This window comes from Mya arenaria, chromosome 2 (assembly GCF_026914265.1).
Source record: "Mya arenaria isolate MELC-2E11 chromosome 2, ASM2691426v1".
NCBI classification, from domain to species: Eukaryota; Metazoa; Mollusca; class Bivalvia; order Myida; family Myidae; genus Mya; species Mya arenaria.
The window spans coordinates 21896204-21968292 of record NC_069123.1 but is presented as its reverse complement, the minus strand read 5'-3'; the positions used below and the strand labels follow the sequence as shown (position 1 = coordinate 21968292).

At 36.0% G+C, this 72089-nt stretch overlaps 2 protein-coding genes, 1 long non-coding RNA gene and 1 pseudogene across 7 annotated transcripts in view; 2 read left to right on the top strand and 2 right to left on the bottom strand.

Moving 5' to 3' along the window:
- The window catches only part of LOC128222057 (CCR4-NOT transcription complex subunit 6-like), an 88093-nt gene extending 53460 nt beyond the window's left edge, over positions 1–34633 (top strand). For all 3 annotated transcript variants that reach the window (XM_052930845.1, XM_052930828.1, XM_052930835.1), the window contains 6 exons: positions 5106–5263; positions 11683–11837; positions 14259–14413; positions 23278–23508; positions 25077–25254; positions 30871–34633. In XM_052930845.1, coding sequence (XP_052786805.1) covers positions 5106–5263; positions 11683–11837; positions 14259–14413; positions 23278–23508; positions 25077–25254; positions 30871–31150 — 1157 coding nt within the window. In that variant the 3' untranslated portion in view covers positions 31151–34633. The remainder of the gene's footprint in view (positions 1–5105; positions 5264–11682; positions 11838–14258; positions 14414–23277; positions 23509–25076; positions 25255–30870) is intronic.
- An 8921-nt stretch (positions 34634–43554) lies between these two features.
- LOC128213708 (S-adenosylmethionine synthase-like) lies at positions 43555–45562 on the bottom strand (annotated as a pseudogene).
- A 1992-nt stretch (positions 45563–47554) lies between these two features.
- Positions 47555–61056, bottom strand: LOC128222076 (S-adenosylmethionine synthase-like). 2 transcript variants are annotated; one of them, XM_052930871.1, is made up of 9 exons: positions 60876–61056; positions 57440–57640; positions 57059–57171; positions 53972–54115; positions 53531–53749; positions 52858–52878; positions 50572–50754; positions 50031–50164; positions 47555–49517 (listed from the first exon to the last, which is right to left on the bottom strand). In XM_052930871.1, exons 1-9 carry the CDS (start codon positions 61018–61020, stop codon positions 49415–49417), a joined length of 1263 nt encoding a protein of 420 aa, XP_052786831.1. In that variant the 5' UTR covers positions 61021–61056; the 3' UTR covers positions 47555–49414. The 2 variants fall into 2 exon arrangements, with proteins under 2 accessions (XP_052786831.1, XP_052786841.1); XM_052930881.1 differs by lacking the exon at positions 52858–52878.
- Positions 61057–61353: 297 nt separating this feature from the next.
- LOC128222103 (uncharacterized) lies at positions 61354–71077 on the top strand. Of its 2 annotated transcripts, none has more exons than XR_008259068.1 (6): positions 61354–61459; positions 62997–63076; positions 63677–63802; positions 63930–64054; positions 66469–66582; positions 67846–71077. It is a non-coding gene; the product is annotated as an uncharacterized LOC128222103 (long non-coding RNA). The 2 variants fall into 2 exon arrangements; XR_008259070.1 differs by having other exon boundaries at positions 63930–64074.
- The last annotated feature ends 1012 nt before the right edge of the window (positions 71078–72089 follow it).

Genomic DNA, 72089 nt, shown 5'->3' with positions numbered 1-72089 from the left:
AAAATTGGGAATGTTAAAAGTTTGGGAAAGTCGGAAGACCATTATGATGCATACTACTATTTTTTTCTTATCTAATTTTACAAGCTGAAGCAAGTTTTCTTGAAAGAAGTGTATGCTTAGGTTATTTAAACACACTGTTAAATATTTTTCACTATGACTTTATTCTGCTGATGTTTGTATAAGGTCAGCTCTTATTAAATCATGTGTTGCTAGGGAACCACTAGATAGTAATGTTATTTTTTCATGAATAACTGTGAAATTATGCATGATTTAAAGGAAAATTATATGTAAATAGCAATCTTGAGGGAAAATTCATCTATGGTTTAAGATGGAAATGAAGAACATGATATCTTAAATAGTAAAAGGAAATACGTTATTGAATATCCAATTATAATTTATTCCTATCAGTTTCCTTTTCCATATCCATCAGTGAAAATATTGCATGCCTGATTAAAATTCAGTATCACTCTACTGTCGTTTTCCAAACCTGTTTCTGCGTAGTAGCATATTTGAGTACTATGTTTTACACACTTAGTTTTTATATGCCCATTTTTAGCTCACCTGTCACTTTGTGACAAGGTGAGCTTTTGTGATTGCCTTTTGTCCGGCGTCCGTCGTGCGTCGTGCGGCGTGCGTCGTCCGTCAACAATTTACTTAAAAGACATCTCCTCCTTAACCACTGGGCCAATATTAATAAAACTTCATAGGGATGTTCCTTGGGTGGTCTTCTATCAAAGTTGTTCAAAGAATTCAATTCCATGCTGAACTCTGGTTGCCATAGCAACCAAAAGGAAAAACTTTAAAAATCTTCTTCTCCCAAACCACAAGGCTTAGGCTGTTGATATATGGTAGGTAGGATCACCAAATGGTCCTCTACCAAGATTGTTCAAATTATGGCCCTTGGGTCAAAATTGGCCCCGCCCCGTGGGGTCATGGGTTTTCTCTATATGTTTATAGTGAAAACTTCAAAAATCTTCTCCTCTGAACTTACTTGGCCTAGAGCTTAGATATTTGTCATGGTTCATCATCTAGTGGACCTCTACAAAGTTTGTTCAAATTATGGCCCTGGGGTCAAAATTGGCCCCGCCCCGGGGGGTCATGGGTATTCTCTATATGTTTATAGTTAAAACTTCAAAAATCTTCTCCTCTGAACTTACTTGGACTAGAGCTTAGATATTTGGCATGATTCATCGTCTAGTGGACCTTTACAAAGATTGTTCAAGTTATGGCCTTGGGGTCAAAATTGGCCCCACCCCGGGGGGTCATGGGTATACTTGATATGTTTATAGTTAAAACTTAAAAAATCTTCTCCTCTTAACTTACTTGGACTAAAGCTTAGATATTTGGAATGATTCATTGTCTAGTGGACCTCTACAAAGTTTGTCAAATTATGGCCCTGGGGTCAAAATTGGCCCCGCCCCAGGGGGTCATGGGTATTCTCTATATGTTTATAGTTAAAACTTCAAAAATCTTCTCCTCTGAACTTACTTGGACTAGAGCTTAGATATTTGGCATGATTCATCGTCTAGTGGACCTTTACAAAGATTGTTCAAATTATGGCCTTGGGGTCAAAATTGGCCCCGCCCCGGGGGGTCATGGGTTTTCTCTATATGTTTATGGTGAAAACTTCAAAAATCTTCTCCTTTGAACTTACTTGGACTAGAGCTTAGATATTTGGCATGATTCATCGTCTAGTGGACCTCTACAAAGATTGTTCAAATTATGGCCTTGGGGCCAAAAATGGCCCCACCCCGGGGGGTCATGGGTATACTTGATATGTTTATAGTTAAAACTTCAAAAATCTTCTCCTCTTAACTTACTTGGACTGAAGCTTAGATATTTGGCATGATTCATCGTCTAGTGGACCTCTACAAAGATTGTTCAAATTATGGCCCTGGGGTCAAAATTGGCCCCGCCCCGGGGGGTCATGGGTATTCTCTATATGTTTATAGTTAAAACTTCAAAAATCTTCTCCTCTGAACTTACTTGGACTAGAGCTTAGATATTTGGCATGATTCATCGTCTAGTGGACCTTTACAAAGATTGTTCAAATTATGGCCTTGGGGTCAAAATTGGCCCCACCCCGGGGGGTCATGGGTATTCTCTATATGTTTATAGTTAAAACTTCAAAAATCTTCTCCTCTGAACTTACTTGGACTAGAGCTTAGATATTTGGCATGATTCATCGTCTAGTGGACCTCTACAAAGATTGTTCAAATTATGGCCTTGGGGTCAAAATTGGCCCCGCCCCTTGGGGGGTCATGGGTTTTCTCTATATGTTTATAGTGAAAACTTCAAAAATCATCTCCTCTGAACTTACGTTGCTTAGAGCTCAGATATTTGGCATGATTCATCGTCTAGTTGACCTCTACAAAGTTTGTTCAAATTATGGCCCTGGGGTCAAAATTGGCCACACCCCGGGGCTGATGGGTTTTCTCTAAATGTGTTATAGTGAAAACTTAAAAAATCTTCTCCGAACTCACAAAGACAAGTTACGTCTTAATTTAAACTGGATAACATATTTAGTACACATACCAATTTTCAATATGGGCCACATACAACAATTAATAACAAATATACATATATAGATACACACGTAAAATCAAGTAGTGACAAGAGCTTAGATATTTGGCATGATATATCATCTAGTTGACTTGTACCAATATTGTTCAATCTTTGGCCCTGGGGTCAAAAAATGGCCCCACCCGGGTGGTCATGGGTTTCCTTATATATGTATATGATGAAAACTTAAAAAATCTTCTTCTCCGAAACCAAAAGGCGAAGGCCTTAGATATTTGGTATGAAGCATTGTTTATCGGACCACTATTAAGATTGTTCAAACTTTAGCCCTGGGGTCAAAATTGGCCACGCCCCGTGTTCATAGGCTTAGGTTTTCAATATTTGTATATAATGGAAGAATGTGCAATATATGACAGGTGAGCGATTCAGGGCCATTTGGCCCTCTTGTTAAAAAAAGTACATATTATAGCTTTATCTGCAGCCGATGGGCTGGTGGGTGTGCAGCGTCCAGTATATTGTCCGTCAAATAACTTCAGAAGCCATTTTCCAATCCTCACAAAATATGGTCATAACGTGTATTGGCTTTCAGGGTTCAAATTAAAATGATACTCGCAAACTTTTGCGAGTGCCAGAATTTTTAACTCGCAAAACCATTTGTGTTTGCTAAAAAAAAGTATATATTGTATGGAAAACAATGGTTTAAAGTATAGTGTAATTGTGTTAATGAATGATCATGTAATTGTACATTAAACAATATCATCATATATGTAACACTGACAGTACGTACTGAGGAAGTCTGATCAGGCCAATATTGGTCTGTGCAAAATATTTTGAAAATATTCTTTTCGTCATCTGTGTTGAGGGTCAATTTAATGTTCAACTCCCTCTTCCACATCAAAACAGTTTAACGGACGGATCATTTCATTTGGCTTCTTTTTTTGGACCTGATTGATCATTGCCATCAGCCGTCAGCGATTTTAAAATCAACACGTGTAAAAAAAACTTATCTTTTTTCTTGTCATCATTATACAAACTGTGTCTCGATACGATTATCGCTAGATACCACTGCCTAAAATGGAAACGAAAGACAAGTCTATAAAATTACATAGTAACGAGTACCTGCCACATAGTAGCGAGTACCTGCCTGTGCGCAAAATGTTAATCTACGTCATCAATTTCTGTGTGATTATCGGAAAACGAAAGTAGGCATTTCTAAAATTAGTTTTATATCTACTTTGCAGGAATTGATCACCGATTATGTTCATATCTATTTCCAGGTGGCATATTTTTCTTCAAATTTTGAACCTCGCAATTGTTTTCGAGAGTCTTTAAATTCAACTCACATTTTTCAATTTTGTGAGTGTGCGAGTGCGAAATTCGAACCCTGGGTATTACATCTTGGACAAGTTCGATAACCAGCCATATCACTCTAGTCACTCGAAAGTATTGGCCCCTTAATTATAGAAATTACCTTAAACTGGTCTTGTCCAATCAACAACTTTAGAAGCCCTTTTCCGACATCACCAAATTTGGTCAGAATGTGCATTGACAGAATATCTTGGTCAGGTTGCCACAGTCACTCCAGAGTTATGACCCTTGAATTGGCAAAAACTGTCTACTGCGTCCTCTCTCAATTTGGCTTCATATGATAATGTACAACCACTTATCACCAATCGTCTTTTTATTGTATTACACTAGAGTAATATAAGTAATTAAGCCTCAAAGTTTTTACCGAAAAAAAATTCATGCTTGGAATTGGATGTGATATATGATACAAAAATCATTATGGAAAGGCTTCAAAGCTCTCCAAAGGCTTGCTTTATAACTTTTCCTAAACCATGATTGGCAATCAACATTTTGTTACGGCTCCAACGTTCACAACATTCAGCTCAGTGCACCATGTATAGTGAAAATAATTCTGAAATTTGTTAAGGCACAGCCTATTGTCTAAGAAAAGTTACAAATACTTTTTTCTGAGAGAATTGCTTAAACATTCAGAAAGAGAACACTGAACATGAAAATCTTGATGGTTATGTGGTCAACATTATGCTCTTAAACAAGTTATTCTAGATCTAGATATTGTGTTCAGAAATTCAACACAACACATAATCATGCAATGCTTTTTGGAACTACATTTCCTGATCTTTAAATTTTACTTGTATAAACCTCTGAAAGGGAAAAGCAATAGACCATATTCACAATTTTCCTCCATTTTCAATACTAATTGGCACTGCAGCAGAAGACGTATTGAAGCATTTTCAACAATAACATAAGGTTGTGGCTCATTTGACTGCCCCACATTGGTTAAGGAAATGGCAACTCATGTACAATCCAATATATGTTGATTTTTTTTAGGGTAAAACGAAAGTACTATTTTTTTAAATAAATGAATATGACTTATAAATTGTTAAAAAATATATGTTTAAGATGACATTTGAACCCAGAAGAAACTGACCAATAATGCAGCATACAAAAACAGACAACAATCCCATTTTGAATCTGTTTTACGTGAAAACTTATACTTAATGCTTTTGCCCTTTTTCTTTCACTTTCTGTGAAGTAAATGTCTTGTTGGATCTTTCCAGCGATCTTCACTGTGATGTGTTACAATGTCCTGTGTGACAAGTACTGTACACGGCAGCAATATGGCTACTGCCCGTCATGGGGCCTGAACTGGGAGTACCGCAAGAAGGGCATAATGGACGAGATTCGCACTTGTGCTGCCGACATCATTGGCCTTCAGGTAGGCAGTAAAAGGCACTTCACATATTTGTATAGGTAGCACTGGACATGTGAATATTTGATGTGAAAAAGTATACAGGATTCAACAATTTTCAAAGGACCAATTTACTTGTTTTAAATGCAAGATCATTGAACATGCCTCATAAATACAAAATCACAGAAATCTTCCCTTGAATAAGGATGCATTAGAGATTTTTTGTGAACATTGAAATTGGTCCTTGCTTTTAATTATTACTCCTACAATTGGGGAGCACATACATGCCATATTTTCTGGAGACCATTCAGGGGGATTTGTTCAAAAGTCTGAAAATTCAGGGGGATTTTGGTAGTATTCAGGGGGATTTTTTAGCAGATCTAATTCAGCAAAATTTCAAAGTATTTTAAGACGCAAGTACGAAAAAAAACAAATTGCCATAATTTTGAAAGGCTCCTGAGGGGATTATGTCCAGAATTTAAGGGGATTTTGGTCACATACCAGGGGATTTTCATCATTGCCATGTAGCATTACGGGCATGACACACATGCCAATTCACCTTGTTTACCCCTTTTTCCAGCACTTCATCTATATTTTTATGAGACACAACCATATTGCATAATAAAATCACTCACTTGCAAAATAGAATACTTCACAGAAAAATATGTTTCAGAGACAATTTAATGGGCTTACCTTCCTCTAAAATTGGATACAAAATCTGCTGCCTATGATCATAAATGATGACTTTCAGACTATTAGAGAGAATGGAATGAATTATCAATATTTTTCATTTCAGTTCCCAAATAGTCAGATTTGTTTGCTTCTGATAAAAAGCAAATGCATAATTTATTGTTTAAGTTCATAAACATATCTTCTTTTGGCATTGGTCAAAAAATAAAAACATCACCACCATAATAAATAAATAAAAGCCATTTCATCCGAATTGTCTACTTTCAGTTTCTCTTCTGGAAGTTCTGTTATTTTCCGATATTTGCGATGAAGGTCAATGTCATGTATGTAAACATATGTCAATGTCATGTATGTAAACATATTAGTGAGGCATAACAAAGAACAGCATTGTCTATTAGTTATAATAATCCTTTTCTTTAATGAATAATTTACTGTCACATTTTAATTATCAATCCTTTTGATGACAATGACACATGTTATGAAGAACGCTTTAATTTGTTACATCCTCTCTGATTGGATAAAAATTATAGTTTTAACCAATGAAAATCGTCCTTTTATCTGACCAGTCTAATTGACATTTCTTACGCAAATTCTGTCAGTTTCAATCAAAACAATACATGAAATGTGCCCTGCTGATTTATTAAGTGTCACCCAATAGGTGTTGTTAAAACACACCATCAGTTGATAATCCAATTAAGCTTCAAGACAGGAAGGGCATTATAACTGTAAACAGGCATATATAATTAAACCCTGTGATAAATTTGCGTAATTTTAAACACTTTAATTCCGGGGGATTTTCATCCCCCTCCGGGAGACCGGGGGATGGGTCGAAATTCCGGGGGATTTTATCCCCCTCCGGGGGATATGGCATGTATGGGAACACTTCACACTTATTTTTAGTAAGGGTTTAATGCTTTTTTAATTCATCATTGAACTCTTTTAAAATGAAAAGCATTGAACAGTTTGCTAAGGACTAACTTCATTTACACTGTAATGCTTCTTCTGAAATGACACAATGTTATGTCTTTAGCTTTAAGCCTTTTGCTAAAAAAGAGAAAGGACAATGACTATCATGTACCATTTTGGCCTCGATTATGCAAATTACATCCAGTTTTCAGACGTTCAATTTTATGCTTGAAAAAATTTAAGTAATGCATATGATAATATCCCCAATAACAGCAGCAGAGGTAACACTTTATTCTTGAATTCTGAACCTGTGGTTAAATAAGGAAAAATTTAAAGTATTTCTATTGGACTGTGTAGATGGCGGATCATATGGGAATCTCTTCAAAGAAAACAATCAGAACTCAGTGATTATTATATGAAGTTAAAGATGTGGCTATGTATTTACCAATTCAGTCATGCTTTACTTCTACCTAAATCAGATATAAACATAACTGTAGGTATTGTTGATAATTTCCAATACCTTAATACTGGTTCAGTGGTAAAGATATCTCAGATTATACAAAACAACAACATTAACACTTACTGTCACTTTATAAGCACTGATAATAACCTTCATGGCTTTACAGGAGTCAAGATTTTAGTGTGGCTCACATTGAAACCCCAAACAAAATATCATTCTGTTTCTGGTACATGAAAGTCTTTAAGAGTGTTTCTGGTTCATGATAGCCTTAAACGTGTTTCTGGTTTATGGTTATTTTTAAGGTTGATTCCTGACATGAAAGTTTAAAGAGTGTTTCTGGTTCATGATAATTATAAGGGATGTATGTCACAGCTTACGCAGGATCTATGGGGGATGTCTGTCACAGCTAACACAGGATCTATGTGGATGTCTGTCACAGCTTACACAGGATCTATGTGGATGTATGTCACAGCTTACGCAGGATCTATGGGGGATGTCTGTCACAGCTAACACAGGATCTATGTGGATGTCTGTCACAGCTTACACAGGATCTATGCGGATGTCTGTCACAGCTTTCACAATATCAATGTGGATGTCTGTACAAGATTACACAGGATCTATGCGGATGTCTGTCACAGCTTACACAGGATCTATGTGGATGTCTGTCACAGCTAACACAGGATCTATGCGGATGTCTGTCACAGCTTACACAGGATCTATGTGGATGTCTGTCACAGCTTACACAGGATCTATGTGCATGTCTGTCACAGCTTACACAGGATCTATGGGGATGTCTGTCACAGCTTACACAGGATCTATGTGGATGTCTGTACAAGCTTACACATGATCTATGCGGATGTCTGTCACAGCTTACACAAGATCAATATGGATGCCTGTCACAGCTATTACAGGATCTATGTGCATGTCTGTCACAGCTTACACAAGATCAATATGGATGCCTGTCACAGCTTACACTGGATCTATGTGGATATCTGTCACAGCTTACACAAGATCTATGCGGATGTCTGTCACAGCTTACACAGGATCTATGTGCATGTCTGTCACAGCTTACACAAGATCTATATGGATGCCTGTCACAGCTAACACAAGATCTATATGGATGTCTGTCACAGCTTACACAGGATCTATGTGGATGTCTGTCACAGCTAACACAAGATCTATGTGGATGTCTGTCATAGCTTACACAAGATCTATGTGGATGTCTGTCACAGCTTACACAAGATCTATGTGGATGTCTGTCACAGCTTACACAGGATCTATGCGGATGTCTGTCACAGCTTACGCAGGATCTATGTGGATGTCTGTCACAGCTTACACAAGATCTATGCGGATGTCTGTCACAGCTTTCACAAGATCTTTGTGGATGTCTGTACAAGATTACACAGGATCTATGCGGATGTCTGTCACAGCTTACACAGGATCTATGCGGATGTCTGTCACAGCTAACACAGGATCTATGTAGTTGTCTGTCACAGCTTACACAGGATCTATGTGGATGTCTGTCACAGCTTACACTGGATCTATGTGGATGTCTGTCACAGCTAACACTGGATCTATGTGGATGTCTGTCACAGCTAACACAGGATCTATGCGAATGATGTCTGTCACAGCTAACACGGAATCTATGTGGATGTCTGTCACAGCTAACACAGGATCTATGTGGATGTCTGTCACAGCTAACACAGGATCTATGCGGATGTCTGTCACAGCTTACACAGGATTTATGCGGATATATGTCACAGCTAACACAGGATCTATGCGGATGTCTGTCACAGCTGACACAGGATCTATGCGGATGTCTGGTACAGCTTACACAGGATCTATAAGGATGTCTGTCACAGCTTACAAAAGATATATGTGGATGTCTGCACAGCTTACACAGGATCTATGTAGTTGTCTGTCACAGCTTACACAGGATCTATGCGGATGTCTGTCACAGCTTACACTGGATCTATGTGGATGTCTGTCACAGCTAACACAGGATCTATGTGGATGTCTGTCACAGCTAACACAGGATCTATGTGGATGTCTGTCACAGCAAGATCTATTCTGATTATGTGAAAATATATGGCTTCAAGTATCATAAGTACTCCAGATTCAATAAAGGCCACAGGGACTCAAATTGATAAAATGCATGGCATGGTCCGGTTGAAATACGAAGCTCTCCTGCTCTCGAGTGGCAGCGTTTGTTATTACCAATTACATTTTATTATGCCTCCCTTCGAAAAAGAGGGGTATATTGCTTTGCACATGTCGGTTGGTCGGACCAAAGCTTGTCTGAGTGATAACTCGACAATTCCTCGAAGGATGGACGCCAAACTTGACCTGGGCATGACAAGTAGATAACCCCTATTGATTTTAGGGTTCATGGCGTCAAAGGTCAAGGTCACAGTGACCTTAAATGGTAAAAGGATTTTAAAGCTTGTCCAAGTGATTAATCAACAATGGAAGGACCTATGGTCATCAAACTTGACATTGAGGCTGGGCCCGACCAATAGATAACCCTTATTGATTTAAGGGATCATCGGTTCAAATGTCAAGGTCACAGTGACCTTGAATACTGGTTGTCCGATGGGAAATTTGACAATGCCTGCACCCATGGCCCTCAATCTTGACTTTGAGGTTTGGTCTGACCAGTAGATGACCCGTATTGATTTTGGGGTTCATCGGGCCAAAGGTCAAGGTCACATTGACCTTGAATGATAAAAAGTTGTCCGAGTCATAAACCAAAAATGCCTTTACCCATGGCCCTCAAACTTGACTTGGAGGTTCGGCCTGACAAGTAGATGACCCCTATTGATTTTAGGGGATCAGGCCAAAGGTCAAGGTCACATTGACATTGAATGATAACAGGTTGTCTGATTGATAACTCAACAATTCCTGCACCCATGGCCCTAAAACTTGACTTGTAGGTTGGATGTGATCAGTAGATGACCCCTATTGATTTTGGGGTCTTCAGGTCAAAGGTCAAGGTCACTGTGACCTTGAAGGCAAACTTGACAATTCCTGGACCTATGGTCATCAAACTTGACAGGAAGGTAGGGGCTGACCAGTAGATGACCCCTGTTGATGTTGGGTTTCATCAGGTCAAAGGTCAAGGTCACAGTGACCTTTAACACAAAAAAGGTAACAAAGCTTCCCCCAGTGATATCTCAACAAAGCCTAGACCTATGATCATCAAACATGACTAGGGGTTTGGGCCTGACCTGTAGATGACCCCTTTTAATTTAAGGGGTCATAGGGTCAAGGTCACAGTGACCTTGAATGCAAAAAGCTTGTCTGTGTGATAACTTGACACTGCCTGCACCCATGGCCCTAAAACTTGACTTGGAGGTCCATGCATATTTTATTCAATTGTCCAAATAATCCTGACAAAATGGCGCTCAGGGGGGGCATAATGTTTGACCAACATCTCTTGGTTTTTTTTGCACTTTCGGCAACATGACTGCTTTGAAGATAAAAGTTATTGAAGTTGACAGAAGTTGAGTCATGTTGCAGAATAGGATTGTTATTGTTCAATAATTGTGCACTGTATACAAGTTATAAGTATATCGCAAAAGTAATTTCTCTTTAACCCTTTTTATTCTCCTTTGACTGACATTTATGGCCAAATTAAGCAGCAGCTGGTTGTTTACAATTGATGGCATGTATACTTTTGGAGTAATTTACCATTGGAATCATATAGAATCTTGCTTCAGTTACCATTTCATTCAAAGAATAATAAAACAAGTTCAGAAAAGGCTCGCTTAAAAACTTTTCCATAACAAGTTTCATAAAATATTGTATTAAATTTCAACAATTATAGTCTCCTTAAATTTGTTATAGGATTTATGACAGTCTTGTAGACAACCCAGAAAATGTGTGTCATTTCAAGTCTGAATGTGAATGTATTTTTGAGTACCTGCAAGTAAATATTGGACTGAAATGAAGAAGTAGTTTGTAATATAACACGGACATGTGTTTACTCCAATATAATTTTCTAGTGCACATCTTTTTTGAAAAGAAGTAGAACAGTATGAGACCCAAGTGGAGGCCAGGGCACTCAGACAGGATGTATGTCTCATCCTGCACTACTTTTAAGGCAATGAAAATCCAACAAGGACCATCTCATGACGAAAAATTGTTTTTGTTATCGTGCGATATTAATATGAATTCAAGGAATAAAAATAATTAAGAGTTGAATAGAATAACAATGACACTTCATATTTGCACAGTTTCTTTATTATGATGTGATGATGTTTAACACTGTCAATCTATAAGCAGGGATTGAATTCTTGTACAAGGCTGAGTAAAACGGTTGAAATTGACTTCCATTAAAAAATATATTATGAAATATTGAACAATTGTTATGTATGCCCTTACATCATAGGAGGTGGAGACAGACCAGTTCTACAATTTCTTCAAGCCAGAGCTTGAGCGTGATGGGTACCAGGGAATCTTCTCGCCCAAATCACGCGCCCGCACTATGACTGAGCAGGAGAGGAAACACGTCGACGGCTGTGCCATCTTCTTTAGAACGTCCAAGTGAGTTCCAGGGCTCATTGTAGCAATACCAAGTGGGGTAGCTAGTTTAGGCTTTCATGCAATACCAAGTGGGATAGCTAGTTTGGGCCTTCATGCAATACCAAGTGGGGTAGCTAGTTTGGGCTTCCATGCAATACCAAGTGTGGTAGCTAGTTTGGGCTTCCATGACTCTGTCTGCCATTTCATGATTTGATACTTGGGAGACTGTACATAATCATGGGTTACTGCCATTTGAAAATCAACATAATAAAGCCATGAAAACAATAGGGCAGATGTTGATTACCATTTATAACTTAAAAAAAATAAATATTGCTTTTAACAATTATGACAGCCTGTCAATCTATATTTTGCCCCTTTAGATAGAGTATTGGTCTAACATAAAACAAGTTTTTAAAAAGTGAAACATTCCAATATTTTCTAGTTCAAGCCTGTCTTAATTTGAGGCTGTTGACTTTCACTGTTGATATGTTTCAGAGCTTGGACTAGGGGGTAGTTTGTATTTCAGATGTACATTGAGCCCACATAATGTGATAAAGTTAATAGGTTGCAATATGCATAAGCCCAGGCCTGGCCTGTTTAATGACTGATCTGCTTCATTAAAAAGTGTAAGAAGTAGAACTTGTCAACTAAATGACTAATGTGTTCTGAGAGTTACCTTTTAAAGTATGCCAATGCCTGCAAGTTCGTTGAGTAGTATGCATATACATTTGCTCCAACTGTGCGAGGTTATTGTTTTTTAGACACTTTCATGTGTAGTTTAAGTGTCACAACAGTATTCTCAAGAATTCATATCATTCTATCTCTTGTTGCCTGTATGTAAGCAATTCAGCTAAAATACTTTTCCTGCTAATTCATTGAGCATTTATTACAAGTATCTTCGTTCAAGCAGTATTTATTTTATAGAGTGTTTCCTGTTTTGGTGCCCCTCATAATTTGTATAGGGTTTTAACATAGAATCTTTGATCCTTCAATCATTTCACAGGAACACCTTAAATGGCTTAAAGATGATTTTTAAGCAAGAATTTTGAAACACACAATTTTTACAATTTTAAAAGCAAGTGCGTCATTTACGCTACTGAGTGACGCAATTGTTGTTCATGTACGCCTCACTAATTACTCATTATTAATGTTAAATTTATTTTTAGTGTGTGGTTGATTACGCTGAATATCATATGTCATCAGAAGAGGCATTTTTAAAAACTGGAAACCAACATCATTGTTGAGAACATTCAACATGATATTGTTAACGCCTTTCTCTGTCAATGAATGATTAAAGTGTTGTTGTTTAGTATTTGGTTTAGCAATTTAGAATATATATAGGCAGTGATTGATGGTTGTGTTAATTTATAATGTGTTCACATTTCAAGCTCTAAAGATGTAAAATGAAAAGTTGTTATTGTTAGTCCAAGTGCAAACATTGTTGACTTGATGTATGTTCACCTTGTTGACTTTGTGTAGGTTCACCCTGTTGACTTGGTGTAGGTTCACCCTGTTGACTTTGTGTAGGTTCACCCTGTTGACTTGGTGTAGGTTCACCCTGTTGACTTGGTGTAGGTTCACCCTGTTGACTTTGTGTAGGTTCACCCTGTTGACTTGGTGTAGGTTCACCCTGTTGACTTTGTGTAGGTTCACCCTGTTGACTTGGTGTAGGTTCACCCTGTTGACTTTGTGTAGGTTCACCCTGTTGACTTTGTGTAGGTTCACCCTGTTGACTTGATGTAGGTTCACCCTGTTGACTTTGTGTAGGTTCACCCTGTTGACTTGATGTAGGTTCACCCTGTTGACTTTGTGTAGGTTCACCCTGTTGACTTGATGTAGGTTCACCCTGTTGACTTGATGTAGGTTCACCCTGTTGACTTGATGTAGGTTCACCCTGTTGACTTTGTGTAGGTTCACCCTGTTGACTTGGTGTAGGTTCACCCTGTTGACTTTGTGTAGGTTCCCCCTGTTGAATTTGTGAGGTTCACCTGTTGACTTGATGTAGGTTCACCCGGTTGACTTGATGTATGTTCACCTTGTTGTCTTTCTGTAGGTTCACCCTGTTGACTTGATGTAGGTTCACCTGTTGACTTGGTGTAGGTTCACCTGTTGACTTGGTGTGGGTTCACCCTGTTGACTTGATGGAGCTTTACCCTGTTGACTTGATGGAGGTTTACCCTGTTGACTTTGTGTAGGTTGACCCTGTTGACTTGATGTAGGTTCACCCTGTTGACTTGATGTAGGTTCACCCTGTTGACTTGATGTAGGTTCAGTCTGTTGACTTGGTGTAGGTTCACCCGGTTGACTTGATGGAGGTTTACCCTGTTGACTTGATATCAAGTAGGTTTACCCTGTTGACTTGATGTAGGTTCACCCTGTTGACTTGGTGTAGGTTCACCCTGTTGACTTGATGTTCAGTCTGTTGACTTAATGTACTTGCAGGTTTACCCTCTTGAAGGAGCATTTGATTGAGTTCAACCAGCTGGCAATGGCCAATGCAGAGGGTTCAGATGAGATGTTGAATCGGGTCATGACCAAGGACAACATCGGCCTCGCTGCCCTGCTCCAGACACGCGAGGGAGTCTTCGACAGCAGTGGTAAGATTTACATCAGTAATTCCAGAGATATGCCCCTTTAACCTTTAACCCTTTCCCTCATGTCAAATCAGCCATATTAGGCCTGCTACTGCATGGCTTATCAGTACATTGATAACCAGTAGCCAATAGATAATAACCCCCTATAAGTACCCCTACTGCATAGGAGATTATTGGAGAATATTGAAAAATTGCCCCCTATGCATTTTTAACTTATTTTTCTAGTATATCTTTTGGTTTAATCAATTATAGTTCAATATAAAGTTGTAGGTAAATGAATTTCCAATCCAGTGGTATAATTTTTATTCTGTTGTCTAAATTATTTGGTTGAATATTTATAGAGAAAACCTGCGAAAATTGAAGATGTTTCAATTGATTTCATATTATACTATATTTCCTTTGACACCTATGCATAACAACTTTAATATTTTATAGTATTTCTTTTGATTAAAATAATGTTAGAAATTCAAATAATGAATATAGTATTTGTAGTGTATTAAATTTCGAATCTAGTGATTATAGTTTAATCTAAAAAGCTTTGACAATAAACAAATATTTAAATCACAGAAATCATGCATTGTTAAAAAATAAACACAATTTCATTGGGTAAACAACAAATGTTATTTCAGATTCATTATTCTCATAAATAAAATGTGCATGTCCGTTGTTTTGAAATGAATTGAATAAAATAATTATAAATATCAAAATAAAAGGCTGGGATGCTACTGGCACAGTTTTAAAAAACTTTGGGAACGTACTTGATTTGCCCTCAACAAGCCGAACAACTCGATTTTTTTAATAGTCAGAATCGCTATTTAAATTAAATTTAGTGATTCCGTAATAATATTATAATTAAAATCTGTCAACACAAGGCAATAAATCAAGGTCTGAAATGCATGGACAATTACGACAACATTCTTGTGTATTTATTGAGATCAAGAGAACACGTGTTTTAACAGCAGTCAAACTGGGTCATATCACATATAATTTTATTATAATCCGTGTATTTACAACAAAATACTAACTTTGATTAACAGACGTAAGGGGACATTTTTATTACCGGATTAACATTCCATTTTTGGAAACAGAAGTGACAAATGACATGTGTTCATTCAAGCCAGACTCTTGTTTACTACATTGTAAATCAGCCATTTTGACACATTTCTAAACCATGACAGGTGACGTCATTAGCGTGTGATCAATAGGATATATTTATATGATATTAATTATTGGTAGTTTTAAATAGCTAGTGACGTGTATGGGGATTTTCCATTAAAAAACGAGACAAGCACACGTCAAGCATGCGCTGTGAACTTTTAAGGCGTGTTTGACCTCTGTCTCTTTTAGTCGCGATTTTCCGAAAATCTTGAATAGTAACATCATCTTTTTTCATTATTTATATAATTATCGATGTTTATATTACACAAAAATGCATTTGTTGCGAAAAAATAAGCAACAGATATGTTAATAAATGACCGTAAATAAGCATGGCACATTTTGGAACAATCATGCGGGAATCGATAGAGGGACATTTTGGAACAATCATGCGGTAATCGATAAAGGGACAATTTGGAACAATCATGTGGGAATAGATAAAGGGGCAATTTGGCACAATCATGCGGGAAAGGGTTAAAAATATATTTACACCCCCCTTCGAAGAAAAGGGGGTACAGTAAAACTGCGGTTGTCAAACAGGCGGTCGTTCGAGAACCGGCATTCCCTTGAGATCGGAGCTTGGTCCCGAACTTTTTCCTTCTATTTTCATATAAGATATACTGATGCTGCATTGAAACCGAAATAAGTCTGAGGAGTCAAGCACAATAGCCGGTCCCAAATACACAAATCATGCACAAAACCTTATGGCTCCCTCAAGGTCATAATTTCACACTTTTTCCCAAACGCGTGTTCCAAAATGAATAAACATTTGCTAGGTGTTAAGATAAGGTGTTAAGAAATTCGCAAGTTGTAAAAATCGCAATAAAAGTTGAAAGGAAATTTCATAAGGTGTGAAAAACCGTTTATCACTGTTTACGCATGACCGCTATTAGTGTATAAAGGCATTTGAGAAGACAATAATGAGTTTGAACAGTTTTGCAAGTGACAAGATGCGCCTATCATCAATCCTTGATTTTGCGAAACTGTTTAGCAAATTTGCTTTTTGTAAAAATAAACAGTTATGTTTAAATAAACAGTTATGTTTATTTTTTTCTTTTGCATTTAGTATACGACAGCCTTTGAACCTATGAGCGATTTTCTCAATGCAACACATAATCGGTGTCTTAGTAAACAGTCGGTTTGACAACTTCAAACTTAAAAAACACTGAAAGATCATTCATAACAGACTGAAGAATTGAAACTCGGGTCGTTCAAAACATCGGTTCCATCAAGGCTTCAGCTCGGACCCCGGCGTCCTCGAGCGATTGCAGTTTTACTGCTTTCTGCCCAATAACTTTTGTAAAAATTGTTTGATAGTGATGAAAGTTGGTGTGTCAAATTCCTAAAATCCAAAAAAGTTGTGTTTGGTTTGATGGCAGGGCTTAAAACTTATAAGATACATAAACTAGGTATAATTAAGTCTTCCTAAGCTTGCCGTATTTTCCAAGAAGAAATAAGAGGTATTGACTGGTGTCATTGTCAGCGCTGTCGGCATCGGCGTTCAAAATCTTAAGTCTTGGCTATAACTCCTTTCTTTCCTTTCCAAAGTCCTTTTAAAACCTTTCAAGATACTTAAATGAAACTTGGTACACATTTTGCCAGAGACAACATACAAATCTTGCTTTAATAATTGTCAAATTATGCCTTCTTTTAAATAATACAGATTTAGTGTTGAATTAACAGTGAAGATTCTTGATGGATATTATAGTGATATTCGAGCTGATATCAGTTCCTAAGCTGAGTGGCAGCAAATAATACATGACCGTTAAAAAATAGGCATGTGTTGGAACTTAGGGAAAGGGAAAATAAAAACTTATTGAGAATATCATAGAAAGAATATTGGATCATATAAAGACAGCAATTTCCTGCATACTAGCTTCTATTTGTTCTTGTATCAAAGTAAAAAAAATATTTTCTTTGGTAATATGAAGCACAGAAGGAGACATTGTAACAGTATGTGATGTAACTGTGAGCACCATTGTCTGCCACTGTATCCCAGGTGTGGAGGGGCTAGCCTTCTTTTGTATTTATTTTGTACACTGTTGATAACAGCTGGGTTTCATTCTCACTGTTAGCTGCTTGTTCTATAAGAATAAGGTGTTATAATATGTATAACATACTGTATTTTATGCTGGAAGATTATCCTGTTAGGTTTTACAATGCTCAAAAGAATTTTAGTTTTTTAGATGTTTTTTGATTTGCTGAAGAAATCATTGGGGGTGATGTGATAGCCATGTATAGTGTTGTCGGATTGGGGTCAGTGTTGTTGGCGTCGTGGGTGTCGTAAGCATAGCCCATAACTCAAAAATGGTTCAAGATATTAAACTTGAAACACCTGTTATCGGAGACAATATGCACATGTTCAGCATGGCCCATTACTCTAGCTTTAATACTTGTAGAGTTAGGGCCTTTGGATTAAAACACGACAGTGTGCTTTCTCTTATAATTCAATCATATCAAAATATGTCTGTTTCATTTTAATAACTGAGTTTCTGTCCTAGATTTTTATTTTTTTATTTTTTATTTTACTTATGATGAGCTGATAAAGAAGACAATTCCATGGCACTAGTTCTGTAATAAAATTGCTTTTTATGCCCCCCTCCGAAGAAGAGGGGTATATTGCTTTGCACATGTCGGTCTGTTGGTCGGTCGGTCCGTCCGTCTGTCTGTCCATTAAAGGTCACTGTGACCTTGACCCCTCTTGACTTTGGGGGTCATCGGGCCAAGGTCACAGTTACATTTAACGCAAAAAAGTTAACAAATCTTCCCCCAGTGATATCTCAACAATGCTTGAACCTATGATCATCAAACTTAACATGGAAGTTGGTCCTGACCAGAAGATGACCCTTATTGATTTTAGGAGTCATCGAGTCAAAGGTCATGGTCATAACACACTCTTTCCTCACACTTTGAATGGTCATAATCTTAAAACTGCCTCAACGGCATCCAATGTCGGTGACAAATCAGCTGTCATTTCGGTCCATGCATATTTCATTCAATTGTCCATATAATCCTGACAACATGGCGCTCAGGGAGGCATAATGTTTGACAAACATCTCTTGTTTGTTTATCAAAAGTATTGTCAAATAACACCTATACTGCTGTTCACCCAATTCTTCAGTTTGGCTTTATCAAAAATAGTTTTGTTTTGGGTTACCCTACTGACCATGTATTTTTTTAACGATGACAAGATTATTAGTTTTCGAATAAAATAAATGTATCAAATAATTGTTATCTAAAATGGTCCTAATTGATTTTAATTTGATCTGAAATTAGAAGAATTAGAGTAATTGGATGGAACTGTTTTATATGGAAATAACAACTCTTAGCTACCAGCTCATTTTTTGCTCACCAGAGCACGAAGTGCTCAAGGTGAGCTATTGTGATCGGTCTTTGTCCGGCGTCTGTCCGTCAGTCCATCTGTCCGTCAACAATTACTTAAAAAACTTCTCCTCTGAAACTACCAAGCCAAATTCAATGAAACTTTACATGAAGCTTCCTTGGGTGACCATCTACAAAAATACAACAAGGGGTCACGATTGATCAACAACAACAACAACAACAAAGTGGCCGACTTCCCGTTTTGCTTTAAAAAACATCTCTGAAACTACCAGTCCAAATTCAATGAAACTTTACAGGATGCTTCCTTGGGTGACCATCTACAAAAATACGTTAAGGAGTCACGATTGATCAACAACAACAACAACAACAGCAACAACATCAAAATGGCTGACTTCCTGTTTTGCTTTAAAAAATATCTCCTCTGAAACTACTGCTCCAAATTCAATGAAACTTTACAGGAAGCTTCCTTGGGTGACCCTCTACAAAAATACAACAAGGGGTCACGATTGATCAACAACAACAACAACAACAGCAACAACAACAAAAATGGCCACCTTCCTATTTTGCTTTAAAAACCCCATCTCCTTTAAAACTACCAGTCCAAATTCAATTAAACTTTACAGAAAGCTTCCTTGGGTGACCCTATACAAAAATACACCAAAGGTCATGATTGATCAACAACAACAACAATAACAAAATGGCCAACATGTTAAAATCTGATAGTTATGTAAAGTTTACTCTTGAAGCAAGGGCAGCAAGTCTTGCTATATGGTCTCCCTTTGTTGGAGATTCCACTACTTTCTATTTTGAGTAACAAGGGAATAGATTTTAAATCTTATTAAGTCTTCAACATAGTGACTCAAAGGTAATTATTGTTCTTTTTTTAGGTTCATAGATACAAATTCAAATTATTATACACTTTATTCTTTAGAAGAAATTTCATTTTTACTTAATGATAAATTTAATAATCAGACTTTTCCATTGAACTTCATGTAGTTTATTCTAAGCTACAACTTATCTTCTGTGTGGAAATTGAATAAGGCTTAATGTCTTTTAAGAAAATTTTGATTTTGAACATGTGAGGGAAGGTGATGTTGACCTAGATGGAAGAAGCAATGATATTAGTGGAACATGCTGAATGTGTTTTGATTAGGGATGGCAACGAGTAGTAAGATTGGTACTCGAGTACTCGGACAATCTTTCGATCGATTACTCGGAAAAAATGAATTTGTTTTCGGGAAAGACAAGATTGTGTATACGTGTATCGTTCATGACGTATATTGCATGTTGGTCGTATTATTGGTCATTTTCATGTATAAATTAGACTTGCATTGTGTACTTTAACAGAAAATTAAATAAAGGAAAACAAATGTTGTTTCAGGCTTTTAATTTTGTCTTTTTCATTTCATTTTAATTATTTTATTTATAAGTATTCACTGCAAATTAGCTACAATTTAGCTGGAAAGTTAAACCCGGATTTTATTCGAGCGTCTAGATAATCGAGATTTATAAAAAGCAACAATCAGAATTACAATGAACGAACATTAATATCTTACATAAAAAAGTAATGTACGAAATATTTCGTAATGTATTATTGTTGTTTACCTCGTTAATATTCATAATTCTTGATTTTAGAAATCAACCAATCAGCTAATGATAATCTTTGCAAAAATAGTTAAAATACCCTCATAAAGAAATAAATGCTGGTAACGTTCGCTACTCGTTCGCTCGTTAGTGTCCTTTGTTTGGTAAAAGGTCTGTAATTGGTAAACAATAGAATTGTGTAGGTGAAAGTACCGCTATCAAAACTTCGCTATTTGACATTAGTGCTAATTGGAAATCGGGGCCCTTTGTTGACAGTTTCCAACTTTCAACAAATTTATGTACACAGCGGGGATTAGAGGGACCGTAAATTGTCCTCTTCGCAACTAACCAGATCTGATACTTCGTCTGTAAATCGTGTATTTGGTGATTTTTATTACAAAAAAACATCTGAGTACTTGAGTAGTGATTTGGTACTTGAGTACTGGGACATTCCATCGAGTACTCGGGTGCTCGTTGCCAACCCTAGTTTTGATATTTGATTTTAAGAGCTTAAGGCAGTTTATTGATTTTATTGGATGGTGTACTGTTTGTTGTTTGTGTACCTATACTGAAAGTTATTTCAGTGTGCAAGCAATTTGACATAGTTTTGTCAGTGTGCAGGCAATTGAACGAAGTCCTGTGTGTGTGCAGGCAATTGAACAAAGTCCTCTCAGTGTGCAGGCAACTTAAAAAAGTCCTCTCAGTGTGCAGGTATCTGTACCAAGTGCTGTCAGTGTGCAGTCAATTATCAAGTCATGTCAGGGAGCAGGCAACTCAACAAAATCCTGTCAGTGTGTAGGTATGAGAATCAAATTCTGTCAGTGTGCAGTCAATTATCAAGTCCTGTCAGTGTGCAGGTAACTGAACGAAATCCTATCAGTGTGCAGGAAACTGTGACAAGTCCTTTCAGTGTGCAGGCAACTGACAAATCCTGTCAGTGATAATCCAGGCAACATGTTTGATAACCACTCAGCTATTCTTTGAGAACAAATATCAAGCTATATTGATTACAAAGGTTAAACTCTTTTACTCAGGCGAGTGATCTAGGGCCATTATGGCCCTCTTGTTTAAGGCTGTTACCAGAAACATACATATTTTTAAGGCCTAATTGTCTGTTTTTAGCTTATTTCAAATAGGAAAGTGATGATCGGTATAAAGTTCATTGCCCTGATATAGTTCCTCTGTGTAAATAGCTGATGCATCAGGCGGAAATAAAATTTTGTCATTTTGTATGATGAGATACCATTAACTTGTGCTGGATCTTCAATAATGGCACATTATAATATATATAGCTAGTAAACTCTTTGTATTTAAAGCCCCAGTCTCACCAACCGGCTGCTGTGGTTGTTCCAGGGTAATCAGTGTTGATCCATTGTGATGCCATGTTTGGTCCGGGCTGGTCTTTTTGCAACTGTCAAGTGAATGTCAACTCAATTTTACCCAGGACCACCCCAGGTGTGTTTTGATTAATCTGGGGTGGTCCGTGTTAAATCTGGTTTGGTGTGGCTCTAGCTTTACCATGATCGCCATTTCCTTTGAATTTTGTAAGGAACTTTTCCTGAGATCGACATTAAAATCAGGCAATTTTGAAAATACAATACATGAACAATTATTGAATTATTATTATAATGTAGATATCAAGGGATTAATTATCTTGTTTCAAACAGAATTACTTATTGATTTTTGAATGACCAGTTATCAGACAAAGTAGTTGAGAAGTTGATGCTGAATATTCAATGAAACTTGTTGAATTGCTCTTATTCCTGCTACATAAGTGATATGCTCTTGGGCTGCTGTTCATTTAGAATTACAAGTAAAATGGGCGTTACTTTTCAATATCTACCATGGAGGTAAATTATACTGCACACCATTTGTTGAATGTGGCCTTTACAGCAATGTTATAAAACAGTCATGTTACCCACAAACCTTGTGACATGCACCAAAGCACTTGCGTTTAATCTCAATGACCCGGGCCGTGGGTGCCAGAACTATTACTTCTGAGATGATACAGTACAGTTTAATCTTGTGCGTTTGATTATGTTAAAGATGAATTGTAGATGAAAGTCATATATGTGAACTTGTATTAAAGTACACCAAATAACTTTAAAGCAACATCTTTTTAAAATTCTTTGAATCAGTTTTAAAGGTAGTGAAAGCTGTTTGAATAATGAATTTAAAAAAATAAACATATTAAGTTTTAGGCACATAATTTATGTGTCAAATATACCTTAAATATGTAATTTGTAATAGCAATATGTAATTATAAATTACAACATTCATTTTGATTTGAAATAATTTTCTTCAATGGATATTCTTGAAAATTATGAAGCCCCTATAGTAGCCATTGCTGATGTAGTAGATAGCATGAGGAAAAAATAGCTGCCCGTCACATGACTGTCTCATTTTTGCGACAAAACTTTAAATTTCCATAACTTTGTTAGTTGGTATCTTTTCATATTTAGAAAGCCTTGACAACTTCTTTCATATATGTTGAGAACTGATTATAAATATTTAAATAATGTTAAACTGCTTTCATTCCTTATAAGGACATCAGCTTTTCCAATCAAGACCATCACGATTGATATATTTTGTTAATTGAAGTTATGACAATCTGAAAATAGGGAGGTGGAAATCAATGTAAAATTCTACATTTTTTGTATTGTTGTAACAATGCTTTAACTGACTAGATGCTTCTCTTTCATTCTCGTAGAGGCTGTCATTTTGGGAAAACATGTAGCAGCTGAAAAACAATTTTCTCATACAAGCTGATCCTGTGTGTTTTTCAGGTGGTTTGCCACCGGAGGGGAAGATAAACCAGCGTCTGCTGATCACAACGGCCCACATGCACTGGGACCCAGAGTTCTCGGACGTGAAGCTCATCCAGACCATGATGCTCATGTCTGAGCTGAAGAAGGTCGTAGAGGAGAGTAACGCATCCATCCAGTCCACTGAGCAAGGCGACTGTAATTCCATTCCTATCATCCTCTGTGGTGATCTCAACTCCCTTCCTGAGTCAGGTATGAAAAATCCATGATATGGGGTGGGCTGGACAAGATTTATGCCAGCTGCTAGTGGTGGGTTCAGGTTGCAACATTAAAGGCAGCAGGCTGGGGTGGGTTAGGTGAACATTAATGCCAGCTGCCAGCTGCTAGATGTTGGTTGGAGCACATAAGATTTTGCGTGCTGATTGAGGTGGGTTAGGGCAACAATTTTGTCAGCTGCTTGGGTTGGGTTAAGGGAATCATTTATGCTAGATGCTATAGGTGGGTTTGGGCAACATTTAAGCCTGCTGCTGGGGTAGGTCTGGGTTTTTTGTGCAATGAACCTCGTGAGATGCATAAATGCTGGCAGAGTTATTGATATAAAACAGTTCTGAAATAAAGATGGTGAAATCACATTTCTGATTCTGACAACATAAATTGCATGCACATGATACCCTTGCTTTACTCAGAGATAATTCCTTTGTCATGAACAAAAGATTTAATCCAGGTAATTTCAAAAGATCAAGCTTTATAAAGTAGCACAGGTAATAAACTAGCTAGCTTACCCCTCTTTATCCAGCAGTTGAGCAAGAAGCCTTTTCCAGTATCCAGGCTAAGGCAACCTAAGACAAGAAAATAAATCCAGCTTTGTCACCATTTATGTTTTGTCTAGTGTATCAACAAGATTCTACTGCTTACTGCTCTCACAAGTTCTTAGCTTTGTTTTTCATTTGAGGTTGATGAGGTGTTTTAAGGAATCTTAGCTTAGAAAGCACCATTGAGCCACCTACTTAATCCTATTCTTTCATTTCATGAATTCACTTTGAAGTGACCAGAGATGTATATTTCAGCTCTGATTTGTGTTGGACCACCTACTTGTACATATTTTTCTTCAATCATTTGTCCATTATAAGAAATTTTAGAATACTATGTCATCAATCTCTCAATGATAATCAGATATAAGGGATAATTTTGCAAAGAGATTAGTGTATGATATAAATCTCACAAAAAATCATAACACTTTCATATAAAACCTTGAAATAATATGTGCACAAAAATGTCCCACTCTTTGATTGCCATAGAAATGGATTGTGTTCATCTAAATCTATCAGAAAAATGTGTTGTCCTTCTGCTGTAGAATATTCCTTTTATTAAACAGAAAGCTGTTGTTGGAAGTTTGTGGCTCAAATATAAAAATGCTGCACTCAAGTAAAAATATAGATGTACCTTTTGCTACAGTGAAAAAGTTGTCCGTATTTTGAATCAGTGTGTAAAAAAAACAAAAACCACACAAAAGAATAATATAGATGGTAGAAATACTGGGCATGCTGGTTAAATCATGTCTGTTATTGTGTGTATGACTTTGATTCCACAAAAGTTATGTCTCACACAATGATGTAGTTAACAATCAACTCAGAGGTCTTGGGTTCAATCCCCACCAGGTTAAGAGTGATGTAGGGGTATAGGTGTCCACCTCCCATACAGATGTTGTAAACAAAATCTGCACCTTGGAAAGAGTTTTCTAGTAGTATAGTAAACACCTCACGCCTTAAAGCTCATGCCTAAACAATATATAAACTAAACATGCCAACTTGCTGTTGCAGGTGTGATAGAGTACCTGCAGACAGGGAAGGTTCCTAGCAACCACATTGACTTCAAGGAGCTTGGTTACGAGGCCAGTCTCCAGGCCTTCAACTGTCACGACACATCCACACATCTTACACATATGTTCCGCCTTGCTAAGGCATACGAGGACAACATAATGAAATACACTAATTACACGTAAGTATAACTATTTTATTCGATGTAGCATTTTCATACCCCTAGATATATAATCTTATGTCACATGTAGTGCTGAAACTTTTGCAACTACATACAGTTCACTTCATAGATATGTTGGTCAGCATTGTCTGTTGTGCACCTGCTTTTTTGGTCACATTTTACTCAGGCTAACATAAGTTATGGGCTTTGACTCGGAAAAAAATATCTGAAAAATCTGATGTCACAAAAAGTTTCAAAAGTGTTTCTTCTACACTTATGAAACTTTAGATGAATGTTGGTCAGCATGGGAAAAATTGTGCGCCTGCAATTTTGTTGACATTTCATTTTGTCTAAAGAGAGTTTCCTGACATCATTTTTTTTCTTTCTGAGAAGCTTGTTTCCAATGTAGCACCAAAAGTGTTGCACCTAAACTCATGAAACTTCATAGGAATATTGGTCGGCCTAATTTGGTGGGATCGTGCCATTTCTTTCAGCTATCACTGTTGTTTTCCATATCTCAACAATTAACCATTCCTGTGTTCAGGCATTGTCTGGTGCTATTCATCACAACTGTGATAGCTGTAGTTGTGTTTGTTAATGTACAAATGATTTTTGCAAGCAGTGCTATTTCTTTCAGACAAGTGATTACCAGTTCTGTTACAAGCAACAACCAGTTCTGTTACTTTCTTACCAGCAACTACTGTGAAATCATTTATATTTGTGAGCTTGAAATTTCATGGTTTTACGAAAAATAACAATTTCATTTATTGAAAATAAATAATCGAAACTGTGATCCTAAATCGTCTGCAAAATCACCATGCGCCGATCTCGTGCTATGTATCATATACAAAATGCAGTGTATGGACTACAATGGGACAATTATCGCAGATACCCATGTCAATTTTGGCTTGATCAGTAATTCATAAGTACAGATGCACCATAACAAGGATATAAAATAGTGAAGCAATTGAATGTCAATGAAGAGTTTTTGCAAACTGTGAAAACACAGGAAGAGCATTTAATTAAATAATCGATTAGATATTATCAAAGAAATAAATCAAGTGGCGACTCAAACACAGTAATAATAAGCACATTTTACATGTGCCGAACAGATGCTTGATAATCAGCTTGTTTTAATGTTCTGCAATGACTGGCAATGTCATACAAAAAATTGCATGCAAGTACTTATAATTGACTTTAATTTATTATCGTTGAGGTTAAATAATATAAAATATAAAACATTATTTATAGTAAAATAAACAATGAGCTAGGTGCTTTAACTCGCTTGTAAGTTGTATACCACGACCATGTATATTTATGTGAATACATTTATACCCTTTTACATAGCCAGTATGATTTCAGAATTAAAGGTCCAATTTTCGTTGGGATCTTGAATTCGTGGATAAGCCAACCCATGAAATCCATGAAAATCAATGTCCTACAAATATTTATGATTTCACAGTAATAGTTCTGCTTCTTTCTGACAAACAACTACCAGTTCTGCTACTTTCTTACAAGCATCTACAAGTTCTGCTACTTTCTTACAAGCATCTACCAGTTCTGCTCTTTTTATCCCCCCCCCCCCCCCCCCCCCCCATTGAAAAGGCGAGGGGATATAGTAATGGTAGGCGCGTTTCTGTGCGTCTGTGCATGTGTGCGTGCGTCCCACATTCATTTCTTTGCATCTCCTCTTACATTTCTCATGCCATTTCTACCAAACTTTCACAGATTGATGATCATAAAGTGAAGCAGCGCATATTGTCGGGCTTTCCCGATTCGATCATTTTTGAAAGAGTTATTGCCCTTTGCTTATTTTACATTTAAAATTGGTTTCTTCGCAACTCCTCTTACGTTTTTCATGCGATTTCTACCAAACTTTCACAGATTGATGATCATAAAGTGAAGCAGCGCATATTGTCGGGCTTTCCTGATTTGACCATTTTTGAAAGAGTTATTGCCCTTTGCTTATTTTACATTTAAAATTGGTTTCTTCGCAACTCCTCTTACGTTTTTCATGCGATTTCTACCAAACTATCACAGATTGATGATCATAAAGTGAAGCAGTGCATATTGTCGGGCTTTCCCGATTCGACCATTTTTGAAAGAGTTATTGCCCTTTGCTTATTTTACATTTAAAATTGGTTTCTTCGCAACTCCTCTTACGTTTTTCATGCGATTTCTACCAAACTTTCACAGATTGATGATCATAAAGTGAAGCAGCGCATATTGTCGGGCATTCCCGATTCGACCATTTTTAGCTTGACTATTCGAAGAATAGGTGGGCTATACTACTCGCCCCAGCGTCGGCGTTGGCGTCCGGTTAAAGTTTTAGGGCAAGTTGGGATTTTCACTTATAAGTCCAATACCCTACATTCAATTGACTTAATACTTCACACAGTTGTTCAGGGCCATCACATGATGAGGTTAGATAACTCCATATTATTCTTTACACAGATTATGGCCCCTGATTGACTATGGAACTTAGGTTAAATTTTTAGGGCAAGTTGGAATATTTATTAATAACTTCTATATCCTTTGTTTAATTGACTTAATACTTCACACAGTTGTTCAGGACCATCACACAATGAGGTTACATAACTCCATATAATCCTAAATACAAGTTATGGCCCCTGATTGACTTAGGTTAAAGTTTTAGGGCAGGTTAAAGTTTTATGGCCAGTTGGGATTTTCTCTTAAAACTCCAATACCATTAATTCAATTGACATAATACTTCACACAGATGTTCAGAGCCATCACATTATGAGGTTAGATAACTCCATATTATCTTTTATACAAATTATGGCCCCTGATTGACTATGGAACATAAGTTAAAGTTTTAGGGCAGGTTGGGATATTGTTTAATAACTTCTATACCCTTCATTCAATTGACTTAATACTTCACACAATTGTTCAGGACCATTACCCAATGAGGTTACATAACTCCATATCCTTAATACCAGTTACAGCCCCTGATTGACTTAGGTTAAAGTTTTAGGCAAGTAAAAGTTAAGGGCAAGTTGGGATTTTAATAAGAAACTTCTATACCGTTCATTAAATGCACTTAATAAAATTCAAAATTATTTATGACCATCTTACAACAAGAAACATAACTCCGTTTTAAGCCTAAATACAAATTATGGCCCTTGAATTTTTTTTTTTTTTTTTTTTTTTTTTAAATTTCCTTTGAAAGGCATATTTGCATATTCTTAACCACATTTTCATAACGGGAAATCAAGTTATTTGAATGACTTGCAACGTTGTTTGGGCGGGCTGGTGGGAGGGCAGCATCAAAGTCACCTTATGTATCGATTAATTGTAGTTAGGTTTGACATAAAGAGACCAAACTTGGTATTATTGCATCGTTATCGTATTCTAAGTCAAAGCGGCGTAGTCGAGCGCGCTGTCTTACGACCGCTCTTGTTGAAAGAGTTATTGCCCTTTGCTTATTTTACATTTAAAATTGGTTTCTTCGCAACTCCTCTTACGATTTTCATGCGATTTCTACCCAACTTTCACAGATTGATGATCATAAAGTGAAGCAGCCATATTGTCTGGCTTTTGCGATTTGACCATTTTTGAAGGAGTTATTGCCCTTTGCTTATTTTACATTTAAAATTAGTTTCTTCGCAACTCCTCTTACGTTTTTATGCGATTTCTACCAAACTTTCACAGATTGATGACTATAATAGTGACGCAGCGCATATTGTCAGGCTTTTGCAATTTGACCTTTTTTGAAAGAGTTATTGCCCTTTGTTTATTTTACATTTAAAATTGGTTTCTTCGCAATGACGCAGCGCATATTGTCAGGCTTTTGCGATTTGACCTTTTTTGAAAGAGTTATTGCCCTTTGTTTATTTTACATTTAAAATTGTTTATGGGCTTTCATGAAGGGATTCTTTTAGGAAGAGTTATTGCCCTTTCTTAATTTTACGCATTTCTTATGTTCCTAAGAAACTACCCTTACCATTGATTGGCTTTCGTTACAAAAAATGCCCCCATAGGCGGGGGATATAGCTGTCTGTGACCGCTCTTGTCTTACAAGCATCTACCAGTTCTGCTACTTTCTTACAAGTTTTTACAAGCATCTACCAGTTCTGCTTCTTTCTTACAAGCATCTACCAGTTCTGCTCTTTTCTTACAAGCATCTACCAGTTCTGTTTCTTTCTTACCAGCATCTACCAGTTCTGCTATTTTCTTACAAGAATCTACCAGTTCTGCTATTTTCTTACCAGCATCTACCAGTTCTGCTATTTTCTTACAAGCATCTACCAGTTCTGCTACTTTCTTACAAGCAACTACCAGTTCTGCTACTTTCTTACAAGCAACTACCAGTTCTGCTACTTTCTTACAGGCATCTACCAGTTCTGCTATTTTCTTACAAGCATCTACCAGTTCTGCTACTTTCTTACAAGCATCTACCAGTTCTGCTACTTTCTTACAAGAATCTACCAGTTCTGCTACTTTCTTACAAGCAACACAAAATTCTGTTACTTCCTACAAGACTTAGTGTTTACCAATTCTTTTATATTTATGCCCCCCTTCGAAGAAGAGGGGTATATTGCTTTGCACAGGCATGTCTGTATGTCGGTCGGTCGGTCGGTCGGTAGACCAAAGCTTGTCCGAGTGATAACTCAACAATTCCTGGACGTATGGTCATCAAACTTGACATGAAGGTTGGGCCTGACCAGTAGATGACCCCTATTGATTTTAGGGCTCATCGGGTCAAAGGTCAAGGTCACAGTGACCTTTAATGGTAAAGTAATTTTAAAGCTTGTCCGAGTGATAACTCAACAATGCCTAGACCTATGGTCATCAAACTTGATATGGAAGTTGGGCCTGACCAGTAGATGACCCCTATTGTTTTTGGGGGTCATCGGGCCAAAGGTCAAGGTCACAGTGACCTTGAATGGTAAAAGGTTGTCCGAGTGATTACTCGACAATGCCTGCACCCATGGCCCTCATTCTTGACTTGGAGGTTGGGCCTGACTAGTAGCTGACCCCTATTGTTTTTGGGGCTCATCGGGTCAAAGATCAAGGTCACAGTGACCTTGAATGGTAAGAGGTTGTCCAAGTGATAACTTAACAATGCCTGCACCCATGGCCCTCATAATTGACTTGGAGGTTGGGCCTGACCAGTAGATGACCCCTATTGTTTTTGGGGGTCATCGGGCCAAAGGTCAAGGTCACAGTGACCTTGAATGGTAAAAGGTCATAGAGTCAAAAGTCATGGTCATAACACACTCTATCCTCAAACTTTGAATGGTCATAATCTTAAAACTGCCTCAACGGCATCCAATGTCAGCGACAAATCAGCTGTCATTTTGGTCCATGCATACAATGTATTTCATTCAATTGTCCATATAATCCTGACAACATGGCGCTCAGGGGGGGCATAATGTTTGACAAACATCTCTTGTTTGGATAACTTTGACTGAACCAAAAACCTTAATTGATCTTATTCAATTGGCTGCATGGATCTTTAGAATTGTATATAATTTACTGACATCAATTTTGGTAGTATTGTTCATATTTTGCCAGTATTTAAAATTTGGGCAAGTTCAGAACATTTCAAAACTAATAAGCCAAACTCTTTCAGTTACAGTGATACGAGTTTAAATTTTCTGCTATTTGTTTCAGGTTTGAGTTTAAGGGTATTATCGACTACATCTTCTACTCTCGCAAATACATGAACCTGCTTGGTGTACTTGGGCCTATGGATGAGAACTGGTTTATTGAGAACAAGGTTGTTGGCTGCCCACACCCGCATATCCCCTCGGATCATTTCTCGCTGTTTGTCGAGTTTGAGATGCCTGTGCCGTACCCAGACATCAATACCATTCTCAAGGAAGATTCTCACAAGCCAAGCTCCCTCGGTGCAATTGGCAGTGGCGTCCACAGGGAAAATAAAAACAGATAGCTCCTCCGCTGTGTCCTTCAATGCCCTTATTCATTATTGGAATGTGTACTGGTCTCTGCCATTGAGAAGGGAAATTCATTCACCAGGTGTTGATGCTCCTGTCACTTTCAGGTCTTTCATTTTTTGTCATTTTTTTTCAAAAGTATCAATAAGAAATCAACAATCTTGTTTTGAAGAAAAGGTTAAAAAGTTATTTTTAGAAATGAAGTGTAAAAGGATTTAAGCATTAAAACATGGTTTTATAAATTATGTTGTACAGATCTTGTTTTCATGTATTTGAGAAAGTGTAGATTTGCTCAAAAATGTTGTTCAGGTCAACTATTTGATGTTGTATTTTTACCAGCCAACAAATGACACAAGTCGTTGAAAATATAAAAGACAATGTTTTATCAGAATTAACCTTAATATAAGAACCTAAGCAACCCTAAATACGATTAATCTTACCGAAGGACCATACTTTGTCAGTGCAACACCATATATTTTAAGATGTCTTTGAGCATTATTGATTATATAACTATACAAACTAAGCAATCATAATATCCAGACTTAGACAAGGGTGTAATCCACTGATTATAATGTTGTAATTCCAGGTTGGCATAATGTCCAGTCTACTGACATGTTCTAGGGCATTAGTCCAAACATTTAGTACCAGTATAAATACAGATAATGATCAATTCTCTCCGGTGACCAGTATTAATGATCCCATTGTTCTTATATATCTTCAACTATGATTTATTTGGTGCTTTGCCATTTCTCCTCAACACTGTTGTTTAGATATGATATTTAAGGTCAGAACTGGCTGTCTTCTCTGTGTTTCCAAGCTTTTAAGGGGCGGGAGGGGGGGGGGGGGGGGGGGCAGCATTGTAATATAAAGTTTTTAATGTTATTGTTTAGCTGCACTATCTGCTATCCTTTGGGAAAAAAGAAGTTATTATTCAATTATGGTTTGAGATACTCTTGATAAAGCAACAGCTTTTAAATTCTATAGGATGTGTCAGCTTTTAAAAGGAAACTCAACTTTGTAACTTCATAGAACTAAAACCGTTTGTAAATTTGTTTCTCTTTAGGTATTAGACAAACAATCATAATTTTTCCCATAATTTTAGAAATGTCAAACAGTGTTATTGAGTAACAACAGGTTTACCGAAGCTAGTTATTCAAGCTAGTTATTCAACGTTACTGTAATTATTGATTCCTTTATCAGGGCATCAAATTCCTGTGTGCCCTTCGAGGTCCTGCATGTTGTGTTTAACACATACCTTATAATACAATGCAAGATATTGGTAGCCATAAACATCACATCTCATGTTTAATGATCACACATATGATCAGTCACACGTTTACCCTGCATTTGGTCCATTGCGTTCACCTCTGCTGCAGCTAAGTTAATATCAGGGAAAAGTTGAGCTATCTGTGTCTTATCTGAGTCTCATATAAGGGTTTATAAGTCCCACCCCCTCCATCAGTGGCATACAAGGGAACCAGTGACATACATAGGTGTATGTACCCCCATCCTCTCCAGTGGCATACAGGGGTGTATTTACCCTCACACCTCCAGCAGACACAAGGGTTTATAAACCCCTACTCCATCAGTCACTCACAAGGGTGTATTAACCAACACCCCCTCAATCAGTCACACACAAGGGTGTATTAACCAACACCCCCTCAATCAGTGACATACAAGGGTGTTTTAATTCCCACCCCCTTTATCAGTGACATACAAGGTTGTATTTATCCCTACATATTAATTAGCCACATAAATGGGTTCTTTTCACCACAATTTCTGCAATAAGCAACATACAAGGGTGAATATACCCTTACTCCCTGCCCCATTCGGCCTTACACCGTCCACACACCCTCCAGCTACCCATTGTGTTAGATTGACTGCTTTATATCACAACACTCGTATCATCACATCTTTAAGTGGCTTTTTATTGGTTCATCATCTTGCATACAGAATTTGCTTGGTTTAACATTTTTGGCTAGAACAAGAACAAATACATACCCATATTAACAACTTTGATTAATCTAATAATATGGCTCTTCTTAATACCTTATGGACTAGTCTTAAACATGCTTCTAGGTTCTAATCTTACCCTGGCAAGTAATTCATTAAATGTGTTTAGTTGTCATCATTATTGAATTGAACATGTTGTTTGTAATGTATACTCAGTATAGAGATGTATTGTTTATTAGTTGTTTAATCTGATAGGTGCCGTTTGATGAATTGCATGCAGTAAAGGAATAATTGCCGTTCAGAGTTATGCTTTCTTCATTTTAAAGCATCATTACAGTATTCCACATGGGCATTAATTCACGTCTAGTACCATTAAGCCATTTCGAAATTCCATTCACATTCAGGCAGTGTTGGACACTAACATATGTGGGGCATAGCTAAATTATTGAGAATATCACAAGCATACATGTTCAAACTCTAGCTTTATCATATGGAATACTCCATAATTATAGTCTTGTGAACACCCTGATCTCAACATTATGTTGCTGTATACCGCTGGATCAGAATCTTCCTTAGACAGCTGAGGGCTTTTTCTCAATTTGTTGTCCAAATCTTAAACTTGCACAAAAGAAAGTCTTTTCACTGACATTAAAAAAACACAATTTCTTGCAAAACATCTGATTGCAAGATTGCATCCAATATGGCTGCCATTTACATAGAAAGTATTGTTAGAAGTGGATTTTCTGTTTTGTCAGTCAATATACTTTGCTGAAAGTTTTAAGTTTGGAAAAATGTTGGATTTAATGGATCTTTGCTGTTGAGCTTTAACATGTTGCTTGTATATAACAAAACGATCTGACCCCTTAGAATGGAGAGTGGTGCCTTGTGGGTGCATGTACATTTGCTTTTCTCTAGTAAATAAAGAATTCAACTGAATTTCATGTAGTTGCTTTGCCTTTTGCATAATTCCAAAATAAAGAATTAGAGGTGAAACATTACATTTGTACAGTTCATATTTTTTAATATTTTTTTTCAAGTTTGTATATTATACTGGTACATGTATATGAATGGTTTTCAGTAACTTATTTTATGGTATTTTAACTGTTTTTTATTCAATCTTTTAATTCCTCTTATGTACTGAAATGTGCTGACAATTTTATTAAACATGTAGACACAACGACAAAACATTTACATTATTGACAACTAAAACCCTGTCTAGATCTCTTCATAAATGAAGTATCAACACATATGATGGCATTTCTGGTTAAAACATATTTCTCTCCAAAAATAGCCATAAATGAAATTGCGTTAATCCCTGCAGATAACTTACTCTTATTTCTTACATACATGGATTGTCAGTAAGACCTAAAATATGATGAGATGTTTTTTGTCAGTTTTGAAAATGAATTGTACAGATTATGTAATGTAGTGTAAATGATGCTTGCATGTTTAATTTTTGTAATATTGATCATTGTGAAATGAAAATGTCCTTTGTGACTTAAATAAAATATTTGATAAAAAAAACACACGAATATTATTGTGCTGTGTTTGAAATGCTTGCAATTGGCTGAACAAGATGTGGTAGGCCTGGTGTCCCGTCACACCCCTGAATGATCTTGTGTCGCATATACCTCCAAAAGTATTGCACCTACACATATGAAACTTAAAAGAAATGTTAGACCGCGCCGCATTGGCTGTTATGCACATGCCATTTCTTTCAGATTTTTTTTGGTCCTGCATGAGTGATAGCCCTTGAACTAGTTAAAAAAAAATCTGAAAAAACTATACCAGAAGTATTGTCACCACACTAAAGACACATCATGGAAATTTTGGGGAGCAAGGGCTGTGCTGGTGACAATTCCTGATTTTACAAGAGTTAATGCCCTTGACTTAATAAAGAATGGTCTGTGAGGCATGTATGTAACCGTCTCCATGGCCTAGTGGTTAAGGCGTCCGCCTACGGAGCGGGAGGTCGTGGGTTCCATCCCTGGCCGCGTCATACCGAAAGATGCTAAAAGTTGGTACAAGTAGCTCCCTTGCCTGGCGCTCGGCATTTAAACACAATTTAAGTCGTGATGGCGTCACGGCAGGGTCAAGCTATAAATGCAGCCAATGGGCGTGGGCAGACCTTGATAAACTCAAATAAACAAACAAAAGCATGTATGAAGCACTGAAAGTATTGTAGCTATTTTATTGAAACTTGATGGAAATAGGTTAGCCTAGGCTGATGTGTACCTGTCATTCCTTCACAATACACTAAAAGGCTTGTCAATTCCACCTCTAGGCGTTTAACCATTCCTGTGTTGCCAGGCGACATTCTTGGATATTCATGAAGACGAGGATAGCTTTAGTTTGTCAAGAGTTATAATGTGACAATTGCATCTCCAAGTTAAACAATGAATATTTATATCGTTGATTCGGCGTCATGTCAATCGAGTGTATCTCGGTCAATCGAATGGTTGTAGCTATATGGAAATTAAACTTATATCTGTAAAAACTATATACATGTACACATTTAATACCAGAAGTATTGTCACCACACTAAAGACACATCATGGGAATTTTGGGGAGCAAGGGCTGTGCTGGTGACAATTCCTGATTTTATAAGAGTTATTGCCCTTGACTTAATAAAGAATGGTCTGTGAGGCATGTATGTAACCGTCTCCATGGCCTAGTGGTTAAGGCGTCCGCCTACGGAGCGGGAGGTCGTGGGTTCCATCCCTGGCCGCGTCATACCGAAAGATGCTAAAAGTTGGTACAAGTAGCTCCCTTGCCTGGCGCTCGGCATTTAAAGGGTAGTGCTTGGAAAAGTGGTGTACTCAGTACTGGTTCTACCCAGGAAAGTTGTATCCCGTGTATCGGTACTTTACACCAAGCAGGTTAAAGAACCAAGAGGTCTCTTCGCAAAGAGCTAGGGTATCGCACCCGGATCTCTTGTATCTCACTCTGTTTCTTCAAGTCTTCCAATGTCTGGATTTGAATGTACTGTCACTTCTATCTCATGTCACTTATGGCATTTAAACACAATTTAAGTCGTGATGGCGTCACGGCAGGGTCAAGCTATAAATGCAGCCAATGGGCGTGGGCAGACCTTGATAAACTCAAATAAACAAACAAAAGCATGTATGAAGCACCGAAAGTATTGTAGCTACTCTATTGAAACTTGATGGAAATAGGTTAGCCTAGGCTGATGTGTACCTGTCATTCCTTCACAATACACTAAAAGGCTTGTCAATTCCACCTCTAGGCGTTTAACCATTCCTGTGTTGCCAGGCGACATTCTTGGATATTCATGAAGACGAGGATAGCTTTAGTTTGTCAAGAGTTATAATGTGACAATTGCATCTCCAAGTTAAACAATGAATATTTATATCGTTGATTCGGCGTCATGTCAATCGAGTGTATCTCGGTCAATCGAATGGTTGTAGCTATATGGAAATTAAACTTATATCTAAACTATGATCTTGCTAAGTAAATCAAAATTTTGAAGTAATTTTAAGATTGTAAGTATTATTGTTGATGTAATATTTCCTTTGTTTCTTACAAATATATCAATACCAGTACAGCTGTTTTTATTTATCCTAACTATCTTTCTCACAATAAACTGAAAAACAGAAAATTAAGCTTACAGACTTGGCAATTCGTAAAGACAAAAGTTAATTTGAGATTAAAACCCTCTTTAGGGAAAAGCTCAAGACACCTACCAGTTTGTCCCCAGAGTTAGCCGACTTTCCAACCACTAGATGTCTGGCTTCATCTGCTGTAAGCTTGTTTACAACAATGCATTGAAAGCGGAACAATATAAAGATATAATTCATAATTATGTGAAAGATCAATTTGTTTTACTGACAACATATGTTTAAAACATTTAAGAATATATCTAGAAAAGGATTGAATTTGAACTGATGCCACCATAAAGAGAGAATCTTCTGCCATAAAGAGAGACTCCCTAGCCTGACAAACTCCTTAGCCATAGAGACTCCATAGCCATAAAGAAAGAAGAGACTCCTAGTTATAAAGAGAGACTTCCTAACCATAGAAAGATCTCCAGCCATAGAGGGTCCATAGCAATAAAGAGGGACTTCCTAGCCATAAAGAGAGATGCTTTAGCCATAAAGAAGGACTCCCTAGTCATAAAGAGAGACTACCTAGGCATAAAGATATACTCCTTAATCATATAGAGAGACTCCCTAGTCATAAAGAGAGACTCCCTAGCCATAAGAGAGACTACCTAGCCATAAAGAGGGACTCCCTAGTCATAAAGAGAGACTACCTAGCCATATAGAGAAATCCCCTAGCCATAAAGAGAGACTCCCTAGTCATAAAGTGATACTACCTAGCCATAAACAGATATTTCTAAGACATATAGAGAGACCCCCTAGCCATAAAAAGAGATTCCTTAGCCATATAGAGAGACTCTAGCCAAAAAGAGACTACCTAGCCATAAACAGATATTTCTTAGCCATAAAGAGAGACCCTCTAGCCATAGAGAGAGACTACCTAGCCATAAAGAGAGACTACTTAGCCATATAGAGATACCCCATAGCCATAAAGAGATATTACCTAGCCATAAAGAGAGACTCCCTAGCCATAAAGAGAGACTCCCTAGCCATAAAGTGATACTACCTAGCCATAAAAAGATATTCCTTAGCCATATAGAGAGACCCTCTAGCCATAAAGAGATATTACCTAGCCATAAAGAGACACTACCTAGTCATAAAGAGAGATTCCTTAGCCATATAGAGAGACCCCTAGCCATAAAGAGAGATTCCTTAGCCATATAGAGAGACCCTCTAGCCATAGAGAAAGACTACCTAGCCATAAAGAGAGACTCTAGCCATAAAGAGAGACTACATAGCCATAAAGAGATCCCCTCTACTCTAGCCATACAGAGAGACTTCCTAGCCATATAGAGAGACAGTCTAGCCATACAGAGAGACTCCCTAGCCATAAAGAGAGACTACCTAGCCATATAGAGAGACTCTCTAGCCATAAAGAGAGACTACCTAGCCATATAGAGACTCTCTAGCCATAAAGAGGGATTACCTAGCCATATAGAGAGACTCTCTAGCTATGTAGAGACTACCTAGCCATATAGAGAGACCCTCTAGCCAGAAAGAGAGACTACCTAGGCATATAGAGAGACCCTCTAGCCAGAAAGAGTGACTACCTAGGCATATAGAGAGACTGTCTAACCATTCAGAGAGACTCCCTAGCCATAAAGAGAGACTACCTAGCCATATAGAGAGACCCTCTAGCCAGAAAGAGAGACTACCTAGGCATATAGAGAGACTGTCTAACCATTCAGAGAGACTCCCTAGCCATAAAGAGAGACTACCTAGCCATATAGAGAGACTGTCTAGCCATACAGAGAGACTCCCTAGCCAGAAAGAGAGACTACCTAGGCATATAGAGGGACTGTCTAGCCATACAGAGAGACTCCCTAGCCATAAAGAGAGACTACCTAGCCATATAGAGAGACCCTCTAGCCAGAAAGAGAGACTACCTAGGCATATAGAGAGACTGTCTAACCATTCAGAGAGACTCCCTAGCCATAAAGAGAGAATACCTAGCCATAAAGAGAGACTCTAGCCATAGAGAGAGACTCGTTAGCTATGTAGAGACTACCTAGCCATATAGAGAGACCCTCTAGCCATAACGACCGACTACCTAGGCATAAAGAGATACTCCTTAGCCATAAAGGGATACTCCTTAGCCATAAAGAGACATGCCCTAGCCATAAGGAGAGACTCTCTAGAACCAATTTCAAACTAATTCCTCTGCCAATTGTGTTTCAATTTACTCAACAATACAGAAACCTTTTTGATATTCAATCTGCTTTAGGACAAAAGTAACAAAGTAGCAAAGAGTTTTTAAAATTACTATTTGATAAGGTAAAGTTGGTCCCTGTAATATCGAGCCAATATCCAGCCAGCGGGTTTTGATTGTATCCTATTCAATGAGAAAAAGCAGGATTTTATAGTGTACTAATTATTTGTGTCTGTCAATGGTTAAAAGTCACTAGCATTACACAAACCTTGACATACATAATCACAATTCAGGATTTCTTGGGTAAACGTGCAATTTAACTGTTTGATCTATTATGCATATACACCTTGTAACCAAGTTTGTTAAAAACTGGATAACAAAACTTCCAAGTTAGAGAGGACATGAACTTTTGACACTGGAAATAATGAGGTCATGAACAACATCGCTTTATGTCTGCCAGGTAAATAGGGTACATCCATAGCTTCCTTGCCTGGCCCTAATTTCATGATTTAAACATACTGGATTGCCTGTTGGCAGTGGACACATAGCATGCCAAGCTAATGCCATCTTTTATATTATATATATAATTTAGGGATGCAAACGAATATTCGATCGGACGTTTGGTATTCAAATGTCAAAATCAGAATTTGATTATATTCAATGATTTTTAGTAAATAAAATAATAAACTTTTTTGCTACAACTGTGTTGTTTTGTATAATCTAATCTTGTCTTGTTTTTACAACTAATGTCACCTAATGTCAGAGGGGTGAATGTGATGAAAATGCACTATACGCGCGTCATATGTCAATTATTGATCTATCGTTGGGGAACATAAACAGCTCTAAAATGGCTATAAGACAAGTGACGTCGAACAAGTTTTATTTATTTTCGGCAATTTTTAATGATTGAAGGATTTACAGAATCGGCCACCAAAGTGTTGCCTTGGAGGTCGATTAATCGGTGCATCACTGTGATGATATAAATGATGAGCTAGTAATGTGCTATAAACTGTTTTCCATGTTTCAATATAACATTTGTGCTATGAAATGTAACTGTATAGAATAGCGTCTTAGGACATATTTTTTGTACAAAAGATCAATCAAAATTTTCGTTTTATTATTTAATTTGTTCTCGAGTTGGTGTGAATTTTCCATAGTTATAATTAGTAGAGGTCAATTTCAGAACGTCACACACACAGGCTGTTCGTCCTACAGAACGACCTTCCGTTGGTGCATCACGACATTCAACCAGAAATATATGATCTTCACCTTGCTTACAAATCCGAATGCAAAGGAATTAAAATTATTTGAAGTTGTTTTTTGTATGATCAAATTCTATTGCATATTGTTGGATTTATTTTTCTGAAAATGATGAATTTCAGAGGCTAATTTTGGGAAAGATCAGGGTCCTTCACATGTACAGGCTTCGACAAATAATGGTAAAAAGGCCTCGGCTATTACCATAGCAAATTATAATAATAGTCTTCTACACCTCTAAAAGATTCATTTTGGTAATCAAATATTTGATTGAAAAAATTATCCAATATTCAAATATCAAGTTTGCCATTTGTTTGCATTCCTAAAATACATATATTATATGTATATATATAGCGTAAGGGAAACAAACTCCGTTGTTTTAAATATATTTAGTTTTCAGCTCTTAGCTCCCTTGTAGTTCAAATATTTAACCATGTGCGTGCACAAAGAATGATGCCTACCATCCAGCACTTGATCCCCTGATTTTCCTATTTTGTGAAAAGCATTTCGTATAATAGTGAAGGAAAACCATGCATAAACATTATTTTCTGTGTTTGAGTAAAACAAACTAGAAGAAAATTATTTTCCCTTGTTTATAATGGAATAACCGCCAGGTGGTGTTTTATAAGCACGAGTGATTTATATGCATGAGTATTTTGTGCGCATATAAATGTAAAGGCATTCAGCGCTGGGAAGCCGAAAGTTCACATCGATACAATTGATTGTTAAATTGTACAAGCAAATGTTTCAGGTGAAAGTTTTCTCTTATTATGCAATTTCATCATATGAATGATCTATTTGTACTCACTTGTATACATAGTCGTATGGTTGTAATTATCACTTGTATAACTTGATCTAGTATGTATAAAAATACATGAATTATATAAATCATATGTTTTTTTATACATAATTGTTAAGGAGCTCACGGGTGATGAGGCCCGACATCTTGTGGTATCAGACAAATCCTGTAAATCTTGATGACAAACTGGCAGAGGTTTCTGAGTTTTCCCCAGAAGGTTTTATCTCAGTTTTTCCTCGGCCAGTCGAGCACGTCTGTAAGCTCCATCTTTTGCAAGCACGTTGTTAGACATGCTCATTTTGCAAGTTTATGCTGTATGTGTTAATCGGTTTCCCAAATTGCTTCACTGAGACTTCCAAAATAATACCATTGAAAAGTATTGATTTTGTTTTTTCTATAGGCGGTTATAGAATGGTATTATGGGAATGAAAGATTCGTGCACAAGAATTTGGCCATTTTAAACAGGTGCGAATGACTTTCTTTCAGAGCTCATAAAAAACAAGCGCTCGAGTAGGACAGAATGGTCGATTATACACCACTTTGTCTTAGAAATGAATGCATTAATGATTATATGTGCCATAGTATGGAGTTATGTAATGTAATTGTAGATTGTGTGAAATATGTAGAGAATTGAATGAAGGATATAGGAGTTATTATTGAAAATTCCAACTTGCCCTTAAACTTTAACCTGACACAATGTGCCCTAAAACTTAAACCTAAGTTTCTTAGTCAATCAGGGGCCATAATTTGTATATAGGCTAATATGGAGTTATGTAACCTCGTTGTGTGACGGTCCTGAACAACTGTGTGAAGTATGATGTGAATTGAATGAAGGGTATTGAAGTTATAAGTGAAATGCCAACTTGTCTTAAAACCGTAACCAGATGCGGACACCGAGGCCAGTAGTAAAGCCTCCTTATTCTAAGTGGAGCTAAAGATCCAGGAACTTTGTTTTTTCATTTCCTTTTCCTGTTCTACTCATTCATAAAAGTTACTTTTAAATCATCATCATCACCAGCAGTTATTTTAATATAAATTCTGTAAGATTGTTAACATACTCAGTAAATAACTCATGAAACCCTATGTATCAGAAGAAAGGGACAAACCTTTTTTTATAAAGGCATTTTTATCTGGGTTTTTTGGGGGGGGCGATTCAAGTCACAGCTGAACATTTTGATTTGTTTTACAACTGCTTCAATTATCTTACCTTATAGCAGTTTAAATATATTATGTTTGTATGCTTATACACTAAAAAATGAAATAATTAAACAGTGCATTAAATTTATGTCAAATCCTTTGTTTGATTGTTTTTATCTACTGATGATGTAACTCGGCAGATATAAAAGTGTTTAAAAAAACATGTTATATAATGTAACAGTCCGCTGTAGGCGGTGGATGTGCGTTCATAGTATAACATTCCATTATAGACGGAAGTATGTTCATAGTACATATGTTTACTTGGTTGGTAATATGCAAATTAGCAAAGCCCGGGCTCTGTGTGGATTGAGAATTTACTGGATATAAAGACCAGCGGAACCCCTTCAGGGTCGAGCATGCTTTTCTCTGAAGGGATCTGTTGCGTCTTTGACGTAGCACGTTACATGTATATTATTCAGGAAATACAGATTTGTATTTTGTACATGCCAGCAGTGGACATAAAAGCAAGTCTTGTGTAAGCATTTAGACAGGTTTCATTTGATCAAATATGATTATTTAATGTACAGCTAAGAATAAATTGTGTACACTACTCAACCTTTGAATATTTACTGTCATGTTTGTAAGATTGTGCTCCACAAGTTCATATCAGCATATATCAGTGGTCACTTTTACAGAAACAGAGATTGACACTTTGCAGCACTATACAGCTGGATTAATTCATTTTAAGTCCAAGATAACTAACATATATAAACTTGAACAATGAACTCCAGAACATTAACCAGTCAAAAATGGGTACATATAAATCATATTGGGACACCTCAGTTGAGGTAAAAGTGCAATATTTGATGTACAATTCTTACATAGATTCAAAAAGTTGTCCAGTACGTGACGATAAATTACACTGTCAGGGCCAGATTGCCCAGTATTTGAACTATTGTCAATCCATTTTTTTTTACAAATCTTGACAAGATGGCCCAGTATTTGAACTATTATCAATTTAGTTTGATTACAAATCTTGACAAGATGGCCCAGTATCGGGCTGGAGAGAGACAGACAAACTGACAAGGCTGCAACAAAGTTTCATAATCGGGGTTTTCTCTCAATATCCAAATAAAAGCTGGCATTTAACATGCACCTTTTATCCAATGAATCACAAACACACAGATAATACAGGTGGATATGTAAAACAACATATAATAATAATAATAATAATAATAATAATAATAATAATAAAATGATACAGTTACCCCACATAATGCATCAACCAACATTTCATACATGATCATAGTTAAAACATGGCAATTTATCTAAATGTGTAAGAATATGTGTAAGTCGTAATTCAAATGAAATATAGTGACAATTACTAAAAGAAAGTTTCTGCAATACATAGTGCACAATTTCAACTACTATTAAAATATAAATAATGACAATAAAATACATATCATCATCAAAAAAAACAAATGCCAAGAATAATTGAAACAAGTCAAGACCACAAAATGGATGCCCCAGATCTCACGATTGACCATGAACCTATACTGTTCTCATGTTGACATCAGAATCTGGCTAGAACCTTCGTAGTTTTTCAGACAGAGCACCAAATACAGTAAGTTAACAATAAAACAGATCACAACAATGTTTGTTTGCACTGCAGAACTAAAGCTTGAGAGGTTTTGCCTGTTCCCAAGTGAACTCGGGGCGACCGAAATGTCCATAACAGGCAGTCTTCTGGTAGATAGGATTTTTCAAGTTCAGCTCCCTGAAGTCGAGAAATACAATTCAATTTTTGCTTTTGGCTCAAGGTTAACCCATAACATTTTATCACCTGAAAGCTTATTTAATCACCTAAATCACTTCAATGAACAGCGAGATAACCCAATTAAACAGAAATTATCAAGTGAATGACAGTCAAGAACAAATAGGTTTGAATAAAATTTAAACTCCTAATGTGATCAAACATTTTGATAGTTTGTAATATACTACACATCTCCAGTATGTCAGACTTAACATACAACCTTTAAACCAAGGGTCAAAATTTAAACACACTGAGAAGCTTAATAATTGTGAACTGGTTTTTGGAAAAACTCACATTATTGAGCTTGATACAATTTTGAAAAGCTGAATAATATTAATTGATTCTGGCTTGTTCATCTAAATTCTTAAAAATAGCGATGGTAAAAAGAAGTGGCTTGCTACAATTTTGATAAGCCAAATGGTCATGAAATCAATCCTTATTTTAGTGACATTTGTACATTAAAGCACCAGCACATACTTGACAATTCTGCCAGGTCGCAGGTCAAAGTTGTTTCTGACAATCTGCAGCAGATCCCGCTCTGACTTGGTCGAAGTTCCATAGCTGAGAACTGTGATAGACAGGGGCTGGGCAATACCAATGGCATACGACAACTGAAAACAACAAACAACATTTAATAGATGCACCACTACTAAAATTTATGGGGTATTGGTCATCATTGGATTAACAAAAAGGAAACAATGAACATTTTATATGCAATTTTTTTTAAAGTCAATCTAAAATATTACCGTAGTTAAAGACATGTGAAGTTTATCGAGACGACAACATTGCAATCGAAGATAATTTTGAAGTATGTTATAACCATCAATGTTGAATGAATTGGTACAATTTGAACCGTGTTGCTTTATAGCACCATTTGTTTGTCAGTTGAACTGCAATAGCAATAGCAATAGCTTATAGTAAAGATATTATTATTATTATTATTATTTTATTATAATAAATATAGCTCTTTTAATAGCTAACACAAAGTTTTGGCCCAACCTACCTGTACAAGAACCCGCCTGCAGAGGCCAGCCTTGACAAAGGGACTTGGCCACCCAGCGGGCAGCGTAAGCAGCAGACCGGTCAACTTCGTGTAGTCTTTACCAGAGAATGCTCCACCACCATGTGCCCCCACCCTCCGTATGTGTCAACGATAATCTTACGGCCAGTCAAACCAGCATCACTCTGAAAATTGAATTACGACTTAAGATTGTTTCTATGTTTCTATGAGCCTCAATAGAATTTTGTCCTCTTGTGTTTCTACGTTGAACCATTCCAAGAAAAAGCCAGCTGGCTGTTGCATTAAATATCTGAAAACCTTTTAATATGAAGTCTAGCTGCTTTTTAATGAACAAGATTTTTTGACTTGCACATTCATGATTTGTCTTGGTGCAATATTCTGCCTTCTAAAGGCTGTTTCCAATTGCAAAAAAATCATCCATTTCCCTTGAAAGAAACATAATATTTTCCTGATTTGTGAACACAGATTCTGTGAAAACAATGTATTTCTTGAAAAACAAACAATATATTGATAAGGCCCGCTCCAATATATTAGTGTATGCATACAAGCCTTTTTCTAGCCACTCCACAGGTCAGATATTCAGACCCATTCCCAACTGCAAATTAATTTAAAATCATGCAGAATTTCCTATTTTATCAGGTTACCCCTGGACTTTCCATTCCAAATTAAGGATTATTCTATAAATATTCCCAAATAAAGGTCCAATTTTGTGTTCCCAAAATGTGTAGAAAAAGCCCTTGCATATTAAAAGGGCTATTTTTTTTTTATCTCTATCAAATCGACCATTTAAAATAGGCAATCCGGTTTCTTTACATAAATCTAACAGCATTAATCCATAATTATTTAGCTTCCCTTTATCTTTTGACCATCGTGTTAACGGTACATCAGTTATATAATTATTTCGTAACAACTCTGGCGACTACTATTTTCTGGTACAATATAAGATAATATAATCAGAAATACAGATCCTCATCTAAACCCAACGACACACTACTGATTTTTATACATAAAAAATCGTCATTACTCGTAAATATTAATGTTTCATTTGTAACATAAATGTTTCTCAAATAAACAATAATGCCCCCTGAAGACCGTTTACTATTTGCTTATTTTCATGCCTATTTAAAACATAACATTCAAAATTGTCAATATATAAATCAGGAAAGTCATTAGTCCAGGTTTCCGTCAAAAGAATTATATCATTTGATTGAAAAATATTTATTAACTCAGTACAGTGTAACTTATTCGTTCGTCTGCTAGTGAGACCCTGTACATTTAACAGCGTACATCTCAGCGTGGCCTTCTTGTCAGTACACTATGCCACAGTAAAGGTGTTATTCTTTATATAATCCAAGAAAATGCACGAGATTTCTTGTTTCATTATTTTCACATTATTATTTGAATATGCATTAATATGCATTCCTCTATAACAAGATAACAAGCAGAGTAAAATAAAGTCAGTTACTAGTCCTGTATGGTTTCGCACATTGAGAGAAGCAGACTACAACTAACTGCAATGATTATACGCCACCTTACAAACATCTACTCACTACATTTTGTGTGGAAACAAGTTTGAAAGTGTTAAAAAAGTCCAACAATCATGCATTTTTTGACAGGGTTACAACACACTGAGGTGCTCATTGGAATATTCAGGATTTACAAAATTCAATTCTCAAAGAATTGATTTATGTCAAAATTCAATATTTTTCTAATATAGCTTTCACATTTCAAAATACTTACTAGTTAGCACATCATGTCCTGATCAATATGAAGTATTTTGAAATGTGAAAGCTATATTAGAAAAATATTGAGTTATGACAATTCTTGGAGAATTTACTCATTCATAAAAGTTACTTTTAAATCATCATCATCATCAGCTATTTTAATATAAATTCTATAAGATTGTTAACATACTCAGTAAATAACTCAGGAAATACAGATTTGCATTTTGTACATGCCAGCAGTGGACATAAAAGCAAGTCTTGTGTAAGCATTTAGACAGGTTTCATTTGATCAAATATGATTATTTAATGTACAGCTAAGAATAAATTGTGTACACTACTCAACCTTTGAATATTTACTGTCATGTTTGTAAGATTGTGCTCCACAAGTTCATATCAGCATATATCAGTGGTCACTTTTACAGAAACAGAGATTGACACTTTGCAGCTGGATTAATTCATTTTAAGTCCAAGATAACTAACATATATAAACTTGAACAATGAACTCCAGAACATTAACCAGTCAAAAATGGGTACATATAAATCATATTGGGACACCTCAGTTGAGGTAAAAGTGCAATATTTGATGTACAATTCTTACATAGATTCAAAAAGTTGTCCAGTACGTGACGATAAATTACACTGTCAGGGCCAGATTGCCCAGTATTTGAACTATTGTCAATCCATTTTTTTTTACAAATCTTGACAAGATGGCCCAGTATTTGAACTATTATCAATTTAGTTTGATTACAAATCTTGACAAGATGGCCCAGTATCGGGCTGGAGAGAGACAGACAAACTGACAAGGCTGCAACTGCATTATCTAAAACATATTTCAAAGTAACAATTCCATGAATAGTTTAGTTCCTGGTTTCAATAATATAACAAGGAACTCCAATCAAGAACAAATCCATTAATAAAAAGAACAAATCACATTTACAAATTTTATTATCACCGACTTCAGTTGATCCCACAAACAGATTTACAGGGATTCTACAAATTGTTTAACAATTCAGTTAGATTGACGAGGCAAGCAGTCAGATTTCTTACACAATATTCATATAATATATGAAAAAATCTGCAATGACATCTCTCCGAATATTTATTTATACATACACCTTATATGAATTGCTTTATGCATATTTATGTAAAACTTAAAATGGTAACAGCTGGATATTCTTCAGAATTTATTTTTTTCATGAAGGTAATGAAACCATGATTACATAAAATGAGCAAAGAATGGATTAGGTATATTGCAATGGCTGGAACAAAATATGTACATATGTTTACATAAAATCATTTACTCATTGACAAAAAACATAACACGTTTAAAAGTAGATGGAAGTTTCATAATCGGGGTTTTCTCTCAATATCCAAACAAAAGCTGGCATTTAACATGCACCTTTTATCCAATGAATCACAAACACACAGATAATACAGGTGGATATGTAAAACAACATATAATAATAATAATAATAAAATGATACAGTTACCCCACATAAGGCATCAACCAACATTTCATACATGATCATAGTTAAAAACATGGGCAATTTATCTAAATGTGTAAGAATATGTGTAAGTCGTAATTCAAATGAAATATAGTGACAATTACTAAAAGAAAGTTTCTGTAATACATAGTGCACAATTTCAACTACTATTAAAAATATAAATAATGACAATAAAATACATATCATCATCAACAAAAACAAATGCCAAGAATAATTGAAACAAGTCAAGACCACAAAATGGATGTTAATTTGAGCACATATGGGAGAACAGACCCGAGTGTTTATCAAAAGTGCCCTTTTCCAATTAATTTCTATAAACACAAGACAAATGCGCTAGGTGGCACACATTTGCACTAGATAAAGGGCAGAGCATTACATGAGCAAACTGAGGCCCGATTTGACAACTTAACATTTACTTCCATTTAATCATTTGATTATATAACTAAACTGCTTAAATTTGTAGCAGTTCCGTTAAATGATCATAATGATGTATAGATACATGTAACTTTTGCCATATGATCACACTGCTATATAAATATACATAATATATTTTAAACAACAACTATTTAGAATAAATACGAGATATTTCTCTTGTTGTCAAATCGGCAGTCAGTCTATCCCTCTAACTACTGTGGTCTGCAGGTGTTATCTCCCCCTGGACAGCAGGGTGGCCCGCTGGGGTCACGCCTTGGACCCCAGGGGCCGGGCTGCTGACATATACATTATTTCAGTAAAACCTACCAGCTGACCAGTACTTGGGTCTCAGCCGATGGGACAATGTGGACAGAGTTTACCTAAATGGACAATAATTGCTGACAGTGCATTTGCTGTCAACAGAACCCACAATCTCTGATGCCATATCAATTCCGAGATCAGCAGCGGTCAAGTCAACTGAGCTGAGGAATCCTTAACTAAACACATGAAAGAAATTAATGTATACCAACCAAGAACTATGGAATAAATAAATAATCCCTTGCTTTTTTTATCTGTTTTAAAAAGCAAAGAAACAAAACAACACATTTTGAGAACATGATTTTAAGAACATGATTTCCATTACCTTTTTTGTCCTTCATTTACAGTAACAGACATGAACTAAATAAATTTGACTTGCAGAGTAGACTGGTGTTGCATGCCCCAGATCTCATGATTGACCATGAACCTATACTGTTCTCATGTTGACATCAGAATCTGGCTAGAACCGTCGTAGTTTTTCAGACAGAGCACCAAATACAGTAAGTTAACAATAAAACAGATCACAACAATGTTTGTTTGCACTGCAGAACTAAAGCTTGAGAGGTTTTGCCTGTTCCCAAGTGAACTCGGGGCGACCGAAATGTCCATAACAGGCAGTCTTCTGGTAGATAGGATTTTTCAAGTTCAGCTCCCTGAAGTCGAGAAATACAATTCAATTTTTGCTTTTGGCTCAAGGTTAACCCATAACATTTTATCACCTGAAAGCTTATTTAATCACCTAAATCACTTCAATGAACAGCGAGATAACCCAATTAAACAGAAATTATCAAGTGAATGACAGTCAAGAACAAATAGGTTTGAATAAAATTTAAACTCCTAATGTGATCAAACATTTTGATAGTTTGTAATATACTACACATCTCCAGTATGTCAGACTTAACATACAACCTTTAAACCAAGGGTCAAAATTTAAACACACTGAGAAGCTTAATAATTGTGAACTGGTTTTTGGAAAAACTCACATTATTGAGCTTGATACAATTTTGAAAAGCTGAATAATATTAATTGATTCTGGCTTGTTCATCTAAATTCTTAAAAATAGCGATGGTAAAAAGAAGTGGCTTGCTACAATTTTGATAAGCCAAATGGTCATGAAATCAATCCTTATTTTAGTGACATTTGTACATTTAAGCACCAGCACATACTTGACAATTCTGCCAGGTCGCAGGTCAAAGTTGTTTCTGACAATCTGCAGCAGATCCCGCTCTGACTTGGTCGAAGTTCCATAGCTGAGAACTGTGATAGACAGGGGCTGGGCAATACCAATGGCATACGACAACTGAAAACAACAAACAACATTTAATAGATGCACCACTACTAAAATTTATGGGGTATTGGTCATCATTGGATTAACAAAAAGGAAACAATGAACATTTTATATGCAATTTTTTTTTAAAGTCAATCTAAAATATTACCGTAGTTAAAGACATGTGAAGTTTATCGAGACGACAACATTGCAATCGAAGATAATTTTGAAGTATGTTATAACCATCAATGTTGAATGAATTGGTACAATTTGAACCGTGTTGCTTTATAGCACCATTTGTTTGTCAGTTGAACTGCAATAGCAATAGCAATAGCAATAGCTTATAGTAAAGATATTATTATTATTATTATTATTTTATTATTTTATTATAATAAATATAGCTCTTTTAATAGCTAACACAAAGTTTTGGCCCAACCTACCTGTACAAGAACCCGCCTGCAGAGGCCAGCCTTGACAAGGGACTTGGCCACCCAGCGGGCAGCGTAAGCAGCAGACCGGTCAACTTTCGTGTAGTCTTTACCAGAGAATGCTCCACCACCATGTGCCCCCCACCCTCCGTATGTGTCAACGATAATCTTACGGCCAGTCAAACCAGCATCACTCTGAAAATTGAATTACGACTTAAGATTGTTTCTATGTTTCTATGAGCCTCAATAGAATTTTGTCCTCTTGTGTTTCTACGTTGAACCATTCCAAGAAAAAGCCAGCTGGCTGTTGCATTAAATATCTGAAAACCTTTTAATATGAAGTCTAGCTGCTTTTTAATGAACAAGATTTTTTGACTTGCACATTCATGATTTGTCTTGGTGCAATATTCTGCCTTCTAAAGGCTGTTTCCAATTGCAAAAAAAATCATCCATTTCTCTTGAAAGAAACATAATATTTTCCTGATTTGTGAACACAGATTCTGTGAAAAACAATGTATTTCTTGAAAAACAAACAATATATTGATAAGGCCCGCTCCAATATATTAGTGTATGCATACAAGCCTTTTTCTAGCCACTCCACAGGTCAGATATTCAGACCCATTCCCAACTGCAAATTAATTTAAAATCATGCAGAATTTCCTATTTTATCAGGTTACCCCTGGACTTTCCATTCCAAATTAAGGATTTTTCTATAAATATTCCCAAATAAAGGTCCAATTTTGTGTTCCCAAAATGTGTAGAAAAAGCCCTTGCATATTAAAAGGGCTATTTTTTTTTTTATCTCTATCAAATCGACCATTTAAAATAGGCAATCCGGTTTCTTTACATAAATCTAACAGCATTAATCCATAATTATTTAGCTTCCCTTTATCTTTTGACCATCGTGTTAACGGTACATCAGTTATATAATTATTTCGTAACAACTCTGGTGACTACTATTTTCTGGTACAATATAAGATAATATAAACAGAAATACAGATCCTTATCTAAACCCAACGACACACTACTGATTTTTATACATAAAAAATCGTCATTACTCGTAAATATTAATGTTTCATTTGTAACATAAATGTTTCTCAAATAAACAATAATGCCCCCTGAAGACCGTTTACTATTTTGCTTATTTTCATGCCTATTTAAAACATAACATTCAAAATTGTCAATATATAAATCAGGAAAGTCATTAGTCCAGGTTTCCGTCAAAAGAATTATATCATTTGATTGAAAAATATTTATTAACTCAGTACAGTGTAACTTATTCGTTCGTCTGCTAGTGAGACCCTGTACATTTAACAGCGTACATCTCAGCGTGGCCTTCTTGTCAGTACACTATGCCACAGTAAAGGTGTTATTCTTTATATAATCCAAGAAAATGCACGAGATTTCTTGTTTCATTATTTTCACATTATTATTTGAATATGCATTAATATGCATTCCTCTATAACAAGATAACAAGCAGAGTAAAATAAAGTCAGTTACTAGTCCTGTATGGTTTCGCACATTGAGAGAAGCAGACTACAACTAACTGCAATGATTATACGCCACCTTACAAACATCTACTCACTACATTTTGTGTGGAAACAAGTTTGAAAGTGTTAAAAAAGTCCAACAATCATGCATTTTTTGACAGGGTTACAACACACTGAGGTGCTCATTGGAATATTCAGGATTTACAAAATTCAATTCTCAAAGAATTGATTTATGTCAAAATTCAATATTTTTCTAATATAGCTTTCACATTTCAAAATACTTACTAGTTAGCACATCATGTCCTGATCAATATGAAGTATTTTGAAATGTGAAAGCTATATTAGAAAAATATTGAGTTATGACAATTCTTGGAGAATTGAATTTTGTGAATCTTGCTAGTAAGGTTTTATATATTGAGTTATGACAATTCTTGGAGAATTGAATTTTGTGAATCTTGCTAGTAAGGTTTTATATCTTTTATTTGTAGAGCAATATTAATTGTCAGTATATATGTACTTTCTAGGTTTAATCAATTGAGCAAACCTCAAGTTTAAAGCAAAGTTAGAAGGCAACGCAGCAATGTGAAAGTATAAACTGAAATGGATGGAAATGGTTATTCATTCATTACACACAGCTTTAAAACTAAACATTCAGATTTAAAGAAGTGAATTAGGTCAGGCAAGATAATTTATAATTTCAGTGATATCAACATTACTGTATTGCCTTATATAGAAGCAATACAAAATATAGAACAGCAAGTAAAACCAGTGCTGAAACACAAGCCGTTATATTAAACTGCTTGCTTACCCGCAGGTGCTGATAGGTCTTCTATTTGACATAAAAAAGAACTTCATGGTTATGGACAGTCAAAATGCAGATTGTAAATACATGATACATCTTTCTAGCCTTTTAGAAAAGACAAAAACTTAACAATGTTTTCAGTATAAAAATGAAAAGTTCACTGTTTATCTTGCCTGACCTATCACATAGCTCTTCCCATTGCCCAAGGCCAGTTAGTTGACATAATTTCTCAACTTCAGCAAATAAATCTCAGTCCAGAGGAGATAACACAAATCAAAATTGGCACACACATGCCATAAGATTTGACAAATACCTTTCCCACGTTAATCTAGGTTCTGCCTCAAGATAAGGACATTGTAAGCAAACTGGTAACAACACAAAGGCCATAACAAGCTTCAAGCACTTAATCCTCAGATGTTTTAGGTCATACAACATGCTGAAAGTGATGTAATAAACACATGTGAGCGAACCAAGCAGAAATGGTTCTTGTCATTTATTTCTTATATTGTCAGTTTTTAGCATCATTTCAAATCCAGAACATTAAAGCCAGATTTATGGGCATTGCTATACAGGTGCATCTTGTCTCCGGCATCATGTGTTCAATGTTTCAGTTGTATATCTTGAACATTTTTTTATAGTTATGGCCTATAAAAAGCTTTGACAAAATGGGGTATTGTACCTGTGGTCCACCAATTATGAAGATACCGGAAGGTTGGATGTGGTACACGGTCTGTTCGTCAAGATACTTCTTGGGGATGACTGGCCCAACGACCTTCTCCATAACCTCCTTGCGTAGCTGCTCCACGGAGATGTCTGGACTGTGCTGGACCGAGATGACCACGGTGTGAACACGGATGGGCACACATGCTCCTTCCTCATACTTGTACTCAATAGTTACCTGTATGATATATAGTATTTGCTATCATTAATGTCAAAAAAGCCTTCACCTTAACCTCACTTTTGACATACCAATTCATGTTCTTGACCTGGACAAGGCACTTAAAACATATTTCAACAGAATTTCTGCATATTTCATATATTTACAACAACAATAATAAGTATTATTTTCCATAGAGCACCATAAGACTTTGCAGCCAACACAAACACCAGTAGTGGGTACCTGTGTTTTAGTGTCCGGTCGAGCCCAACCCATCTCTCCATTACGTCTGAGCTGTGCAATCTTGGCATTCAGTTGGTGTGATAGAACAACTGTCAGGGGCATACATTCCTCTGTCTCATCTGTGGCATAGCCAAACATTAAACCCTGCAAATAAGCATCACAGAAGTGGAATGTGGAGGCAATGAATCTCAAGTTAAGTATCTGAGGACATTCATTTCTTCAGACTGAATAGCAACCCCTATTATATACTAAATGTTTACAAGATGTACATTCTTTGTACTTCCTTGCTCTTGGTATCAGTACATTACTAGTCCGTCTTGAAAAGCAACCAGTAAAGTGATAAGAAATATTCAGATCTTTTATCTGGTTCTAGATCTTGACCGTATACTAATTACTTGACTCAGTTTTACCTCAAACACAACTCTTGATGCTCAACACAGTTATTTAACACAACATCTTAAGCATAATTAAAGAAAGCTATTTATACATGCTTTACGGTGGATTAGAGAGATTTATCAGAAAAATTAAAACAATATTTTAGCCCATTCTCAATTCCAAGTCAAACATCAGCGTGCCAGGGCTTGGACAAAAATTCAACCACATGACGCAGCGATTATTTTCTAAAATGCAAATTGGGAAAAATACAAAATCAGAACCAAATAGCAAACATAATGGCAAATATACCTGTTTAAACCTTTTTATGCATACATTATGCTGTGAAAGAGCAAGTCTTGTTAAGATTTTGTTTATTTTCCAAGAAATTTATTTCTTTTTTTATTCATCAACATAATCTGCATTTATCAAATGGGGAAAATATGATTTTTTTTGGAGAAAACGGACACTTTTTCGCTAGGGAAACAGACTTTAAAAGGCAGTAAATTGCACCAAAAAAACAAGAGGCCCATGAGGGCCTATGCTCTACTGGCATGGCTCTTGTGGTCATTTTCAATCCAGAGCATGTATGTATGGGTAATAGGCAACAAACACATAGTTCACGTTTTGTGTTTGGGTTAGCCGAAAACGTTGCACGTTCAACATCTGAGGACAGAAAGTGTTGTAAGCAGATTAGTTGCATGAACTATTTAAATATGTGCCAAGTAAAGGTCATCTGAGGAAAAATATATATTTGCTTTCAAAACTGTACTCATGGTCAAAATTTCATTTCATTAGTTTTAAAAATAAAAAAGTTGGTCAAAAGGTCAAAGTCAAGGTCATCCAAAGACAACATTGTTGCTCGTTTGCAAAACTGTACGCATGGTCCAAATTTCATTGCTGTTGCTTTAAAAATAAAAAAGTAGGTCGAAAGGGGTGGGGCCAGCTTTAGCATGAAGGTATGAGCCTTGTGGTTTGAAACAAGAAGATTTTGAAAATATTTCTTAAATAAGTCTCTTAGAAACTTGTGACGGGGCAGTGCCTGTTTTGACCCCAGGGGCATAATTTGAACAACCATGGTAGCGGACCACTAAATTATGCCTTATTCAAAATAGAAAGGGTCTGCATAGCTGGTTCAGACAAAAAGATTTTCAAACATTCCTGATTTAAGTAGACCAAACCTGTGAACCCCGGGGGATGGCCAGTAATGACCCCAGGGGCATAATTTGAACAAACATTCACAAGCAATTGTGTTTAGATGGATGCGCGAACAAATAAAAAGATTTTCAAACATTTCCCAAATTAAGTATACCAAACCTGTGAACCTGGGGGCGTGGACAGTAATGACCCCAGGGGCATAATTTAAACAAACATTCACAACCAATTGTGTTTAGATGGATGTGCGAACGAACAAAAAGATTTTCAAACATTTCCCAAAATAAGTACACCAAACCTGTGAATCAGGGGGCGTGGCCAGAAATAACCCCAGGGGCATACTTTGAACAAACATTCACAACCAATTGTGTGGCCAATAGAGCTTAAAATGGCCTTTCAACAAGAACAAGGGAGAGTTATTCACAAAATCAACTGCAGAACCAAGAAGCAAGTTTTCTCCCTTTAATCCTAGACTTGACTTTACATGTAAACTTGGTTAAAAATAGACTTCGCTCATGTATACTTGGCTAAAAATAGACGTAGCATTTTTTTAATACTTTCAAGGCTCATCATCTAGGCATGAATTGGGCGGATCTGGCTGGTTTTAAAAAGGAACCGAGCTCTGATGGATATCTAAATATTGTACAAGTTTCATCGAGATACTATAAAAACTGAAGACTGTATCGTGTTCACAAGCAATTGTTTACAGATGCACGCACGGACGCACATACGACGTACACATTACCATTGCATATAAGCTCTTCTGGCCTTTGGCCAGTAGAGCTAAAAAACACTGTGACGTTAGGATCGCATACAATTTGGCGCTTTACTGAAAAACTTCAAATGCTGTCATTTAAAATCTCTTTTAAGAATAATAAGAATAAAAGAAAAAGAAAAATTGTTTGTTTCAGTGGAGGATCACAATTTATTTCATCTCATGAACACCAAAAGTTAATATTTTTGTGGCTATAGCTTTTGGTGCTCACTCAATGAAATATATTACAATCTTACATTGAAAGGACAGATATCTGTTATTGTTTAATGCTTTGGACTGGCTTATAGACATTTATCAGTGAAATAAAAATGTTATTACACTGTTTCTAACAAACAAAAATTGTTTGGCTTAATACATCACTGGTGAAAAATAGCCTTTTGCACTTAAGTCTGTGAAAAATTGAGCGATTTAACACTGAAACAAACAAGTATCCTACATTTTTTAAGTCAGCAACTCTTATTTTGAAACCATACATAATGAATTGACCATCATAAAATAAAACTTATACTCAATGCATTCCTCACTTTTCTGAATTTTTTTGTACAAAATACAGTTTATGCAATCTCATTCATAATCTGATTATGACATCATAAATGAAAATATGCTTCTATGCAGATTTACTGGCTTCATTAAACTTCACTGAATTTATTTTTATTATTCAAGCATTCCTTAAGCTTATAAATAAACAATGATATGCAAGTCAACTGTTACTAAAACTTCCTGTCCTAAGAAAATGGGGAGAGTCCAAAATCCATTTAATGTATTGTTAGGTCATGGTTACCTACCTGGTCTCCGGCTCCAACATCATCTTCATCTCTCTGTAAGTGAACCCCCTGGGCTATGTCCGGACTCTGCTCTTCAAGTGCAATGAGAACATTGCATGTCTTGTAGTCAAAACCTGCAATTTAAAATTTGTATGTATAATTTTTAAAAGATGTTTGTATTCACAAATTTCATAAAAGGATACTAAATATATCTACTTATTACTTAAGAAAGCTATATTTAAGAGTGACAAACAGCATTCAGATATATGATGGCAACATGTACAGCAATCTAACGCTGTACAACATTGAAAACCTGTTAAAGCCATATGTGAAAGAATTTGAACAAAAGATGTTTTCAGTCCGTTAAAAACTCATATTTCAGTGTAATGTTACAAGTACTACCTTTAGAAGAGTCATCATATCCAATCTGTTTAACAGTGTTTCTGATGACCGATTGGTAGTCAATCTTTGCCTTGGATGTGATTTCCCCACAGCATAGGATCATTCCCGTCTTGGAGACGGTCTCACACGCCACTTTGGCTTCTGGGTCTTGACGCAAGTGGGCATCTAGGATGGCGTCGCTTACCTGGTCACATATTTTGTCTGAAATAGATCATCAACATTAATGTACAAAAATGACATAACATTTAAATCATTGTCAGGAATCAGTTCCAGTTTGACCATAGTCCACTCAAGTTACTGATATCGATAGTACAAGCAATTTTGACAATACCTTAATTGTAGTTTTATTCTTGTTAAATAACCTGTAATCCTTTACTATGCTTATATTATTTGTACCGGTATGTTTAAAGTAAATGAGTTACTGTTCAGTATTTAACTTGCTTTAGGCCATATTGTTAACAATAACAATTGAACACTGAAGAAGTCAAGACAAAAAAAATACAGTGAGTTAAAAAAAACTTTTAAATGTTTTTGTGTATATAAATACCTGCAGTGCAGCAGTTACTTCAATCTAATAAATATTATAACAATAAAAATAATATTTATATTCATAGAACTCATTTCAACCTTAACAAGCTTCCAAACAAAATACTCAACTGCATGTAAATGAAAGCCTGGGCTTGTAAAATCATTTAAGGGCCAGTAAAGTTCCAGTGCTACAGGCGACAGGGCTTCTACTTTTATTGTTTACTATCATTACAAAACTGCATGGACCTAAGCCTAGTAAGGCCGATGAATTTAATTATTCCATAGGCCCAGAAAGATTGTGCTTCAAAAATTCGCAGTCAGCAAAAAGAACAACCGTCTTGACAAAGGCATTTTTTTTTGTTACTGTCAGCTCTCAGAATATGAAACTTTATTGGAATGTAGGATTTTCATTGAGCATTCTTATTTTGTGCAAATTGTGGTGTATTCTCATTTTAATATTTAATAAGAAAGACCGTTGATAGAAAGCATCAAAGGGCACCATGAATTAGTTTGTAATGTTAACAAATTCATATGGAAGTGAATGACAAACAAAATATGAATGTGTTTTTAAAATATTCTGTTTTCAGATTCAATTAAATACCAAGTGACTGTCTTATCCTGCGATACTGCTGTTTTAAAATACAATAAGCCACGGCTCCAGCTTTTCTAAATAAGCCATAAAGGCAGTTATCAGCTAATGCCTTGGCCACAACTGTCACGGCTCTTCTCAATAATAGATCCGGGCATATTATCAGTGATGGTTGGTTCCGGCCAAAGCAGTCTTGACCTTTATTTTCAAGTCTACCCGGCAGTTATCGGTTTGAAGTCATGGCATATTAATAGATTGTCCTGGTAAAAATCTTATTCAGACGCGCCACATTTTAAAGCTGATCATATATGCAATATTATTTCTTCATAATACAAAAGGAAACATTATTTGGACATATTTTTTTGCTGTTTATATGGACTTAAAGAATCTTTTGTACGTTGGCAGATTTTTTTTACATTGTTGATATGGCAAATCATTCACGTACAAATTGTTTAGTATCAAAAGTGGGTAGTTGTTCCGTTCAGGATTCCAGGTTAAAGCATATAGCGTCTATAAAATATCATAAAAACAAGAAATATTACCAGATAATGTTATTTTACATTAGTTCCGTACACAAAAAAATAAATATCCAACTTATAATTATGAGTTTGACGGCTTTTCTTCATTTCATTCTGTCAAAACATAACGATATATACATGAAGGGCACCTGCAAGGCTTCAAGGCACAGTTTTAAATCGCTTGGAACATTTCGGCCATGGCCGAATTGTTACGATTGTATTAACGAGGTCTATCTCGAAGCTTTGTCGGAGGAGGCCGAGTTATTACGATTGTATCAATTGTTCCCCTTGTATGTATGTATTTCTTTAGACCTTGCGATCAAGGATAACCCGTGAAAGTGCAAGCACTTATTTCCAACGGGGTCCTTTGTTTTTGCTGAAGGGACAGCACGCTGAAGAGACAGTGGTGGGATACAAGGAAGTCCGGGTGCGAGACCCTAGCTCTTTTTCGAAGAGACCCCTTGGTTCTTTTACGTGCTCGGTGTAAAGCACCGATACACGGGGTACAACTTTCCTGGGTTAAACCAGTACTGAGTACACCACTTTTCCAAGCACTACCCTTTAAATGCCAAGCGCCAGGCAAGGGAGCTACTTGTACCAACTTTTAACGTCTTTTGGTATGACGCGGCCAGGGATCGAACCCACGACCTCCCGCTCCGTAGGCGGACGCTTATCCACTAGGCCACGGAGACGGCATAATTGTTATCTGTCAGTCATATTTTGTATTATTGGAAAGGTAAACAACTTGTTTTAATGCATTAAATGCTTGTTTAGTGCTAAATAGCATTTCACTTACATGGTAAAATATGAATATAACTCTTTTTGATCAATTTCAACCATAGAATACTTCACTTTAAACGATTTCAATATTTTTAAAACACCCCTGGTTTTTGCACGGGTGCAGGACGAAGTGAACCATTTCACAAGTGAACCAGTTCCTAAGTGTACCATTTCAGGACCGAGTGAACCACATATGTATTATATAGTGGCTATTGTGTGATGGCACACTGTCTGAAAGGTGATAATAACTAGTAATTATCGCCATTTGAATGCAAGACTCAAGAGTAATTACCAATTAATAAGGCCAATTAAAATTAAAGTACAATTATCCATTAATTACACCCACACTTATTTGTTTTTGGGACATGATTGAGGTGTAAATAACAAACATAGATAATTTTTTGAACATATATGAAATAAAATTCAACAAAGTAGGATGTATTGATAATATATTCATTATAAGGATTAAATAAAAAGGTATTTTGTTTTTCTTTTTTCTTTTCCTTTTTTCAAAACATTGTTATATCAAAATACATAATTTTAATAAATAAACACTTTGATATGATTAACAATGTATTCATATTATCTATTAAATCATTTATACTCAGGAAAATAAACTCTGAAACATAACATTACATTAAGAGAATATTCCCTATATAACATATAGATGGTTCACTTCGTCTCACCGAGTGGTTCACTTAGTCCTGGTTCACTTGGGAAGTGGTTCACTTCGTCCTACATTCTTTTTGCACTAACCCGTTTAGACGTTAGGGATTGGAAGAATCCCGTATAACACGTCTATTATTTTAGACTACACTATTTAAATGATCTCCTTTCAAAATGACAATGGTGATTTGCAAATAATTAGTATAGCATTGACCAATTATAATATAATGCCTTTTGCAAACGGATTATTCATCAAATGTATCATATGATCCACTCAAGACATAAACATAAAATTATTCAAAGAAATTGGAACATAAACAAACCCACGTGACACTTTTGAAACACGAAAAAGTACCTGGGTGTCCCTCTCCGACCGATTCAGAAGTAAATAAGAATGTGCCTATGTCGTCTTGACTGCATTCTTCTGCATAATGATGGTGAATCTCTTTATAATGTTGATGATGCTCTCCAGCTTCGCCATTTACTGTGTTTTCCGACATATTTGATATGTTGTCACTCTGCCTTTAGTATTGGAAAAGAGATAGATTGAAAGAAATCGGCGCTTTTTATAATGGTATTATTCACGTGACTTCCAGTGATGTTTTCAATTGGTCTAAAAGTAGAACGATGGTAGGAGAGTTTAATTATGAAACAGGGGGAATAGATGTAGTGGGTATTTTGGTGTGTAGTTGCAAGCCAACTCGTATTTCGTCTAGAGTTTTCTTTTTCATTGTGTTAAAATGTTGTTGAAAAGATAAAGAAAGCGCATTTCTACTGATATAGACAATAACCCATTCTGAAATATACCGTACAATTGACTGATCCGGAAGTAATCTGGGTCAAACTGAAAGTAGAAAATGTCCACTTCTACGAGTTGGAGTTGGGCGATATTCGCATGCGGATCTGGCGCGCTAGGAGTTGTCTCTTACTTTGGGATAGGTAGCATGTACTACCAAATAATACATTGTATAGATAGCAGAGACGTTATTGACCCATTTCAATTCTACGCAATACAGTATGGTACTGTAGTGTAGTGTCGGTCACTGTGGCTCGAAGTTTTACATTTGTACTGTATTAATATTTATTAATTATATAATATAAAAATGCGGTACTGGTAGCTGTAAGACATCATATAAAGCTTCAAATACTAGATCTCTTTTATATACAGTTATATGTGTTTTAGAAAATCCAGCCCGTGTTGTCTCTGTGTTTTGCCGGTACTAGTCTAAAAAAATAGACGTGTTATACGGGATTCTTCCAATCCCCAACGTGAAGGATTTGCCATATCAAAAATCGTAAAAAAAATCTGTCAACGTACAATTATTTGGACTATGCCGGTACCAGCTGTTCTTATCCATGCTGCTGGTGTACACGTTGACATCAGCAATTGCTTGTGCATTTCGTGCTTTGTGGAGGTTCAGTAAACCCTTTCCTTTGCAAAACAATGATGGTAAAATTCTGGATTTGTGGATATTTTATTCTATAAGATTAATTTGTGTATGAATAATTCAATTAAAACCCCAAATCTTTTAACATAACAATTTGTTAGGTATACAACAACTGCCAGTAAAAGCCCAAATGATTTCATCTTATATTATGTTTACAGTACATGTCTGACATTTCATTCATATTATCCGAATGCTAATCTCCGTTTTGGTACGCCAGATTCCACCCATTTTGGGCAGTATTCTGGATGCCAAGGTTTAAGAAAACTGGATGCCACTTATAAATAAAGACTAAATTGACCAGGAACTAACATTTGCTACATATATATGTAAATATTTAAGTAATATCTGATAATATTGAAGTAGCAAATATAAGTCAATATAATTTATTTATGAACAATGTTTATTGCAATCATGGACTAATTGACAGTGAAATCACATCTGTTAAAAGAAGAAGAAAAAATTGAAGGAATACATGGCATATAATTAAATGATATTGCTTCTATTTCCTGGCTCTTTTGGTGTAAATGATGTTGCATTCTTAATCTTAATGTATCTAAGGGACACAATTCTTTATATACTACAGCATATTTCTCTATTGTAGTTATTCATACTGAATACTATGTTTCCTATATAGCTATGCCTGTAGTACTGTATTTCACTTGATGCTTGGGTATGAATGAATGAACATGTAACTCCATTTGAGATCTTATGAATCTAACCCATTCCACAGGTTGTTGTAAGAACTAAACCAACAACGCAACAAATATGGTGCATAAAAAATCAAAATGCATGCTCTGTATGTTAGAGCGTACAAAAACCAAGCAATATTGGGACGTTTTATTTCATATTAATACTGGTATTCAAGTTTAAGATTAGGTGGTATTGTTGAATCCTGTGAAAAAATACAGCAGGATTCTGGATTACAAGGGTACTGGGAGTAGGATTAAATACTTGTTATTGGTCCCAGTTTAAATTCATAAAAGGTGGTACATGTACAAATTGGTTCTTCTCATTATCTCATGTTTTAGACCACCATGAAAGGGAAGAATACCATGATACTAAACAACACAGTGCTAGAGAGAGCCTTCAAAGGATAACACAAGAAAAGGTACTGTTTCCTGAATGCCTCGAGATGGATAGTTTATTAATATATTGAGGATGTAAGTTGTAACACCCTCCCATGTTGCCTACTGCATACTCAGCTTACAATTTCATGTCGAATCCTACAAAATGTATACTTTAATGAATTTCAGTTTCTTCATACAGCATACAAGACTTCCGGTGAATAAAACCTGTTTAATACTGTGTGTCAAAAATTGAAGTTTCAGCATCCTAATCCAGTATTGATTAAAGAACAATACAATTTTTGGTAGAAATCCATAATTTTAAAGATTTCACCAACATCAAATTAATAACTAAACAACACCAACTGCGGGGGTGAGTAGACTTGTGGTATAGGTGTCCGCCATTCATCCAAAATGTTGTGAGTTATGGGTACTTTCTCATGGCCTTGAAAATGGAAATCTGTACTGGTTTCTACAAAGAGCCAATACCAAAGATTGTTTTTAACTTTCGTCATTAACAATGTTTAATGAAATGAGTATAAACTTTTCAAGAAGTGTTTTTTATAATTGGTTAATTTTAGTTTGAAAATCGATATGTTTTTAAAGTCGATATGTAAATTTTCATATTTCAACTGATTCTACAGGCAGAAGAGTACCGGGAGCTGATACTGGAACCGCTGGAATAGGCATGCCTGGAGAAACAAGAGAAACACCTGAGACATGTGCTGGAGCCTTTGTTCTTCACAGGCAAGGGGGAGTTGCTTGGAGGGGTATGTTAAGCTTATATTGTAAGGGAAGTTCCTGGGGTAGATATATGTAGACAGGATGTGAATTGAATAATAGAAGCTGGCTATAAATTGGAATAGCTGTGTAGTACCCTTTCTTTCTTTTTCCTAGGACGAAAGACTAGAGACCAGTAGAGATGACAAAAGTGTAAACAAAGAGGCCAGGAAAGTACGGTAAGACGGTTTCCAGCTCACGTACAAGAACACATACCAGCACAGCCAACCAGGAGAAAGAGGGTAACATACCCATCAGATGGGTAATTTTTTTCGAAGAATCATGGGGAATGTTGGAAGTCTTCTATTTGCAGAGTAAGAAGGGCTGTACTACTTGCCCTGGCGTCTGTGTCGGGTCCAGTTCAAGTTTTAGGCTTAGTAGGCATTTTTGCTTTTACTGTTCATTCAATCCTTTCACACTTCACACACTTGTTCAGGACCATAACGAAATTGTATTTCATATCATTCTAAATACAAATTATGGCCCCTGATTGACTTGGGAATGTAGGTTAAAGTTTTAGGGCACATTATATGAGGTTAAAGTTTTAGAGCAAGTTGCACTTTTCACTAATAACAACTATACCCTTCATTCTGTTCACTTCATACTTCACACAATTGTTTGCGGCCATCATACAATCAGTTACATAACTCCATGTTATTCTAAAGAAATTATGGCCCTTGATTGACTAAGAAAGTTTGGTTAAAGTTTTATGGCAACTTGGCATTTTTACTTTAAATTCCAATACTGTTCATTCACTGGACATCACACAGTTTTTCAAGGCCATCACACTATAATGTTTTCTTGACTCCATATTGTTCTAAATACAATTTATGGCCCTTGATCAACTTTAAAGTTTGGTTAAAGTTTTAGGGCAAGTTGGGATTTTTACTTATAAATCCTTTACCCTTCTTCACACTAACGGCCATTATGCAATTAGGTTACATAACTCCATGTTAACCTGAATACAAATTATAGCCCTTGATCAAGTTAGGTTAGGTTAATTTTACAGGTTTTAACTCAGTTCTTAGATAATATTTGTTCAAGAGACTTCATACTTTACACAGTTGTTCAAGGCCATCATGCCATTTGGTTACATAACCCCATATTATCCTAAACACAAGTTTTGGCCCTTAATCGAGATTGAAAGTTTGGTTAAAAATTAAGGGCAACTTGAGGTTTTAATTTAGATCTTAAATAATGTTCATTCAATGGAATTAATTCTTCACACAGTAATTGTTGTTCACGGCCATCACACAGGTTACATACAAATTATGGCCCTTGATTGCTTTTTTTTCTACTTTTTTTCTTGATTGCTTTTTGTTTTTCTTCATGCATTTTTGATAGGCACATATATCATATTCGAGCATGCAACGACAGCTTTTGTTACATTTACACTTGGAAAAATGTATACTTTTTGGAAATGGGAACATAGCTTCATAATGGCCAAAAACAGCTTGAAAAAGCCTTGTTTTATGAAATATATAAAACAATGCCCTGAATAATGTCATAAATAATGATGGAATGGTTTACTTTATTAATACAAAGTTTGGACTTGAATGGATTATTTGAATCAACATGTTTTCACTTTGCTTTTTACTTTTGAGTAATGATTTGAGCATGAAATAGAATAACATTCAGAACTACATCTATTACTTGTACCATATTGGAAAGTGTTTTCTTGTTCTTGTTAATGTACTTATTCTCATACCAGAAAGGTTACTAGTAGGCAGAGCTCTTAGGTACAATAAAGCTACTCCATTAATGATTGCACGGTATCTTGACAATATGGTACAAAGGAGTACACTTGTTCAGTATGATTTCAATGACCCTCCTAGTGGCTTCAGTAGCTTTTTTGTACATATTCTAAATTAAATCCGATAAGCTGTCTGAAAAGAATATTTTTGCCTTTCATTGAGCTTACATAAAATATTTGTTATATACAATAAAGTTGTGAAGATACAGTTATACTGCTTGAGAAAAACAACCCTTGAATGTTCATGTCCACTTGCAGTGATCGTCTTTTTCCTTGTGGTGATATCTTAACCAATGGAAATTTTGCAATTCAGTAAAAATCACAATGAAATTAAATGTTAAATGTCTGATCTGATGTCATCCTATATGATATGCAGGTTAATTTACTCCTTTATCAATTAAATGTTTGACCTCCTTGAAACTAAGGTGAGTGTCACTGCTCTTTTGAAATATTTGATGACATTATATGTGACACATTTTGTTTATTCTATGATTAGCAACTTTTAAATAAGATTGGTTTTTTAACTTTCCCATTTGTCGTGTTTGTTTTTCATGCTCATTTTGCTGTTGTTCTATCAATCATGTTCAAATAAGTTATAAATTACATATGTTACTGTAGTACATATAATTCTTATTTTGAGACATTTCATGTGTATATTAAATGATATTTTGGAATTGTTTGTGTGTGTGTGTAATTTTCATGGATTTACATGATTTTTAGCTTGTAATTGAGGTATTGTCATGATCATCTCTTCTGTAGTCATCATGCAAAATCTTTCTGTCCAGGTTGTTGTTATCCAGAACTGTAAATAAAGCCTATAACCCAAAACTGTATCAATGTTTATTTACAAAAGAGAAGTAATTAACAGTTTTCAATATTGACATACCATTTATCAATTGTCAGGTAATTGTGTTACCAGAGGAACCAGAGGTGGGTGAGGATGTCGTCATGGTGACGGTGCATACACTGCGGGATGAAAGGCGAGCACGCAGGTTCCACCTAGATACCACCATGCAGGTGATGATTACAAAACTGTTGATGCACTGCTGCATTTATCTCTCATGAAATGTGTCAATGAACACTAGACATAATCAATGTAGCAAAAAACAAGTATGTTTAAGCTACAGTTTGGTTATGATTCCAATGGTGACTACTACATCTTTTTTTCTTTATTGCAAAAAGGCGTTGTATAGGTATTACCTTTGGCGAGCTTGGTGGTATCAGCTGAACCTCATGCAAACAATAACAAAGGTATTTATCATCTAAACATGATAAAACATGGTGACAGGGTTCTTGGGCAATTTCTATGTGGATCAAGTTTGTTTGATCTTTGATAAATCACCTTAATACCACTTGAGATACTGTATGCTCCTTTTACATTTAAAACAGAAATAATGAAACTTCTGTTAAGTGTGTACAACCATGCGAACAGAATTGCATAGTGCGAAGTTCTTCATGCATGTTTTGTCTGTATAGGGTTAGAAACATATGAGTTATGGTTCTATATTTTATGAAAAAAACTTGAAATTTGTCTACCAACAGCCAATATGTTATTCAGGAATGTACCAATTTTGCCATACTAATTCCAAATCCTTAAAGCTAAAAAAATGTCAAAAACTTTTGACTTCATCATCGCATTATACCTCACTTGTTTTAATAATCCCTAAACCCACCAGAGCTCACCATATCATGTGGGTTATTTAAATTGTCCCAAAGAAAGGCCTTCAAACTGCCAAGCACATTAACAGCACTCCAACCACCTGGGTACTAAACACTCCACCAGCTTTTATGGAATGCTTCATAGGGCATACATGTATCGCAAAAATTAACCTTTCATTTTTAGTTCCACTATTCAAGAAAAAAGAATGCTATACTACCCACCCTTGTGTCAGCGTTGGCATCATACTTTGGTTAAGGTTTTGCCTGAAAACACCTTTAAGTCATTATCTCTGCAAATACATCATGTATTGCATTGAAACTTTAGACATGTGTTCCCTAACTATCTGACCTACTTAACTAATGAAGTTTGATAGCACTATTTTGAATGAAATGCAAATATAATGGGCGTTTAGTATTTGACTTGGAAATTCTGGTTAAGGTTTTTCTGGTCATTGGTGGTTTTAAACAAACTGATTGATGCCATTTAAGCTGAATAAGATTGCCCAAATTTCTTGTAATATTTGAATCCTATTGGAGCACATTAGACCCTGTTCACATGTGTATGTCTATATCTGTTGCTATGCATTGAGGGGTTACATGTTGCATGTCTGTTTTTCTCAGGTGCTGTTTGACTACATGACCACTCTGGGTTACAACCCCCATAACTACACACTGGCCTGGTCGTATCCAAGACAAACACTCCCTGACGAACCGGATGTCACTCTAAGCCAGCTCCAGTTTGGTTGTCGCACCTTGCTGTTTGTTCAGGAGAGGGAGCTCATGTGACAGTTATGTGATCAGTGAAACTGTCTGTACATGAGCTCATGTGACAGTCATGTGATCAGTGAAACTGTCTGTTCAGCAGAGGGAGCTCATGTGACAGTCATGTGATCAGTGAAACTGTCTTTACTTGAGCTCATGTGACAGTCATGTGATCAGTAAAAGTGTCTGTTCAGCAGAGGGAGCTCATGTGACAGTCATGTGATCAGTGAAACTGTCTGTACATGAGTTCATGTGACAGTCATGTGATCAGTGAAACTGTCTGTACATGAGTTCATGTGACAGTCATGTGATCAGTGAAACTGTCTGTACATGAGTTCATGTGACAGTCATGTGATCAGTGAAAGTGTCTGTACAGCGGAGGGAGCTCATGCGACAGTCATGTGATCAGTGAAACTGTCTTTACTTGAGCTCATGCACCAGCCACCCAAGTTTTTGAAATAGTACCAGAGCACATAGCATGTATAATTTAAGTCACATGGGTTGTTGGTGAAGTAACTGTTTTGTACCATGTAGTCATTACAAGTTTATTTATCCGCATGCTAGTAATCACATGATTAAGCTTCACCTACTTTTTACCATTCAGATATGGGAGTTCATGTATAGGCGAAAACAATGAAAATACTTTCCAACATGGTACAATGAAAATAAATGACCTTCTCATGTAAATTTCTGCTGGTCTGAATGTGTCATGTTGTTGGAATTTTAAGCATAAATCTATATGTCCTGTCTCTTGTAGCATTTGCCTGCACAAACACTTTCTGTTGGGAACAATGATTCCTATCTTGACTTTAGACCACACCAAATTGATGTTTCATTTCTCAGATTTACAACACCTATTATTAAGAAAATGCAAAAACAAAATTTACAAAAAATCTTAAAAAGGACCAAAACCAGATTTCTTGTGAAGTCATGTTGCATCTTACAATGCAAGAACATGTTATTTGATGTGTCTGTGACAACTTCTGGGAAACAACAAAATTTAAAAATGATTACTTTGTGGCATTATTTTGTAAACTTACATGAGAGAATGAAGTTTTAATGTTCAGAATTATCATTCTAAATATTTATTTTGTGGGAAAACAACAAAATGAATTTTGTTTTTGTTTTTATGCCCCCAAAAGAGGGCATCATAAAATTGAACTGTCTGTCCAACTGACACATGAACTAGACATTATAAGGCTCAATAGAACCAAAGATCATGCAGGTCTTTAAGATATCTTGAATTGACTGGTTTTATATTCATATACAGAAGGTAACATTGGTTTTTATCGAGAATTAAAGGAATACACTATGCATCCATATATACTCAGCAAAAAAAGTCATGCGACTAGGTATACGAGGTGCAGTCAAAAAGTTCCCGGACTGCCTTTGTACTTTTGACATTTTTGGGATTTGAAAAAATAAAATTACATCAAATTAAAGCTGAAACTATATTCTACATGACTGAACATATATTAACTTTTAATCACACATAAAACAATCATTTTTTACATAGAAAATAAACATAACTCACTCTGTACGGATCACTTCGTACGGAAATGACGTACTGTTGACGTTCACTAATGAAATTACGTCAATGTAGGCGCTTGTATGCTAGTCAATGTGTTTCAAAGCATATTGCCCTTGAAATTCAATACATTTTCTGTGCCAATCTACCCACTTATTAAAAATGTCTGCATACCACCCCTTTTTGCAATTGCTTACCGCCGACCTGACGCCACTTTTCATTTCTTCTGCTGATTCAATTCTGCCACCTCGTAAGTTGGTCTTTAATCTTGGAAATACACAGTAGTCCAAAGGCGCTAGGTTGACACTTTAAGTCGGATAATGCAGTCTTTCATACCCGAAAAATCTAATGTTAGTAGCGCGTCTTGATGAAAGATCAAATTTCGCAGTACGGACGTTTATTTCTCAATGATCGTGAGATGTCTCTGCACGTCTCAAATGTCACAAACATATGTTAACTCAATGTGAACCCAATTCATATCATAAAAAAGCCTGGAATCAATTATAAATAAATAATTGTCAAGATGTTGTGTATATTCCCATGGCTAAATCCGACACATCAGCTATTTCGTCGATCGATTTCCGCCGATGTACCGAAATGACACGCTGCATTTTGTCGAAACTGCCACTATCCTGTTCCATTATTGTCAGTTATGTCATCACCTGGAAATGCTTGTGCCAATCCAATATGAATGTCCGGGAACATTTAGGTAAACTATCTACCAGATTTATAAATTTCCATGCATCCTTTGGTGTCATTCCTGCACTCGCAGAGTAGTTCATGACTGTCCGTTGCTCTGTTCGCACGGATGACGTTGACATTTCTTCACCGGCGATATCTTCCATTGCTTCAGACAATGCATACTAATTCAATAATTTTTAAGTGATGATGTTTGTTTTGGACGTGTGTTTAGAAATGACGTTAGTGAGACGTCATGTAAATTTACATGATAAAACGGCGCCAATATATTGCATATGTAGCGTTTTTAAGAGTGAAAACAATTTCGTAATCGGTAATAATATTCAAGGTGATCCGTAGCGTAGGTTATATACTACAATGAACATATTTTTCTATCAAAATATGGATGCTATGTAAATAATTCTGCTTACAAAATGTAAACATGTTAGGATTTATGTGTGACAAGTATCGTCATAGTCAGACGTCAAAAGTGTGCAATATATAACCAGTCCGGGAACTTTTTGACTGCACCTCATATAAGGGCATATAATTTAGAATGTATTGGAAAATATTTTAATGAAATACATAATATGAAATAATAAATCGAGGACAATCGTTTATTACAAATTTTAATAAAGTTTATGGCAGTGAACAAATCATTTTATCGATTTGATCAGTATAGGGGTCAGGGTGTAAAAGACACAGTACAGCTTGTTTCAGCATATAACCGTTTTGTATGACCAACTACTGGAATGAAATAAACAGTCGCAAAATCAACAAAAACAATGTAAAAAAATAAAAAGTAAATAACATAAACAGAACATCACATGACTACAAAGCCTTATATTAATTTTTTCTTGCTAATAAAGGCATATACTTTCTCTTTTTAAATGTTAATAATGTGTATGTCCCCCAAAATTGTCCCTGCATTCAATCATTCTGGCTCTTGATGAATAAACGAGTTTTTAGCTCGACTATTCGAAGAATAAGGAAAGCTATACTACTCACCCAAGCGTCGGCGTCGCCCCTTGGTTAAGGTTTTGCATGCAAGCACACATAGGTTAATATCTCAGCAACTACTTGAGGTATTGCATTGAGACTTTATACAATGGTACTCAACCATCCAACCTACTTAATTTACCAAGTTTGATAACTCTACTTTGCATTTAATGCCAATAATAGGCCTTTATAATTTGACTAAGAAATTCTGGTTTAGGTTTTGCGTGCAAGCACACATAGGTTAATATCTCAGCAACTGCTTGAGGTATTGCATTGAGACTTGATACAATGGTACTCAACCATCCAACCTACTTAATTTACCAAGTTAGATAACTCTACTTTGCATTTAATGCAAATAATTGCCCTTTATTATTCGACTCAGAAATTCTGGTTAAGATTTTGCATGTAAGCACACATAGGTTAATATCTCTGACAGCAACTACTGGATGAAATGCATTGGGACTATATAAAATGGTACTCAACCATCCAATCTTCTTAAATAACCAAGTAAGATAACTCTAGTTTGCATTAAATTCAAATAATGGCCCCTTTTTTATTCAACATAGAAATTCTGGTTAAGGTTTTGCATGTAACCACTTTTAAGTCAATGCTTCAGCAAATACATCATGTATTGCATTGAAACTTTACACACAGGCTCCCAACCATTTAACCTTCTTATTTAATCAAGTAAGATAACTCTATCTTTCATATTATATAATTTTTGCCCCTTTATTATGCGACTTAGAAATTCTGGTTAAGGTCTTGCATGTTAGCACACATAGGATAATATCTCAGCAACTACTTGATGTATTGCATTGAGACTTTATACAATGGTATTCAACCACCCAACCTAATTGAATAATCAAGTTAGATAACTGTGTTTTGCAAATAATGGCCC

What these genes read in the sequence shown, in the direction of transcription:
- LOC128222076 (XM_052930871.1), bottom strand. Translation starts at nt 61,020, where the DNA reads ATGTCGGAAAACACAGTAAATGGCGAAGCTGGAGAGCATCATCAACAT. An exon ending in ATGTTGGAGCCGGAGACCAG is followed by an intron (nt 54,116 to 57,058) that starts GTAGGTAACCAT and finishes GCTTATTTGCAG; the next exon opens with GGTTTAATGTTTGGCTATGC. An exon ending in TCATAATTGGTGGACCACAG is followed by an intron (nt 52,879 to 53,530) that starts GTACAATACCCC and finishes TATGTCAAATAG; the next exon opens with AAGACCTATCAGCACCTGCG.